The 71,681-nt window shown below is 50.0% G+C and overlaps 2 protein-coding genes across 2 annotated transcripts; both read right to left on the reverse strand.

Annotated features, from left to right (window-relative positions):
• Positions 1 to 14,489: 14,489 nt before the first annotated feature.
• LOC308612145 (chymosin-like) lies at positions 14,490 to 26,374 on the reverse strand (the record flags this gene model as incomplete). The annotated part of the gene is given in 10 exon segments (XM_081224444.1): positions 14,490 to 14,627; positions 15,369 to 15,467; positions 16,056 to 16,200; positions 16,973 to 17,086; positions 18,855 to 19,054; positions 21,450 to 21,568; positions 22,577 to 22,694; positions 23,560 to 23,710; positions 26,313 to 26,329; positions 26,333 to 26,374. Coding segments are annotated over 10 exon segments (1,143 nt in total).
• A 25,085-nt stretch (positions 26,375 to 51,459) lies between these two features.
• Positions 51,460 to 55,880, reverse strand: PROK1 (prokineticin 1; the record flags this gene model as incomplete). Its single annotated transcript, XM_081224172.1, is given in 5 exon segments — positions 51,460 to 51,579; positions 53,110 to 53,118; positions 53,122 to 53,235; positions 55,809 to 55,862; positions 55,866 to 55,880. Coding segments are annotated over 5 exon segments (312 nt in total).
• Positions 55,881 to 71,681: the final 15,801 nt, after the last annotated feature.

Consider the following 71,681-nt stretch of genomic DNA (forward strand, 5'->3'; position numbering starts at 1 on the left):
ACTTGAACCTCACAATTACTCTTCAAAATAGTCGAGGAGGTTTGGGTATTTACCTCACTTTAGAGTTGATAAAACTGAGCTTCCGAAAAGTTCAATGACTTGTCCCAGGTGTCACCGTCTACTCTTTGGTGGGCGGGGACCTGAGCCTGTGGCCTCCCCTTGACACCACAGCTGCCTCCCCCGAGCAGGGTCTCACAGAGCACAGCTTGTCAGCCAAGGAACATTTGCTCTGGAAGAAAATGGGGGCAGGAATGGAGAAGGAGCCCCTTCCTTCTACCCCAGTGGGGATTAGTCTTTCCTGTAGGCCAAATGGTTTTTTGTTTTGTTTTGTTTTGTTTTGCGGTACGCAGGCCTCTCACTGTTGTGGCCTCTCCTGTTGCGGAGCACAGGCTCTGGACGTGCAGGCTCAGCAGCCATGGCTCACAGGCCCAGCCCCTCCGCGGCATGTGGGATCTTCCCGGACCGGGGCACGAACCCGTGTCCCCTGCATCGGCAGGTGGACTCTCAACCACTGCGCCACCAGGGAAGCCCTAGGCCAAATGTTTGTTCTGCATCTTCTGGTGAGTATGACTATATCAGTTTACTAGGGCTGCCATAACAAAGTACCTCAAACTGGGTGGCTTACATATCAGAAACTTATGGTCTCACAGTTCTGGAGGCTAGATTAGGGCCCACCTAACGACCCGTTTTAACTTGATGACCTCTGTAAAGACCTATCTCCAAATAAGGTCACATTCTGAGATCCTGGGGGTTAGGACTCCAATATATCCTTTGGGAGGTGGGGCACAACACCCCATAATAATTTTGATCTCCCCTCCCAGTTTCCTTTACAAATGAGGAAACTGGTTCAGAGAGATTAAGTCACATGTCCAAAGTCACACAGCAAGGAAAAGCAGCAGCCACTAGCCCTGATACCAGAGTCTGTGTGGGCCCTACAACACCATGTGCCCTCCCTCCATGGAGCCCACTACCTGCCATGGGAACAGAGGCCACCCCACTGCAGAGTTGCCCCTCAGACTATGTCAGGGATTAAAGTGAAGAGTAGGAGAAACGTTCCCAGCCAGCAACCTTGACCTTCCCCTTCCATCCCTGCCGCTGCCTCCTCAGGCTGAGCAGTGGGGTTCAGGAGCAGTGAAGGTGGGACAGGTGAGGAGTGGGTGGGAAGGAGAGCAGCAGAAGGCAGTCAGGCGAGGGGTGCTGGGAGTGCTTGGCAAGTCGCCTGAGGGTGGGCGCCTACCCCCTCCCGAGTTCCTCAAGCCAGTAGATGTGCAATCAGCAGAGTGCCTGAGTAGGTTCTGGAAACAGCTCCCACTAGTGACTTGTAAAATGAAGCTTTTTCCTAAACTATTTGGGTCATGTTTTGGAGTTTCTCAATGGCTTGGTTCCTGCCTCGCAGGACCCCCGCGATCAAGAATTACTACACACGCACACACCCTGCAGACCTGAGTCTGCCTCCGACACAATATCCCTGAGTCCTTTTCCAGGGAACGAGAAGCATCCTGGGCTGGGGGGAGGGAAGGAGGAGGGAGGCAGGAACACCCCGGGGGCCCTGGAAAGGGCACAGGACAGAGATGAAGGCAACGAGGGGCAGCCTAACATAAAAGACGTTTCTGGCGGGATGACTTACACACCCTTGCTTTGCCTCTGTTGTCGCACCTGGAGGGGGGGGACCCAAGCTCTGTCAACGTCCCACTCTTCCCACAACCATACCCTGCAATTCTGCCCCACTCCCCCAGGAAACAAAACTCTGCAAGAGCGCTTATTGTTTTCTTCAGCATCACCTTATCCCTTTGTCTGGGTTGTGTTGCATTTGCCCAGAAAATGTGGGGAGACCCATGCTCTGTGCTGCCTGTGCAGCCCAGCGGATCTGTGTGAATTAGCTGTGTGACTTGAGGCCACTCACCCTCTCTGGGTCTAGCTTTACCTTCTATCATTTCAGGCCACTCCAAACACCCCTCCCTCCAGGCAGCTTGTTCTGACGTCTCCTCTGCCTCGCCCCCACCCCCTCCTTGCCCATTCCATGCCTACTGCCTCCTCCGCTGTGAGCTCCTGGGGAGCGGGGTCTTGCCTGGCTCATCTCCATAGCCTGAGAAGCCCCAGTACTATGTTCCTGGCACAGAGGCAATGCTCGGTTGTATTTACTAAACTAGAAGTGTAATGACATTGTGATTCTTTAGTGTTGAATGACACTTTACATGGCTATCTACTGCCACATAACAAATTACCCCAAAATTTAGCAGTTTAAAACAATATGCATTCATTATTTCATGGTTTCTGTGGGTCAGGAACCCAGGCTCAGCTTAGCTGGGCCCACTGGCTCAGGGTCTCTCATGAGGCTGCAACCAGGTGCCAGCCAATGCGGCAGAGTCACCTTAAGGCTCAAATGGGGGAAGGGATCTGCTTCCAAGCTCACTCATGTGCTCGTTGGCAAGACTTGGTTTCTCCAGGACTGCTGGACTGAGGGGGACAATTCCTCTCTGGCTGTTGGCCGCAGGTCGCCCTCAGTTCCTTGACTTGTGCACCTCTTCATAGGGCAGCTGACAAAAAGGCAATCTGCTTCCTCAGAGTGAGCAGGTGAGAGGCAGGCGAGGGCGCAAGCAAGGCGTGATCCACAGTCTTTGCAATTCTGCCTCGGAACTGATACCCCGTCACTTTCAGGTATTTGTTACAAGCAATTCACTAAATCCAGCCCACACTCAAGAGGAGGGATTACACAAGAGTGTGAATACATGGAAGCAGGATTTATTGGAGACGATTTTGGAAGGCTGTCAATCACACAGGGTAAAGCGTTTCATAGGATATTTTCTCATTTGCCAAAGTGGAGCTAGACCAGGGGAGGGATGATTAGAATGAGAGGAGCATAAGGGAATAGAAACCACATGAAAATATAAGGTCTCCCACATCCAGATGACTCTTGGGCCAGTCAGCCCAGTTCTCTGCCACCAAGGTACTGGCTGTCTAAAGGTATAACTGTCTTCCTGGCCCCCAAACTCCCAAGTGTTAAATGCTTCCCAGCATGCTTACATTCCTTTAATAATAACATTCTTCATGGTATATCCCTTTGTACAAGGCACTTTCACATTCACTATCTTACCTTTTCCTTATTACTGACCTCGGTGGGTAGTTCTTTCTTTTTTTAATTAATTAACTAAGTTTTTTTTTTCCTTTGGCTGCGTTTGGGTCTTCATCGCTGAGCATGGGCTTTCTTTAGTTGTGGCGAGTGGAGGGCTATACTTCGTTGCTGTGCGCGGGCTTCTCACTGCAGTGGCTTCTCTTGTTACGGAGCATGGGCTCTAGGTGCTCAGGCTTCCGTAGTTGTGGCACATGGGCTCAGTAGTTGTGGCTTGCAGGCTTATTTGCTCCGCAGCATGTGGGATCTTCCTGGACCAGGGCTCGAACCCATGTCCCCTGCATTGGCAGGCAGATTCATAACCACTGTGCCACCAGGGAAGCCCCTCAGTGAGTAGTTCTTATGTGTTCCCATTTTACAGCTGAGAAAACTGAGGCCCAGAAATGTCATGATCACATGGTCTAATGAATGGCAAGGATGGAGCTGAACCCAGTCTGCCATCCTCAAATTTATCTAAACTTTTAAAAACTTGTTTCTTGGGCTTCCCTGGTAGCACAGTGGTTGAGTGTCTGCCTGCCGATGCAGGGGACACGGGTTCGTGCCCCGGTCTAGGAAGATCCCACATGCTGCGGAGCGGCTGGGCCCGTGAGCCATGGTCGCTGAGCCTGCACGTCCAGAGCCTGTGCTCCGCAACGGGAGAGGCCACAGAAGTGAGAGGCCCACGTACCACAAAAAAAAAAAAAAAAAAAAAAAAAAACTTGTTTCTCTATCAAGACAGTACCACTTCAAGTGAAAGAAGTTCCATACAATTACAATGTACAGTGAGAAGAAAGCATTTCTATTTATTTCTCTAAAATATAATGTCAAGGCAGCTCCATCTTCCCCAGTCTCTTGACTTTGGTGACCAGATACTCCCTGAGGACTTGGAATCAAGTCTAAGCCCCAGCTGGACTCAGGTACTAGCCCTGGGACCTCAGGAGGACACCTTGGCATTGGCAGTTCAAGGTTCTGGAGGTAGTTCCTTCCCTTCCCCTACAGTGGTACCCTCTCCCCAACTTAGATATCTATATGCCAATATTCTCCTTCCCTTCATAGAAACAATTCTTAGTAAAGAAAACAGCAGGCTTGGTGGATGGGGCATGGGATTTTGAGGAACAAGTGTCCAGCTGCGACATCTTAGCTTCAGTCCTTGGCTCTCTGAGTTTTTGGAAGGAGATTATCCTGCTATAATTTGGGGGGCAGGGGTGCTGATGTTGGGAGTACTTGATGGTATTCTAATGAACTGGTCCTGCAGCAGCCATAGAGAAATGTCACCCAGTGAGGAAGAGGGCAAGGTATTCTCTGAAGGAACTGGATTCTCGTCATCAGTCTTCCAAGGAGGAGGGTCCTGGGCAGGTGGAAGGTGCCCCTGCCTCTACTACAACCTCCCTTTCTTGGATCTAGACCTCAAGGAGGGAAACTATCTGGACATGAGCTTCAGGGCAGACAGCAATAAGATGACATGGAGGCAGAATAATGGTCCCCAAAGATGTCCGCATCTTATTTCCTGAAACCTTTGAATATGTTACTTTAATATGGCAATAGGGGGACTTCCCTGGTGGCACAGTGGTTAAGAATCTGCCGGCCAATGCAGGGGACATGGGTTCGAGCCCTGGTCCGGGAAGATCCCATATGTCGCGGAGCAACTAAGCCCGTGTGCCACAACTACTGAGCCCGCGCCCTAAAGCCCGCGAGCCACAACTACTGAGTCTGCATGCCACAACTAGTGAACCTGTGTGCCTAGAACCCGTGCTCTACAACAAGAGAATCCACCACAATGAGAAGCCCATGCACTGCAACAAAGAGTGACCCCCGCTCGCCGCAACTAGAGAAAGCCCGCGTGCAGGAACAAAGACCCAACGCAGCCAAAAATAAATAAAATTAAAGAACAAAACAAAACATGGCAATAGGGGTTTTGCAGATGTGACTAAGTTAAGGATCTTGAGGTGGGGGAGGGTGATCCTGGGTTAGGTGGGACCCACAAGGGTCCTTATAAGAGGGAGGCAGGAGGTCAGAGTCAGGAGATGTGACAACAGAAGCAGAGGTCGAAGTGACGAGGCCGTGAGCCAAGGAATTCAGGCAGCCTAGTAACTGGAAAAGGCGATGAAATCAGTTCTCCTAGAGCTCCCTGAAAGAAGGCAGCTCTCCTGACACCTTAATTTTAGCCCACTGAGACCAATTTTGGATTTCCAACCTCCAGAACTATGAGATAATACATTTGTATTGTTTCAAGCCACTAAATTTCTGCTAATTTGTAGCAACAGCAATAGACAACTAACACAGTTGGTATCTGTTATAAAGAAATCAGCCAGGAGATAGAGTGAGTCAACACACAGCTCTTAAACCTGACCACCTGGGGATATGTCACTCTTGTCTACTCCACTTTGTGTCATCCAGAGCCTGTTCACTGGAGCCATGTACCCCTACCTGAGCCAGAGAGTTAAAGGGAGCGGCACCTTTAACTGGGGAACACGTGGTGATGACAGCGGTGATTATCGGAGACACCCGAAGAAGAGGTGACTTGCCAGCAAGGTCCAGCCTCTGCTCTCCAGTGAGAGAGCCTCTGAACCAGGCCCACCCTGGAGGATCAGGTCTTATTTCATCAAAGACTGAAGTCACAGCCTTTAGGGCTGCCCACCAATGGATCTAAGGAGACAGTCAAAGCTGAGAAAAGCTTCAAGGCAAATCCTAGAGGCGGTGCCTCTTACCCAGCCTGCCAGGCCCAGTTTGGGCCCCAGAGCCCTGCGGAGCCTCTGCTGGAGCAGCCTGCAGCAACTCCCCCTTCCCAGATGTCCCCATCACATCACAGCTCTCGGCTGCCCTCTGGCTTTAGCTCTCAGATCCTCCCTCAAAACCTGTCGGGACTATAAAAATGACATCTCATCTGGGGCCCTTTCCAGAGGCTGGTGAAGTCCAGGTGGCCCATCAGGGGTAGCAGAGCGGAGGGAGCTGGTCCTAGGCTGCCCCAGGGAGGGAAGGGCTTCCATGAGCCAGCGTAGGGCAGGTTGCAAGAGCCACTGAGTGGGTGAGGTTTCAAGGTGCCAGGCCTGCTCCCCTTTCCTCCATGCAAAGACGTGCTCCACCTCAGGGGCTCTGAAGCACAGGCTGAATGGGGACCATACCTTCTAGACTAAACACTGGGACACTCATTGGCCTAAGAAACAGACTGGCAGATGGAGTTTGATTTTGGAATTACCAGGTGTTTTAGGACACTGCAATCAATTGAAAGGACAATGGGACAGAGTATTTAAGTTCTAAAACACAGTCCCTCCCAATCAATCTCACCATGGTAAAGCTCCTGATACGTGGCACGCCTACAAAGCTCTAAGAGGGTGAAGGTTGTGTTTTGCTCACCACCGTGGCTTTAGCACCTAGTCCTAGGTATGTTACATGAATATTTAATGAGAGAGTAAGAGAGCGTTCACTCTGACAAGGCCCAGGCAAATTCCCAGAATATTTGTCCCAGACCTCAGGCCAGGGCCGCCAGCTGCGTGGGAAAGGCCACAGTCCCCTGTGTCACCCTCTTTCACCTCTCTAGCTCAGGAACCTCCAGTGGGGCAAGGGATGTTTCAGTGTCCTTTTGCGCCTGGTGGGGGAGACATGCTGAATCTCACCTAGTCCTTGTACCCCCTCAAGGCCTGACCAGTCCCAGAAGGAGCTGCGGTGCTTCCAAGCAGGCAAGGCAGCTTTAGTCTCCCCGCCGCCCAGGGAGGGGGTCGGTATTTACTTTTCAAGGCTGGATGGGGAAGGACAGATGAGCAGCTGTGTGATGCCGGACTGACAGACACAGTGGGGAAGGGAGGACACCCCTTCAGGATGCCACGTGTTATGGACTGAACTGTGTTGCTCCAAAATCTATATGTTGAAGCCCTAACCCCCATTGTGACTGTATTTAGAGACAGGGCTTTTAAAGAGGCAATTAAGGTTAAATGAGGTCCTAAGAGTGCGGTCCTAATCCAATATGACTGGTGTCCTTACACGAAGAGGAAGAGATACCCAGGAATGTGCAGGCACAGAGGAAAGGCCATGTGAGGACATAGCAAGAAGGTGGCCATCTCATCTGCAAGTCAAGGACAGGGGACCCAGGAGAAACCCACCCTGCTGACAAGTTGATCTTGGACTTCCAGCCTCCAGAACCAAGAGAAATAAATTTCTGTTGTTTAAACCACCCAGTCTGTGGTATTTTGTTACGGCAGCCCTACTGGATTAAGACACCTCTCAAGGCAAAGAAGACGCAGAGGTCTGAGTGGTCAGAGGAGACAAAAGAGGCCTGGGAGACACATGCACAAGTGCCCAGTGAACTTGGCAAGGGAGCACACTGTGGGTGGCAGAAAGCCCTTCCTCTTCCTCTTGTGTCTAAATAAATCCTTCAAATACAGTCCAAATCCATAGCCCACCAATGACTAGAATATCCATATGGCACCTTCTGCCCTAGCCTGTCAATAAGCCTCTCATTCCTGAAGCTTCTCAGATCCCAGCTTCTGTCCCTAACTGATCTGTGTCTGGGACTCCCTGGAAATGGACTCAGGAAAGTGCTTCGAGATTCTCTCTTCTTTGCATATTTTCCAAACCCACCAGGGGCGCAGGTGCAGGCACTAGAGCTCTGGCCCCAGCATCCCCCCAGCTTAGGCCTGCCTGCCTCTTTGTCTTAGGAGCTGAGGTCAAGAGACTGGCCACCAGGGTGACCCTGGGAGTCCCAGGGGCACAAGCCTAGGTATCGGACAGCCAGTTTGCCTACAGTCCACTCCACTGCTTATGAATGACTCTCCTGATGAGAAATGCCCCCCAGGGAGTTGATTTGGGAAACTTGGCTGAGATCTGGTGCTCCCACAGGAGGGCCTGGCTCACAGGACTTCCCAGGTCACAGTCCAAAGCTGCAGGAGGTGTGGCTGCCCCTACCCAGGAAGCTCCTTGATGCCTCTCACAGGCCCTAAAAGTAAAGCTTCAAGGACACAGCTATTCTGGTCTCAATGCTAGAGGGGGCCCTGGGAAAGAAAAAGACTCTTAGGTTTCGTGGTCCGAGCCAGAGAGGTGGACAAGGACAAAACGGGGGAGGCCCAGCACCTCCGATGGAACTTTATTTTCGCCCAGACGAGGTGCGAATGGCATGAGCAGTCTCCAAAAAGGACGCACAATTCCACAAGCCAGAATGGGGAGACAACTTTGGTCTGCATCTTACCAGCCCCAGCCCGACTCCAGGGAGTAGCTCATGCAGCGGCTCCCCGCTGCTCACCAAGCTCCCTGGAGCTGGAACTCCTTGGGGTGGAGGGCTGTTCGGCTGACCTGGAAGGACTAACACCGCCCCCAAGCCCCTCAGGCACAGACTCAGCACATCCTCACCTGCCAGCTGTAGCTCAAAATGTAATTCTGGTATGACAGACGATCCAGAAAGATGGAGATGGAGGATCCCCCCCAAAAAAAAGACTGAGAAGGGAAAGGCTAACCAGCGAGAGGTCCTGTGAGCGAGGGGTTTGAGGGCAGGGACCACACCTCCTGTGAGTCAGTGTCTCCTGCAGAAGCTGGCACCGTGCCCTGTACATAGTAGGCACTGAGTGAATTCTATTGTTTGGTTGGCCTGGGGTGATAAGGAGGAATCTTGCCAGATACAAAAGAATGTATACAAAGTTGGCTTTTGAGATTAGGCCACCAGAGGGCGCTCCAGGACAAGTGCTTAGCTGCCTCATGCCTTTAAGCGTTTAGAGGACGGTTTGGAGTGTGTTTATTTGTTCAACAAACATCTTCTGAACAATTACTCTGTGCCAAACACATAAGTGCTATGAAGGATACAGAAGGATTGAGACATGATTATTGCCCTCAAAGACAGGGTCATCTCTTTAGAAACATAAGAGGCATGGGCAAAAAATAATGTATCCTTATTTTTTTTGCGGTACGCGGGCCTCTCACTGTTGTGGCCTCTCCCACTGCGGAGCACAGGCTCCGGACGCGCAGGCTCAGCGGCCATGGCTCACGGGCCCAGCCGCTCCGCGGCATGTGGGATCTTCCCGGACCGGGGCATGAACCCATGTCCCCTGCATCGGCAGGCAGACTCTCAACCACTGCACCACCAGGGAAGCCCTAATGTATCCTTATTTATGTACCAGCAACTTCTACTGGTTAAGTGCCGATTAATCTTCACACACTGTTCCTTCTACCTATAATGCTCGTCCCTCTCTCATATCCACATGCCTTCCCACCTCTTGCATGTCTTTGCTCAAATATCACCTTCTCATGGAGCCTACCCTTCTCACCTCGCTTTAGAGCAAGCGTGTTCCCCGCGGCACTGCATCATCTCACCCGGCTCTACTTTCTCCCTTGGAGCTTCAAACTGATAGGGATTGAGTAGGATAATCAAATAGTCAGCTTAGAAACCCCATTAGGGGACTGTAGATAGAGAGGGATCTTTAAGGGACTTTGGGAGACCACAGTAAGATTAATGGTCACTCCAGAAAGTCATGGGAAAACCCTGAAACGATGCGGGCTTGCTCAACTCATAAAGCAGAACTGGTCACTTAACATCAGAGCCAGATTGGCTTGCTTAACAACAAAATCAAGCTAACTTGATTAGCACAAAATCATGCAACAGAGGCACGAGACATGCTCCAAAACAATAAAACAACAAAACAATGGTAGCATGAGACCTATATCCCACCCAGTGAGCTCAATAAGTCAATGACCCCCAAAACATGCTCTTTGACCCCTAGGACATGCATGCTCTTTGCACAACACCCTAAAAACAATAAAACAACAGTGGAGAATAAGGCCTACAACCTGCCCAGTGGTGGACACACACACAAAAAAACAATCATTTATGGAAACGTGACAGCTACTCAAGAAAGACAAAGAAGGTCTTCTCCCCCTCCCTTGTCTTCTTCTGATTACAAAAATGTAACCCACTAAGCACTCAGGGCAGCACAACGCTTGCCTGCCCGCTTGCAAGCCTCACAAGCGTCCTATTCTCATAAATCACTTACCTATCACTTTGTCTCTCACTGAATTCTTTCTGCACTGAGACATAAAGGACAGTGCTCCTGGAGCCCCCTGAAACGACACCTATCGGTTTCAAAGTCATCCAACCTGCTACGCGGTTTACACACTTCTTGTTTCCAGAGTCTGTGCCCCCCACAGAGTTCCATGAGGGTGGAGGTTCCATGTGCTGTGCTCACTGAGGGACACGGTGAATAGAGCAGAGTTTCACACCCAGTAGGTACTCAAAATATATTTTTTAACAAACAAGACAGGTGACAATTCTAATTAACCTCAAGTAAACTGAGTGGCCAGGGCTCAGCCAGCGAGTATTCCTGCCATTTGGAGGGTTTGGGTGATGTGGGCATCATGTGCAGTAAGGGGGCTTCTCAGAGGAGGGCACATTTAAACTGGTCTTAAAGGATGAAGAGCAGCTCACAGGTCAGAAGAAGTGGAAAGGGACGTCACATGGCGGGAAGAGCATGAGCAAAGGTCCAGAGGCCAGCCCTGCAGGGTGGTAGGTGTGGCCATGGCCGAAGGCTACACCAGATGTTTCTTCTGGCCTCAGCAGGAAGCTGCTGCCCACCCTGGCCCATCGGGGGCCGCAGCTCCAACCAGAGCTACTGGGCAGTATCCAGGCCATGTTCCTCTGCCTGCCTGGGGCTTTCCCACGCCCTACCTTCCCACCACCGGCTTCCTGCTTCTGGTGTGTGTTTCACTTGCATTTCCTGCTGTCTAGGGCTTCCTGACGTGGGCAACCTCCACCATTCCCGGTGCAGAGATATTCTCCCCTTCTGCTGCTGCAAGCAAGAAACAAACTGCACAGCCCAGAAAACAATCCATCATTTTGTCATAACATTTCCATTTCAAAGACTTCCTTTCCAAGCTTCTCCCTGGCCAAAGCTTCCTCTCATTAGCAAGAGGAGAACTGGCAGGAAAATGAGTGACAAGGAGGGAGAGGAACTGGAAATAGAGCTCTAGGCCTGAGGCCTCTGCCTGTGTGTACTCAGGGCCAGGGCCAGTGCCGGGGCAGGGACTGGTATGAGACCTGGAGACGTGTGTGTGTGTGTGTGTGTGTGTGTGTGTGTCTGTGTCTGTGTCTGTGTGTGTCTGTGTGTGTCTGTGAGAGAGAGAGAGCCCCTGTTTTTCAGCACTTATGATTCATGCCACCGGGTCAGAGACTTGCCCACTCATGTCACAAGGCATAAGCCACCCTTGGGCTCTTTCTCAGCCTCCACAGTGTGCCAGGAAGTTCCCTGGGCACTGAAGACTCAGAGAGTAAAAATGCTGCGCTGTCCATCAGGGACTCTAGCAGAGAGACCAACATGTCAGTGAATAACAAAGGCAAGATAAACACTGTTTTAAAGATCCTGCCGAGCAATTAGGAAGCTGGGAGCCAGCAGTCTGGTGCCGTGTGGGTGTCACCTCAGAGGACACTGAAAGCTGGTCTTGAGGGGTGAGGAGCAGCTCACAGGTCAGAGAGAGTGGAAAGGAGAAAACAGGCAAAGGGAACAGCATGAGCAAAGGCCCAGAGGCCAGCCATTCAGGGTAATGAGTGTGGCCATGGTAGCAGACAGATGGCAGCAACTGCATAGAGGGTGGACGTGAATGGCCCCTGAGACTTCCTCAGCTGCCCCGCCAGGCCCTGGTTCTCTCCAGCAGACAGCGCAGGTAGGAGACCTGGTAGTGAGTCAGCCACGTCTCTCCTCACTGGCCTCCAGGTTGGCTTCTTCACAAGGGAATGGCAGATGTGCCCCTTCCAAGGTTCCTTTATCCCCTTGCAGACTCCCCAGTGATCTGGGCCTGCTTCAGAGCCTGGTGTGGGCCCCTTGGCAGAAACTTAAAACCCTGCAGACAGCTTGGCCCCTCCTCTCCCCTTCAGTGTCCTCCCAGCATGTGCTGAGCCGTTCCCAGGCTCACAAAGGGAGGGAAAAGGTAGAGAGCAGGCCTGAGTGTGCAGTGAGGGTGGGCGGTTGTGAAGAAGGAGAGGAAAGAGGAGACCAGCAGTGAGTAGTCACTCGTCAGGACGAGTGAATCATTTGTCCGTTCATTCACTCATTCATGCAACAATACCTGATAGGGGCACTCCATGAGTTAGGCCTCCAAGATATCAAAGAGAGGTACACAGTGTCTGTCCTCAGGGAGCCCACTGTCCGTGAGGGAGACAGACGAGAAAATAAAAATACCAGGTGTACCCTAGGGAAAGGGCTGGGCCCAGCAGGGCCATAGGAGGGCACCAAACCGGGCCTGGTCAGGAGATCTAAAGAGGTCTGGACTGAAGGGAGATTTGAAGGACACTTAAAAGTTGGACAAAGGGTAGGACTGTGGAGAACATTCCAAGCAGACCTTTCTCTGTAGCCAGGAGAAATCCCAGGAGCAGACTGTGAGGTTGCCATGGCCCATGAGACCCAGAAGGTGCTGCCCCTCGGGACAAGGGTCTCTACCCGGGCCAGGTGGGCAGTGGGTGCAGTGGGGGACCATTTGGTCCAAGCTACCCATTTATGAAAGTCATCACATAAATATGATGACTTTCTACATTACCTCCAATTGAGGTCTGGATGTTTAAGATACAATTTGTTAAGGGTAAACCACTGAAATGTAACACAATTTTCGTGAGCCTGTTTGGCTTTTTTTTAATCTACAGGAAGCCTAAACATAATGAAAGTGGCCCAGTTCTGTCTCATTCTTGGCAAACAGGCAGTATTGGTCTTAGATTAAAAGAAGTGCCTAATGCCAGGACTTACTCAGCACCACACTCGCCTCCCCAACCCTATAAGGCTGAAGCACCAACGCTGCCCTCTGCCCTTGAAGTCCCAGAACATTCTCCTGTGTCCTCTGCCCAAACCCACCCCAGGCCCCTCCGCTCCCCGGGGCTGCAGCCTGAGCCCTTCCTCTCCCACGTCACCCACCACGGTGCAGGCCTGCTTCTTCCCTACCAGAGGTCCCCAGTTCCCTCCACGGCCAGCACCGGCTGCTCAGCCACAGACAAGAAAGCCACTGACACAGCATCTCCACCACTCTGGGTCCCATCTTGTTTGTCCTTGGGTACAGCTGGGAAAGACCCCAGGAGATGCCCCCAGAGGGTCCCGTCAACAGGACCCCATCCGTAGCTCCTGTGGGAGCCCCCTGCCCCCTTCCTAAAGGACAGCCTCCTTTGTGAAGTGTCACAGCCACACCTGTAGCTTCAGGCTCTCTGAGACATGCCACGTGACTCACCTGCCCCTCAGCTGTTTGCAGGGCACGTGTGGTCAGGATACAGTGAGGGCAGGGACTAGATAATAATGGGTCCCAGCTCCCTTTCCAAGGTCTCTGAGAGTTCAGCTACTATAAAGGTGTGACTTAAAGCCCAGTGACTGTTCTGGGGGCAAGATTGTGATTTAGAAAAGTGAAGCCTGATCAATGGTACTGTCCCCTTTAGGGAAAAGACTGTCGAAAGAAGGGGTGCAGAGGAGGGAAGGAGGGTCGAGGGAGCAAACGTGCACAGCTCCTGCCAAGTGACCGAGCACTGGGATCTCCCCAGGAGGTTGGTCAGCCTGCCCCTCACAGCACCTCAAAGTAGCATGACTGAGAAAAGCCTCTTACCTTTGCCTAGAGGCCCTTGTTCTGACCCCCTGATATTTGTATTTCCTCGGTGGCCTCTCCTTTCCTCAGAAGGCTGCAGGGACCTGTGAGCATGCATGGCCTCTTCACTGACAGCTGTGGTCTTTGCTGACCTTTGACATGTCTGCCTCTGTGAACCAGTGGACATGGGCCCACTCCGGCAATGTAGCTACTTTTCAGGCGCTGGCGAGTCAGGTGTGGAGCCTCTAAGAATGAGGATGGGACTCTGGGCTGTGGTTCTTCCCCACAGCAACCTCAGGACCCTCAGATCTTCCCATAAGCCCTCTGCCTGTCCCATTAATGTCTTCTGCAAATGGCAGTCAAGCCCTTCTCTTAATAGGACTAGAGCCATTCTCTCCCTAGGCCAATATTCTCCACTTGGCCCGACCTCAAGCCCTTGTTCCCCGGGCACACGTCTCATCCTGCAAAGGTCTCACTTACTGCACTCTTTCCCCAGAAAGACGGGGAGTAGGAGAACAGGAAGGCAAGACTGGTCTTGCTTTCAAAGACCTGACCAGAGCTTGAAATGGCCACTTCCCCTGTGAAAGTCTCCATCCATCAACAGTGTCCACAGTGCTCCCTCCCCACGTGGCCCCAGCTCTGCCGAACACACCACGTGACTATCACATCCCACCCCCAGAGCGGTGCAGCGATTCAGCCCCAAAGGAAGCCAGGCTTTGCAGAGATGTGGTGTTTATTGAGAACCATCTGCTTGAAAACCTCACCTATGTGTGTGCACGTGTGTGTGCATGCGTGCGGGTGCATGTGTGTATGTGCGTGTGTTTGGGGACAGTGAGGCTCTTGGTCAGAGGTGCAATCAGACGGCCTTGGCCAGCCCCACACGGTTGTTGGCCCTGTCAAAGACGCTGTAATACTGCCGGATGAAGACAACCCCCAGGGTCCACTGCTGGGAATTATTTTCACCCTGGAAGCCACTGGTGCAGAAGCCCTGGTCCTGGAAAAGGGAAGGCTGACATGAAGCTGGTCCCAACCCCAGTTGCTGCACCTCTCCGGACCCCACCCCCAATCACTCTCTCATCTATTATTTCCTCTCACCCTTGAAATCACCTTCTGAGCTAAGCAAACAAGTATCAGATTCATCTACTCAGCAGATGAAAAAATTGACATTCAGAAGTGAAGTGTCAGATCCAAGATCACCTGGTAGGTCCCCTCCCCATTCCCCCTCACTGGTCCTCTCCAACCCCCCGCCCTCCTGCTCTTAGCACCTACGGCCCTGGTGACCAGCCAGAACAGGCCTGGGGACCCAAGACCTTGACAGTTCGGGGTGCTCAGGATTAGGTCAAAGCTGAAGCCAGCAGGGCAGTAGGGATGAGGGTTGGGTCCCCACAAAGCCCAGGTTATCAAGAAAAATCCCAGACAAAGCCCTAGGCCCCAGGGCTTAGAAGCTAGCGCAGTGGACGGAGGTTCCTATGGGTGGCTGTGGTCCCGCCCATCCCACCCTCCCTCAGGCCGCTGGGCTCGGTCCTTCCTGTCTGCACCATTTCTCTCAGGATGAGGCTGCCGCAGCCACAAATGACGCTCAAGGACAACAGACCCCACTCCGAAAGGCCAGGTGGTCTAAATGCACGTCCTGCTCTCTCCATCTAGCCCATGCCACTTACCACCAATGTGCTGAGTTGCCAGGAGGCAGGAGGGGAGCTGGGTGAGCCCAGGCTTCCTCTCCGGAGACTCATACCTGGTTGGTGTAGGCAGAGGGGGTCAGTGGGTACATTCTGCTGTTGATCTCCAAGACCACCGTGGGCATGCTGCTCAGGCCGCCGCAGTCGATGTCAAACTAAAGACCAGAGGGAGGTCCTCTTAGAAGGGCCATGGGTGTGATCTGACTGCCAGAAGCAGAGAAAGTCCCAGGTGGGACCTCTTCCTCTGCACTGCAGCCAAGAAGTGGGGAGGGGCCTGCTACTCAGAGGACCCCAGGGAGGTCCTTAGACCTCAAAGGAGTCACACTGATGGGGACCAGCCCAGGGACAGACACCAGCTCGAGACAAGGAGTTGTTTGCCTCGACATTTCCCCTCCAAGCCCAGCCAGAGCTCCCAAGGACACTGAGAGCACTTAGCTGTCAGGGAGGAAGAGGGGAGAACCATGGGTGGAGGGGGACAAGAGGGCGCAGAAAAGCTCAGTGAGTCAGTCCTTCCTCCCTGGGGACAGGAAGTCAGATTGCAGCCACTGCACGAGGCATGGGACCTCCAACAGCAAGTGAGCCAAGGCTAGAAAAGCTAGGCCATCTTGAAGGCCGCCCAAGAAATCCCAACCCCTGCAGGAATCCCAAACCCCTCACCATTTCCCTCTGTCATTTCTTCCATGTGCAAAGGGGTTCCCTCTTCAGGGGGGGCTGGGGAGGTGGGGATAAGGGTCTGGCCTCACCTCACCATACCGGTTCTGTGTGGCTCCGATGGCCATCTGGATGTTGAGGATGTCACTGCTGGGCCCGACCAGTAAGGAGGTGCCCGTGTCCAGGATGGCCTGACAGCCACCAACACAGGCCACCACCACACCGCCGATGGTGACCCTGCAGAGGGGAAATAGGATGGCCTCGCAGCACATCCAGCATCCACCCCTCCCTCTCTGGGTCCCTCCTAGCCTCCCCTGCCAGGATCCTTGACAGGAAGGAAGTCCAGCCACCCCAGATCCTTTTCTCTGGGCTCCTTCCTGGAGCCCCCCTAACTTCCTGAACTCAGACAAAAGACCCGAAACCATTTTCTCCCAACTCAGTGGCTCAGTGGCTCAGTGGAGGCCACCTGACCTTCTACGGGACAGAAACTTCAATGAAACAACAAAGTCACAGGCATTAAGGGGTGGAATGAGTACCACACTGGTTGCCCAAAGATCTGGTTTCAAGCTTTCTCCTGCCATTTATTTGCTGCAAATGCCCCAGTCTTCTTACACTCAGGCTTCTTATCTACAAAATGGGTACATTAACCACCCCATTCTTGATTTCCTCAAGGGATGGTCGTGAGGTTCAAAGCCGATGTTAGTAAATTACAAAATGAGGATAATCACAGCACCACCCCCACAGGGCTCTAGTGAGGACTAAACCAGGCAGTCATATTCTCACCCAGCGCAATGCCTGGCAGGTAGTGGTGCTGGATTAAGCACAGCTAGTCTTATTAATAAAGTGTAAGTGAATGTTTAGCAGTCTCACTGACAAAGACACTTGGCTTTGGAGCATGTGATTCATACGTTAATGTGATGGTCTTATGAGCTACGGGCTGACAGCCAGACCCTCACATCCCCACACCTGGGGACGGCCTCTGGCGGGGCCACAGCTGCCGCTCACCCACCTGTCCACAGTGAACTGCCAGTATTTCTGCAAGGTCACAGGGACCCAGTGCAGGGATCCTGTGTAGTAGGACGCGTCAATGGCCCCCAACGTGAGCATGCTCTCCTGGCCATTCCTGAAACCAAGGAAAGTCATAATGTGGGACTCCGACACCCTGGCTCTGTGAGGAGGTAGCCCAGCCCCACACAGGGTTAGATGCGATTCAGACCCTGCCGTATTGTCCTCCCTGCCCCCAACACCCACCTCCACCCCAAAGGCTTCAAATGAGCCCTCCCACCTTCCCAGCACTCCAGGCTTTTCTTTGATATCAGCTACAGCATCCTTTCTCTCTGAATTCTGCAGCACCCACCCAGGCTGAGGCAGCACTAGAGCCCAGAGCGTGGTCGTTACTGTGGGAGGGGAGGTCAGGAAGTAGGAGGTCACGTGCCTGCCATGGTCTGCTCAGGCCACTGTGTCCCTGCCCCCCCCTCAAGGCTTTCGGCCCCCAGCCCTTTGGCCTCGAGTAGGGGAAGGGGTCTTCAACGAGGTCCCCCATGCTCTGGATGAAAACTGCCACCCCAGCCCAAACCCTCTCTGTTCCTTCTGGGACTCTGTCTCATGGCCAGGAAACACTGGCACACTGTGGGTCACCTGCTTCCCACTCTGCAGCTCTTGTTCCTTGGCCTCATCAAGCTCTGTCCCACCTCCGGGCTCTGACACATGCCACCCCACTGCTTAAAATGTGCCATCCCTTTGTCTCACCTGTATATCACCCACTACTCAGGCCTCAGCGAAGCTTCCCCTGGCCACTCTCCACACACATATCCCGTCAGACTGGGCTGCCTGTTACTATTAAGCCTTCAGTACATGCAGATCTCCCCTGCAGGGAGTGCTCTTATCACAGCTGTCATCCTAATTGTATACGTAATTATGATGTGTGTGTTGTCCGTTTCCCCTGCTAAAAAGTTGACTCCCAGTTTGTCTTCTTTGCTGATGTACCCCCGTCTCCTGGCACAGCCCCTGCACATAGTAAGGACCCATAAATATCTACTGAGTAAATGAATGAATGAATGCACCTATTTACCCCCTCCCTGGGTTACCCAGCTCCTTCTCCTGGGTGTGGTTCCCTTCTGCCAGTCCTGCCACCCACCCCTGTCTAGCAGAGCTGCCCCATCAGGCGGGTAGAGTGGGGGACGCTGGACCGGGAGTCAGGAGCCCTGGGCCCCAGACATGGCTTCTCCACCAGTTTGAGGGTGACCGTCCCGCCCGGGCCTCAGTTCCCTGCATATTGAAAAGAGAAGGTTGGACTCCTTTAGAGCCTGCTCTAAACAGCTGTGAGTCTCAGTGACATCAATAAATGATTACTGAGTCCTGCCGCTTTGGAAGAAAAGAGGTTTAAAACCCCTATACAGAGATGGATCCAGGCTTCCTTTTTCTTTTTAATGATTTTTTTTTTTTTTTTTTTTTTTGCCGTACACGGGCCTCCCACCGCTGCGGCCTCTCCCGCTGCGGAGCACAGGCTCCGGATGCGCAGGCTCAGCGGCCATGGCCCACGGGCCCAGCTGCTCCGCGGCACGCGGGATCCTCCCTGACCGGGGCACGAACCCGCGTACCCCGCATCGGCAGGCGGACTCCCAACCACTGCGCCACCAGGGAAGCCCCAGTCTTCCTTTTTTAAATGCCAGAAATGAAAGTCAAATTCTGGCCCAGTGAACTCTGGTTGCATCAGTGACCATGCTGGGAACCTTTAGACAGGAGGTTGGATGTTCCTGGAAGCAAGGAGAGGTTTGCTTGGATGCTGGTGACTACCCTTGTGTTGCAGCATCCCCAGTGGGTGGACAGTCCTCAGCTGACAGTCCCTGCCAGGACGTGGAAGTCCAGCCCACGCTGGGTGCAACTCCTATCTGTCCATGTAAACCGAGAACAGGTCTTGGGCCACCAGGTGCCTGTTCATCATGTTGTCAAACACGGGGACTGAGTACTCAGAGGCAAGGGAGGGGTAGGCCAGCCACAGGATCCCATCGAACTCGGAGTAGGTGAAGACATCACCAGGTTCCTGGGTGCTCAGGCCCACAGTCTGCTGGGGGTCCACAATGTTGGAGACCTGCAAGAAAGGCAGAGTGACCTCCACCAGGGGGCCCTGCAGGCAGAGGACCCAGAAAGGTCGAGGGTCAGGCTCTGCCAGCCCGCCCGCCCTCTTTTAGGCAGCATAGTTATGTGAGCTTAAGAGAGAAAAGCCTCCTTTCCCAGCTCTGTGCTGTGGTTTTGAGGGAACTGGTCTGATGAGGCAGGGGACTGGGTAGCAGGGGAAGAGGGAGCATGGCTGGGAGTACGGACAGCAGTGCTCATGGTGCAGAAGTTGGGGGTGAGCCCAGAGAAGGACGTAAAACAAGGGACGCTCCAAGGCCCTCTGCCAGCCTGAAGCCCTCCCATCAGCTGCTGCACCAGGACATCTCCCAGGGAAGAGCCGTGGGAGCAGCATGATGGACAGAAAGAACACGCACGCAGTTTGCATCTAAAAAGATCCCTCTGGGGCTCCCCTGGTGGCGCAGTGGTTGGGAGTCCGCCTGCTGATGCAGGGGGCGAGGGTTCGTGCCCCGGTCCGGGAAGATCCCACATGCCGCAGAGCGGCTGGGCCCGTGAGCCATGGCCGCTGAGCCTGCGCGTCCAGAGCCTGTGCTCCACAACGCCTGCGCATCCAGAGCCTGTGCTCCGCAACGGGAGAGGCCACAGCGGTGAGAGGCCCGCGGACCGCAAAAAAAAAAAAAAGAATAAAAGATCCCGCTGTGCATCCTTGCTCTGTCGTGTGCTGTGTGACCTTGGACAAGTACCTCTCTGAGCCTCAATCTCCTCATCTGTTACAGGGAATAATAACACCTGCATCTCAAGGCAGTGCTTAGACTAAAGAATATGAATGCTGAACATTTATCGAGCACTTACTAAATGTATGATCAGTGAACCTTTATCGGCACTCTGAGAAGAAGTGCTAACCCCAAAGTGTCCTATCAACCTGCCCACTTCCCTGGAAGGCTGACGCATCCACTAGCCTATTCTGAGCTCCCACAGCGGCCCACCAGGCCTCCTGCTTCTACGCTGTCCCCTTATAACCCATCCTCCACACAGGCAGCCAAAGCGAAATGGAGAGTGGACGTCCTCATGTCACCCCTTGCTCCAGAGGCTCCTGAAGGTATTCAGGGTGAAACCTGCGTCCTAGAGTCCCCTCATGCTCTGGTCCTGCTTCTCACCCCTCTTCTCCCTCCTCTGGTCCCTTAGCTCACTCTGCTCCACCCACACTGATCTTTCTCTTCCTTGGGTGCCCCACTCATTCTCACTTCATGTGAGACTTCTGTGGGTGGCAGGGGGGAGGGAGGTCCTGACCCCTGAGCCTCTCTCTCCCACCCCCTGCCCCACTTGGGTGAGCGAAGACAGCAAGATGCACCACGGCTCAGGCCCACAGCAAGGGCCAGCTCTTCCGTGAAGATGCAGATTTTCCCCCAGAACCCAAAATAGCAGAAAATAGCAAAACCTCTGCAGGGGAATCAGCCTTCCAGAGGTCTGTCTGCTGGGCCACCTCAGCCAGTGGCTCTGGTGCTGACTCCTGGGAAGGCCTGAGCTGGGAGGGCAACTGCCCAGCCAAGGGAAGAAGCTGAGGAGAGGGCTGTCAGCAGAGAAGGGCTGTGTCCTTTTGGGCTTGAAGTAAAAAAGACCTCAGCCAGACTCCGGGAAGAACTAAAGGAAGATCAAGGTGAAGAGCACCAAGGGATGCTGCTTGATTTTTAATCTTAGATGGTGGAGGAGGACGAAAAGAAAGATGTTAGCATGTATTGGGCACTTACTATGTGCTGGCCATTGTATTAAGTACTTCAGAAGCCAAAGAGGAACAAGAGCAAGGGGAGTCCTTGTCCAGAGGGCACAGATGCTCTGTGACATGAAAGAAGATGCTGCTCTATGACTGATCAAGAGTGAGGTCAAACCCAGAGAGTCGGAGACGTGGGTCTGACACTCAGCTCCCATTGTCCCACAGCTGTGCAACTTCAGGCAAGTTATCAGCTCATCTGGAGCCTCGGGTCCCTCATCTGAACAATGGGGATGAGAATACCTTCCTCAAAGGGCTGTTGAAAGAACTAAGTTTAAAATGAGATCACACTTGTGACACTGAAGAGCTCAGAACTGGCACAGACTCAGGATTCAGGACTCACTATGGCAAGGTCAAGTGAGAAAGGGGTTAGGGGGATGGAAATAGGACCCAGAGAAGCATGTCAGGTGGGCCTCTGGGGACTGACATGGGAAGGAAACGGGGAAGGGAGGGAGGGACACCCCTCAGCTGCTGCTGGCTAAAATCCCTCTCAGAGTCCTCCCCCACAGGGCCACCTACAGGGCCAGGACCCAAAGGGCCTCTTGGCACCAGCTGTGGCACAGCCCAGAGCCCGGGTTTCTGGGTGGGAGAGTGGCTGGTGGGGGGGGAAGGCGAGGGCTGGCTGGCCCCAAGCCCCACTCACAGTGACGGTGTCGTAGCCCAGGAAGCCCTGCATACTCCCCGTGCCGTACTGGATGGACAGGGGCTTGCCCAGGTTCTGGAAGGTGAACGACATGCTTGGGTCGAAGCGGTGGTGATTTTCTGGAACACAGACTCAGGGTTAGTGGGGCCTGTAGCATCTTCTCACCACTCGACAGTGCCAGTGGGAGCTGAATCCTCACCAGGTCTTGTAAGAATATCGTCTAAATACTAACGATTCTCTCTACTGAAAATAAGCAAGAAAATTATTCCTTGCTGCTCAACCGAACTCTCTGACCCCCAGTGCTACCTTCGTAGCTCCCAAACAAAAAAAAAAAAGGAAGAAGAAAACCATCCCTGTGGTTTCCCGAGACCGGCATCTACCAGCTTTGTAATTTCCCACAACTCTTTTTGCTTCGCTGAACATTGGTTTCCTCACCTGGTAAACGGGGATAAAAAGAGTACCGACCTCCTAGGATTATGGGAGAAATAAATTATTTACATATCTTAAATGTTTACTCAGGGGCTTCCCTGGTGGAGCCATGGTTAGGAGTCCGCCTGCCAGTTCAGGGGACATGGGTTCGCACCCTGGTCCGGGAAGATCTCACATGCCTCGGAGCAACTAGGCCCACGTGCCACAACTACTGAAGCCCGCGCAACTAGAGCCCGTGCTCCGCAGCTAGAGAAGCCACTGCCATGAGAAGCCCACACACCGCAACTAGAGAAAGCCCACGCACAGCAACAAAGACCCAAAAAAACTCAGCCAAAAAAAAAAACAACAACAAAAAAGTTTACTCAGTACCTCTCATTTCATTCTCCCAGGAGCCACTGGCATGTTGTAGCCCCATTTTATAGAAAGAAAAACTGAGGACCCGCGAGGGTAAGAAGTCTGCCTTGGCTCCTAATAGAGCCAAAAAAAAAGGAAAAAAGCAAAGTTCCCACATTTCTCGCTGGTGCTTTATACATCAGCCTGTGATTTGCACACCTTCCCAGTCTGTGGCCATTTGGAAGGGTTGAGTGAGGTTGGGCATGTCCAAGCAAGCTCTCCTTCCCCCTACATTTACCCCCAGCCACCCTGACCGTGGCTGGCAGAGCAGAGGGGTGGGCAAGGCACTGGGGGTTGTCACTCACGGCAGGCGTCGCTCTTGCAGTAGACAGAGGGCACCCAGAGGTCGGAGGAGCCAGTGTCAAACACCACAGTGAACTCCTGGGGCGGGGTCCCAATGTAGATCTTCCTGAAGTACTGACTCTGAGGACAGACAGCACTGGGTGAGGGTAGGGAGCACCGCATGGGGGTGAGGGTTGATGCTCGGCACGGAGCCTGTTCAATTCTGTAGGCCCCGTGCTTTCTGCCCACAGACCTAGGAGGCTGAGGGGGAAAAGACGGAAGGAGGATCCCTGGGGGGTTCTTCATCCCTGGTCCCCATGCTGAGCTCCGACCCCAGCCATGTTTGTCTTGCCCCTCCTGCAAGCCCTACATCCACTGCTGGAATCAGCCCCCAAAGCATACACTGGACCAAAAGGTAAGCCCTGTCTGGTAGGGATCCTGGGCCACCCTGCTAGGGGCAGGGACATAGTGATGGGGCACCAGCTAGGTACAGACCCCAGACCCAAGCTGTCCTGGTCACCTCTCCTTTCCTGCTCTCCCCACGGGTCAGTACTGGGGCCGGGATGGGGATGGGGACGACCTAGATAAGGGAACGAGGGCACAGAAGAGAAAAATAGCAGGTTGTTTACTGCCAAGAGTGACAGATGAGAGACAGACAGTCTCCAAAAAGGAAGAGGGCACAGGGGGCACTCCTGCCATGTCCCAAGCAGCTGCCCCCTCCCTGCCAAGCCCAGCCCAAGACATGGGTTCCCTGGGCCCAGAAATGCAGGCATGAGGTTGGATCTGGGAGTAGACCATGTACTCCCGAGGGATGCTGTCCCCAGGAAGGTCATCTGAGGTGCAGGGATTGGTTTTACAGGGCCTGCTGGCCCCTGGGAGATACTGAGGCGTGGGAGACGGCCCCACATCCCCCGGGGCGCCATGACTCCTGAAAGAAGGAAAGAGACAGGGGGCAGCCAACACACTGTGTGGGAATCATTACGGGAAGGCAGGCAGAGCCACTCACATCCAGGTAGCTGGTCAGGGGCTCGCTGGCCACCTCCGCGAAGCTGGAGTACTTGCTGCTGATGGCCGACTGGTGTTTCTGCAGGAAGTCCTCCAGGAGCCCATGCTCCTTTAGTGCCTTTCTCAGGGGTTTGCCTTTGTGCAGTGGGATCCTGAGGAAAGGGGAAGAGTTAGTGATGAGGTGGGCATCTCCACAGGGCTTCCCAGCCTCAGAGAAGTGCCCAGAGGCTCTGGGCTCCACAAGCCACTCCCCCAATCTTGTACCATAACCCGAAGTAAAAATTGTATTCTACGTCAGTTCACAAATCCGCGCCAGCCCTTACTAAATGCAATGCACTCTGACATTTCCTACTCCTTTCTCTTTTTTAATGCTGGTGGAGACTCAATCGATGTATTTTATAACCCGCTAATGAGTTTTGCAACTCCTAGGTTTGAAAGACACTAAGCGTATTCTCATTCAGTCTCCAATTCTTACTGTGGAACTACTATGTGCCGGGCACCATATGGGGCACAGGGGACACAATGGGGAAAAGGGTACAGTCTTACCCTCCAGAAGCATACTGTCTGGAGAGAAAAACGGTGTCCCCCACACTCTGGAAAATGCTATGACAATGCTTCTACCCTTTGCCAACACCTGTTCTCTGCTCTCTGGGCAGCCTAATGTGGGTGGAAATTCTTCAGAGGGTTTCAGCACAGAGTGTGGTCCCCAGGGAACTTGCTTAGAATTTAGATGTTGGGTGATGGAGGCAGATCAGCAGGAAGAGAATCAAGAAGGAAAACAGCAGAAGCTGGTTCAAGACCTGGTCTCCCCAAAGCCCTCAGAGCTTTGGTATCTTCTCTGCGAAATGGATTATCTCTTCCTTTCCAGCCATCTCGGGGCCCTGCCGTGGACCAACTGAGTGGCTTAACCTCTCCAGCTCTTAGTTTCCTCTCCTGCAGATTGAAGGACTGGAGAGTGATGGTTCCCAGTGTCCCTCCCAGCTCTAAGAATCACATGGTCCTCCTCCGTGGGCCTATTTTAAGGACAACTGGAGACTACAGGTGTGAAAGTGCTCTGAGAATAATAAAATGGCAGCAGGTTTAAGACCCATAAAGAAAATGGGTTTTCTCATGTTGTTCATGTCCCAAATGGATCCCACATGGAACAACCTCATATGTGAGTTATGGTCTCTGGTCTGGCGCCTCCCACCCCCAGCCCTCAGGTGTGACTTCAGCGGGGACCTGATCTATAAATGAAAGGTTCTCGAGACATTTCTCAGCCTTTGTCTCTGATGATAGAAAAGAACTTCAGCCCAAAAGGAAGGAGGCTGGACTGAGCTCCTGCGAGCAAGCCCACAGCTGCCCTTTCCCATGTCCAAGCCCCCAGTGCTTTCTGCTTTTTCCAGCTCCGGTTCTCACTGGCTACCAGATCCACTGGCTGAGTGCCTGGTGACTCCCACACTAGTAACTGCAACTCTTCTGAGCTGTCCCATCACAACACAAGACCCACAGAGCCTCCCTCAGGGCAAGCGAGCATCAAAGGCAGTCCACCGCCCCACTATGGCGGCCCTGAACACAGGCTCCAACCACCATGAAACTTCCACCCACTCCTGCGTCCAGGCCTGACACTTGGAAGAGCTCCACTTTCAGGACCACCACAAGCAGCCTCCACTGGTCAGAGACACTGGACCTCTTTTTAGGGATCCTGCTTCCCAGGGATGGATTCAGGTTTCCCTGGGCTCGGACCTTGACAGGGCTCGAACCTGGGAACCAGAGGTAATGTGACGTCATTGGCAAGAGTCTGGGACCAAGACTGGGACCACCTGGGACCAAGTCCTGGCTCCTCCTTTTTTTTTTTTTTTTTTTTTTTTTTGCAGTATGCGAGCCTCTCACTGTTGTGGCCTCTCCCGTTGCGGTGCACAGGCTCCGGATGGGCAGGCTCAGCGGCCATGGCTCATGGGCCCAGCCGCTCTGCGGCATGTGGGATCTTCCCAGACCGGGGCACGAACCCGTGTCCCCTGCATCGGCAGGCGGACTCTCAACCACTGCGCCACCACAGAAGGCCAAGTCTCCTCCATTTTTAACCATGTGGTCTTGGGCAGCTCACAGACCCTCCCTGAACAACAGTTTCCTCATCTGTAAAAATGCAAATAATATATCTACCTAATCCCTGAGGCTTAGTATAGGTAAAGACCTAGTTGAGTGTCTGGCACCTAGTAGCAAGCAGCTCCATAAATATCAGTTATTATTTTGGGAGGAGAACCTGGGAACTTCACCCACAAAGGATTTGGACAAAATAAAGAGAATTTTATTTTGTTTAACAGATGCACACATAGCTCTTACAATGTGCCAGGCACTGTTCAGAGCATTTTACAAATACTAACTCATATACCCCTCATGACAACCCCATAAGATGGATACTTCTGTCATCCTAATTTTACAAATTTATGTTAAGTGGTGTTAGAGAGTTACGCTAGTGATGGAGCTGGGGGTCAAATCGCAGGCAGTTTAATTCCAAAAGCCATGCCCTTAATCTCCCAGGCAGCCCATCTGACTCCCTGTTCTCATTCACCACGCCCTGAAGAGAGTAACGGAACGCTTTAGAGGGAAAGGCCCAAAACACAAAGGCAAGACTGACCGGGAGCAACTATCTTGGGAAACTGCAGCATTTCCTTGAGGACTCCCCGGGGGAACAATGGCTGGAAGACTATGGAGAGACCCACACAGAGCCGATGCATGCGATGCCCATCCCCTCCCCTGGGGCCTGACACCCACCTGGTGATCCCAGTGCCCTAGGAGAGAGCAAGGACTGAAAGTAGCACCACGAGACACCTCATCCTGGACCTGGGTCTGGCCACCACAGTAGCCAGTGCCCACTCCCACAGCCTTTATAGAGAATGCAGGGTTCCCTCTGGCTGGGAGCCCAGGCTGCAGACATAGCCCCTAAATTCAGGCCACTCCACAAACACATTAAGATAGCACCCAGACTACACAACACCGGCTCTGATAAGGGCCACTCCAGGGACTTCAAAGCTGAAGGGTACACATGCCTGATCTTCAGGCCAGGAAATGTCACTCACACCTTCCTGATCTGATTTCCCCTTTCAAACAGGACTTCTTGGGCTAACACAGGTGGAGCCACTGCCAGAGCCCTATCTCATGTCCCACCTGATGGTCTGTAAAGAGGCCTGTTCCCAGTGAGCCCCTTCCTGCCCTAGCTGCATCCCGTCCCTGGGCCTGACTACACGGGAGCCCCAGCCGGCCCTATCCTGGAGTCTCCCTGCCCAGTCCTCCCAGCCCAGGTTTCCAGGGTCCACTCAGTCTACTCCCCAAGTGGCATCTGAGGCCTAGAGTGCCTGTTCAGTCTGTCATCTCCATCTAAGAGAGACACAGATCCAAGATTCCTGCTCCCCCAGAGTGTGGCCCTTTGTTCTATGTTGGAAGGGCATTGGGAAGGGGAGGGAGTAGACACCAGATCCCATGAACAGTTGGGGGGCCTGAGGAGGGTAAATGGGGAGGGCAAGCATGTGCCACACATGGAGGGGAAAGAGGAAGCTATGACATGATGGTCAGGTTTGGGGAACAGGTTAAGCGCATCTAAGCCACACACAAAGGACCCAGAAGAGCTTCTTGGAGGCACACATGCAGGGGCTTGTGATGAGGAGAGAGGGTCCCAGCGTCCAGGCCAGATTGGCCAGATATGCTCTCAGACCTGTAGCCTGGGAGAGAATTAGGGCAAAAAGGAAAACAAAGACTTAGCCACAAAAGTGGAAGTCACATCCCAGGAGTGAGGGGAGGCTATGAACTGGAAGCTCAGGCTCAAGTCAGAATAAGGCAGGGGCTTTGGGACCACAGTTGTGAGGGAGACCAGAGTGCCAGCCATCCACACCCTGTAGGACAGATGTCTGCAAAGTGAGGGAGGCCTGGTGGTGTAGAAGAGGGAAGCATGCGCCTGGAACAGAGAGGGCAGGTTGGGCAGCTGAAGAGGTGAGCATGTGGTGGGCCTGTGGTGGGCCCCGGACATGGGCAGGGGGTGGTCTGGGAGGGGCAGATCCAGAAGCTCCTGTATTTGACTTGTAAGGGCCTCAGGAGGCCAGTTGACAGGGAATCTGAGTGTTTTGTGACAGGCCTGAGGAGGACAGGCAGACCCCACCCTGGCCATGGCAATGCCCACCCTCACATCTTTTCCCAGTAGCCCAGGATGCTGCTGCTTCTCAGGCCCCAGGAAGCAGCCATGGGCACATCCAGCTTTCCAAAAGCACCCTCACGACATCATCAAGGCACCCTCCCTTTCCAAAACCAGGGAAGCAGAGAGAAAAAAATGCCACCTGATGGTACAGCTTGTTTCCCATTTCCTTCCCTGAGAACGCTGCCCTGCCAGGCCAGGCAGAGCCTGCGTGTCCTGTCCCAGTGGCCCTGTATCCGACCGGTGTTTCCTCCCACACATCAGCACCCAGCATGCCACATAGTAGATGCTCAATAAATACTTGGTTAAGCAAATGAATGAATGAATGGTCTTGCCGCCACTCTTGAGGAATAAATAGCAGGCCACATCTTTATTGTGTCCTGCAGATGAGGAGATGGAGGCTCAGAGAGGTTAAAGGGCTTGCCCGTGAGGAAGAAGAGCTTGAACTTGGTCTGATGCTCTACACTATACCACAGGGCCCGACAGGCTGTGAGAAGTTCATGAGTTTACAATGTTGAGTCTGGGGCAGCACTGCTTCTAGCTCACTCCTCTCATCTTCTGGACATTCCTTGGGACAGCCATACTTATGAGCAATGGGGCCATTGGTAGCATCTGGGGCTGGGACCCGCAGGGGTCAGCACATCAGGCAAGAGTGCTGTACCACCCCGCTCCATGTCACCAGTGGCCCAGCCTGACCCAGCAGCAAACACTACTGGACAATGAGTCTTGGAAGTCAGGCTCAGCCCCCTCTCCCTCAGCAATGTGACCCTCAAAGCCAAGAACCAAAGCACTGGTTTCTCCGTGTTTATTCACAAGATTGGGATCATTCTAACAGCATTCAAGTGCACACTATCAGGGAGGCTGCCCCACACTGCACAGGATGTTAGACTGTTTATTCCCGGGAAGCAGCCCAAAAACTGAAAAAAGCTTTTAGAAAAGCCACGATAAGATTTCATCAGTGGGTACCCAGAGCCAGGTGGGAATGACTCTCCTTGGTCTAGATTCTTTGAGTCTGGGAACTGATCCACAAAAGTAGCTCAAATGAAATCAGGGCCCAGGGACAGCCTTTCCTGGGTACCCAACCTTGTGACCTCCACTCAGACATGAGCGGCAACAACACCAACTCAACTCATCCTGAGAATCTCCTATGGGCTCCACTGGACAGAGGTGTGGAGCTAGTGTCATCTCCACCCCCAGGGAGCCACAGTCGGATGGGGGCCAGATTGGCCCTGGTATGTGACCCTGCTGTGATCCAAAGGACCAGACACCTCCTCTGCAAGGGCTAGTTGGCAGGGGAGCGTGGTTTCTGTAAAGTACACGTGGGATGATCCTGGGCTTGAATCCTGGGTCTCCATGTGTAATTACCCTGGGCTTGAACTCAGGGTCTGCCACATGGTGTTGTGACCTTGAGTGAATCCCTTTACTTCTGTGTGCCTCAGTTTCCTCTTCTGTAGGGTAGAGACAATGACACTGAGAGGGTCATGTGAGGGTCAAAGATAAGTGAGTCCAGGGCTGCTGTTTGTTAGGCCTTCTACAAGTAGGAGGCATCGCGACTGCGGTTGTGTGACCTTGAACATTTCAGTCATTCCCCGGTTTCGGTTCCTCATCTGTGAAATGTGGGATTTACAAGCTCATGGAGCTGGTCTGAATCTCAGATGTGTCCACAACAGCAGTTCTTTTTGTGCTCTATGCATCAGTTGAATTTCTGCACTGTGCCCCGAGCCCTCCAGACTGAGGGGCAAATTAACCTTAGCCATTTTTGCACAGTGCCCCACAGACGTGCTTTGGCACACGTGACTCTCCAGCCCGCCAAGTTTACGGGGGCGTGGGCGGGCAGCAGTGTCCTGTGGTCTTTCCTTGTCCCTGCCTGGGTCCCTGTTGCCTCCGTGTCTCACCTGAGACCCCAGCCTTCTGGAAGCTGCCATGGTCATACTCCCCAAGACAGGCCACACGGCCACTCCACCCTGATCTTGCCACCTACCTGCGCCACTGACAGGAAGCAGGCTCCAGGTCCCCGCCACTCAGAATCTGCCTGACTCCCCTGCCTCTGCCTTCTACACCCTCTGAGGAGCCCCAAATTCCCCCAGGGCTTCAGGAGAAACACATCCTGACCTGGAAACCCTGCAGGTCCCTTCTGCTTTCTGCCCTGCCCACATCTTCCCTGAGGCAAAGAAAGGTAAAGCTCGCTTTTCCTTTCCTGAGGAAAGAGAAAGGAGAAAAATGAGAGGATTTTTTTTAGTCATAAATCAGTACCTCAAAATATCATTCAGCCACACTAAAAGCCTATACCACGCATCATGTGCTTAGTTAATGTCAGACACCATGCATTTACTCTTTTAAAAGGTCTCCATGTTACAGATGAGAAAACAGGAGCTTAGAAAACTTAACTAATTTTCAATATCACTCAGCTAATAATAAACAGAGCTGGGATTGAAACTTGGGTCGGTTTGATTCTTGACGGTGCAGCCTTTCAGTTTGACCACGTGACCCTCCCAGCACCAAAATCCTGCAGTTCAGCGAAGATGACCACATCACATCCACACTCAACAAGCCTGGGGCTGAAGAAGATGGGAGGGGTCCCAGGGTCTTTAATGCAGCTCAGCTGGGAGAGACCTCAGAAGGGCAGAAACCTGGAAAACACATCAGAAGACTGCCCTGCACATTTGTAAGTCCCTACGCTTCTCCCCTCCTGCCCCCAAAGTGACACCTGTGAGTGATATACTGGCCGGCCCTCCAGCCACGGTCAGCAGAAATTTGGGGGGAGACCAGCACCCAGCCTCCAAACCTGCAACTCTGTTTGTTCTGCATCAAGTGACCTGAGCCCTGGAAATGTCTGCCCAATGCCTCATGGAATTGCCAGGTCCTCTTGGGAGAAGGGTGGGGTTGGGGACCCTGCCCTGCACACACAGGAGAGTACATTGTGAGTTATGGGAAACAGCAACAGGGAAGCCCATTCCATGCTGAGCACAAGGGCAGCTGTGTTTTCAGAATGGGAGGAAGAAAGGGGAGGATGGGAGAGAGGGAAGGGTTAAGGCAATCCCCAGCTCCGATGCAGAACTTGGGGCCACCGGTAAACCAAGTCTCCGGATCACTGGCTCATGTATCTTGAGATCATGTTTTGCTTTATAAATATGGTGTTAAGGAATCACTAAACAGTTGGGGAAGAGGACTTGGTCAAAAACTAATAGTATTGTATCGATGTCAGTTTCCTGGCTTTGATATTTGTACTGATTTTGATTTTAATATTTATAAGGAAATGTCCTTGATTTGGGGAGACATACTGAAGTAAAGGAGCATTGTGTCTGCAACTTACTTTCTAAGAGATCAGAAAATATATATATATACAGAGAGAGAGAATAAAGCAGGTGTGGTCAGATATCAACGTTTGGGATATCTGAGTGAAGGTCTCAGGAATTCTTTATATTTCTGTAAATTTGAAATTATTTATAAATAAAAAGTTTTTAAAGATTGAGTTAAAGACCTCTCCAAATAAATTCCTTATTTATAAATTTGACATCCAGCACATTCAGAAGGAAGAAGATGGAAACAAAACAGCAAAAGAACCAGCTATTCAGCACCCAGGGCCCTGCTCCAGGGGAAAGCCATTCAGCTAAGGCTTTGGGAAGGGGGTCTGGCAGCTTCCTAAATCCCATTTGGGGTTGTTTTTTAAGTAGGGAGTTGAAAAGAGGAAGAAAAGTGGGGTGGAAGAGAGGAAGAAAAGGATGGGAAGATTCTCTGGTAGAAATCAGGTCCCTCCCAACTGTGCCTCCAGCTTCACAAGACGCCCACATCATGACCGGACAAAGGAGGGCTAAAAGGGGACAATAAAGGTGGACAGGGAGAGCACGAGCCACTGCAGGACGATGAAACAGAATCTGTGTCACGCATCTTGAGATCATGAATGTTTGCTTTATAAATACAGTTTTAAAGAATCACTAAATAGTTGGGGAGAAGAATTGGATCCAAAATTTCAACTTCAAAATCTTCATGACATTGGATTTGACGATGATTTCTTGGATATGATGCCAAAAGCACAGGCAACAAAACATAAATTAAACTACAACAAAACAAAAAACGTTTGTGTATCAAAAGACACTATCCACAGATTGAAAATCTAACCCACAGAATGGGAGAAAATATTTGCAAACAAATCAAATATCCAATAAGTGGTTAACGTCCAGAATACATAAAGACTTCCTGCAACTAAACAATACATGCAAAAAAAACAAGTAACCCGATTACAAGATGGGCAAAGGACTTGAATAGACATTTTTTCAAAGACGTACAAATGGCCAGGAAACATATGAAAAGATGCTCAACATCACTAATCATTAAGGAAATGAAAATCAAACCACAGTGAGATATTAGCTCACAGTCATTAGGATGGCAAACCCCAGAAAATAACAAAGGTTGGCAAAAATACAGAGAAATTGGAACACTTCTATATTGTTTATGGGAATGTAAAATGGTGCAGCCACAATGGAGATCAGTGTAGCAGTTCCTCAAAAAATTAAACAGAATTATTGTATGATACAGCAATTACATAACCAAAAGAATTGAAAGTAAAATCTCAAAAAGATATTTGTACACCCATGTTTGTAGCAGCAGCAGCAGCATTCACAATAACCAAAAGGTGGAAGCAACCTAAGGTTAGATGGATGAATGGGTAAATACAATGTGGTAGATACATACAGTGGAAGATTATTCAGGCTTAGAAAGAAAGGAAATTCCTTACAATTTGGTGGCCATTAATTTAACTTTGGGCTTTTTAAATTTTTATTTTATTTTATTTTTATTTTTACTGTGTTGGGTCTTCGTTTCTGTGCGAGGGCTTTCTCTAGTTGTGGCAAGCAGGGGCTACTCTTCATCAGGGTGCGCGGGGCTCTCACTGTCGCGGCCTCTCCTGTTGTGGAGCACAGGCTCCAGATGCGCAGGCTCAGTAGTTGTGTCTCACGGGCCCAGTTGTTCCACGGCATGTGGGATCCTCCCAGACCAGGGCTCGAACCCGTGTCCCCTGCATTAGCAGGCAGATTCTCAACCACTGCACCACCAGGGAAGCCCATAACTTTGGGCTTTTTGGTGTATGCTAATTTAGTCTGAGATTTCAAGAAGATACATAGACATTTCAGTCCTCATTAATTAAATGAGGACATTTTAAGAAGTTGAAAGAGAATTTGTTTTCAAGTTGAGAGTGTATTCTCTTTTAAAACCCACCTGATTATTAAATAGTTTCAATTTTATTTTTAAAATCTGCAGCTTGTTGAGTAGATGATCCTGAAAGTACAAGTGAGATATCAACAGGCTGTGTATACAATAAAATGGTTTTATTTTCAGTTTTGCAGCACAAAAAACTGATTAGTATAAGAAACAATCCACACCATTATTGGATTTTGTTTTTTGCCTGATTCAGGTGTCCTTTGAGTGATATCCCTTAAAAGTTCGGGGTTGGGAGTCAGAACTAGTTATCTGGCTTCTCTTGTCCATTGCTTAGGTTTGTTCTTGTTGTTAAAACTGCTCCCCGCCCCCCGTCAATGGTGTGACACATGCTCGTGCACATTACATTAAAATGAGTACATCCTTGTATTTGTGTTTTTGTTTTCAACATTGCCAAGGTGCTATGGGAAATTAACACAAAATTAGAAAAAATAAAATTATTAAAAAGCAAAAAAAAAAAAAGGAAGGAAATTCTGACACATGCTACAATGTGGATGAAACTTGAAGACATTATGCCAAATGAAATAAGCCAGTTTCAAAAGGACAAATACTGTGTAATTCCACTTATATGGGGCACTTAGAGTAGTCAGATTCATAAAGACAGTAAGCAGAATGGTGGTTGCCAGGATATGGGAGGAGGAAGGAAATGGGGAGTTATTGTTTAATGGGTATAAATTTTTCAGTTTTGCAAGATTAAAAGAGTTCTGGAGATGGATAGTTGATGGCTGCACAACAATGTGAATGTACTTAATGCCACTGAACTGTACACTTAAAAATGGTTAAAATGCTAAATTTATGTTATGTGCATTTTACCACAATTTAAAAAAATTAAAGTTCACTTGTAACTAAAAAGAAGCACACGAGGAGAGGAACCAAGATGGCAGAGTAGAAGGACGTGCTCTCACTCCCTTTTGTGAGAACACCAGAATCACAACTAGCTGCTGGACAATCATCAGCAGGAAGACACTGGAACTCACCAAAAAAGATACCCCACATCCAAAGGTAAAGGAGAAGCCACAATGAGATGGTAGGAGGGGTGCAATCACGGTAAAATCAAATCCCGTAACTGTTGGGTGGGTGACTCACAGACTGGACAACACTTATACCACAGAAGTCCACCCACTGGAGTGAATGTTCTGAGCCCCATGTCAGGCTTCCCAACCTGGCGGTTGGCAACGGGAGGAGGAATTCCTAGAGAATCCGACTTTGAAGGCTAGTGGGATTTGATTGCAGGACTTCGACAGGACTGGGGGAAACAGAGACTCCACTCTTGGAGGGCACACACAAAGTAGTGTGCCCATCGGGACCCAGGGGAAGGAGCAGTGACCCCAAGGGAGACTGAACCAGACCTACCTGCTAGTATTGGAGGGTCTCCTGCAGAGGCGGGGGGTGGCTGTGGCTCACCATGGGGACAAGGACACTGGCAGCAGAAGTTCTGGGAAGTACTCATTCGTGTGAGCCCTGCCAGAGTCTGTCATTAGCCCCACCAAAGAGCCCAGGTAGGCTCCAGTGTTGGATTGCCTCAGGCTAAACAACCAACAGGGAGGGAACCCAGCCCCACCCATCAACAGTCAACCGGATTAAAGTTTTACTGAGCTCTGCCCACCAGAGCAACAGTCAGCTCTACCCACCACCAGTCCCTCCCATCCGGAAACTTACACAAGCCTCTTAGGTAGCCTCATCCACCCGAGGGCAGACAGCAGAAGCAAAAAGAACTATAATCCTGCAGCCTGTGGAAGAAAAAACACATTCACAGAAAGATAGACAAGATGAAAAGGCAGAGGGCTATGCACCAGATGAAGGAACAAGATAAAACCCCAGAAAAACAACTAAATGAAGTGGAGATAGGCAACCTTCCAGAAAAAGAACTCAGAATGATAGTGAAGATGATCCAGGACCTCGGAAAAAGAATGGAGGCAAAGATTGAGAAGATGCAAGAAATGTTTAACAAAGACAAAGAATTAAAGAAAAAACAAACAGAGATGAACAATACAATAACTGAAATGAAAACTACACTAGAAGGAATCAATAGCAGAATAACTGAGACAGAAGAACGGATAAGTGACCTGGAAGACAGAAAGGTGGAATTCACTGCCACGGAACAGAATAAAGAAAAAAGAATGAAAAGAAATGAAGACAGCCTAAAAGCCCTCTGGGACAACATTAAACGTAACAACATTCGCATTATAGAGGTCCCAGAATGAGAAGAAAGAGAGAAAGGACCAGAGAAAATATTTGAAGAGATTATAGTCAAAAACTTCCCTAACATGGGAAAGGAATCAGCCACCCAAGTCCAGGAAGTGCAGCGAGTCCCATACAGGATAAACCCAAGGAGAAACATGCCGAGACACATAGTAATCAAATTGGCAAAAACTAAAGACAAAGAAAAATTATTGAAAGCAGCAAGGGAAAAATGACAACATACAAGGGAACTCCCAAAAGGTTAACAGCTGATTTCTCAGCAGAAACTCTACAAGCCAGAAGGGAGTGGCATGATATAATTAAAATGATGAAAGGGAAGAACCTACAACCAAGATTACTCTACCTGGCAAGGATCTCATTCAGATTTGATGGAGAAATCAAAAGCTTTACAGACAAGCAAAAGCTAAGAGAATTCAGCACCACCAAACCAGCTCTACAACAAGTGCTAAAGGAACTTCTCTAAGTGGGAAACACAAGGGAAGAAAAGGATCTACAAAAACAAACCCAAAACAATTAAGAAAATGGTCAGAGGAACATACATATCGATAATTACCTTAAAGGTGAATGGATTAAATGCTCCAACCAAAAGACACGGGCTTGCTGAATGGATACAAAAACAAGACCCATATATATGCTGTCTACAAGAGACCCACTTCAGACCTCGGGACACATACAGACTGAAAGTGAGGGGATGGAAAAAGATATTCCATGCAAATGGAAATCAAAAGAAAGCTGGAGTAGCAATACTCATATCAGATAAAATAGACTTTAAAATAAAGAATGTTACAAGAGACAAGGAAGGGCACTACATAATGATCAAGGGATCAATCCAAGAAGAAGATATAACAAATATAAATATATATGCACTCAACATAGGAGCACCTCAATACATAAGGCAACTGCTAACAGCTATAAAAGAGGAAATCAACAGTAACAAAATAATAGTGGGGACTTTAACACATCACTTACACCAATGGAAAGATCACCCAAAATGAAAATAAATAAGGAAACAGAAGCTTTAAATGACACAATAGACCAGATAGACTTAATTGATATTTATAGGACATTCCATCCAAAAACAGCACATTACACTTTCTTCTCAAGTGTGCACAGAACATTCTCTAGGATAGATCACATCTTGGGTCACAAATCAAGCCTCAGTACATTTATGAAAATTGAAATCATATCAAGCATCTTTTCTGACCACAACGTTATGAGATTAGAAATGAATTACAGGGAAAAAAACGTAAAAAACACAAACACATGGAGGCTAAACAATACACTACTAAATAACCAAGAGATCACTGAGGAAATCAAAGAGGAAATCAAAAAATACGTAGAGACAAATGACAATGAAAACATGATGATCCAAAACCTATGGGAGGCAGCAAAAGCAGTTCTAAGAGGGAAGTTTATAGCCATACAAGCCTACCTCAAGAAACAAGAAAAATCTCAAACAATCTAACCTTACACCTAAAGGAACTAGAGAAAGAAGAACAAACAAAACCTAAAGTTAGCAGAAGGAAAGAAATCATAAAGATCAGAGCAGAAATAAATGAAATAGAAACAAAGAAAACAATAGCAAAGATCAATAAAACCAAAAGCTGGTTCTTTGAGAAGATAAACAAAATTGACAAACCATTAGCCAGACTCATCAAGAAAAAGAGGGAGAGGACTCAAATCAATAAAATGAAAAATGAGAAATTACAACAGACACCACAGAAATACAAAGCATCCTAAGAGACTACTACAAGCAACTCTATGCCAACAAAATGGACAACCTGGAAGAAATGGACAAATTCTTAGAAAGGTATAACCTTCCAAGACTGAACCAGGAAGCAATAGAAAATATGAACAGACTAATCACAAGTAATGAAATTGAAACTGTGATTTACAATCTTCCAACAAACCAAAGTCCAGGACCAGATGGCTTCACAGATGAATTCTATCAAACATTTAGAGAAGAGCTAACACCCATCCTTTTCAAACTCTTCCAAAAAATTTCAGAGGAAGGCACACTCCCAAACTCATTCTATGAGGCCACCATCACCCTGATACCAAAACCAGAGAAAGATACTACAAAAAAAGAAAATTACAGACCAATATCACTGATGAATATAGATGCAAAAATCCTCAACAAAATACTAGCAAATACAATCCAACAACACATTAAAAGGATCATACACCATGATCAAGTGGGATTTATCCCAGGGATGCAAGGATTCTACAATATAAGCAAATCAATCCATGTGATACACAATATTAACAACTTGAAGAATAAAAACCATATGATCATCTCAACAGATGCAGAAAAAGCTTTTGACAACATTCAACACCCATTTATGATAAAAACTCTCCAGGAAGTGAGCATAGAGGGAACCTACCTCAACATAATAAAGGCCACATATGACAAACCCACAGCAACATCATTCTCAATGGTGAAAAACTGAAAGCATTTCCTCTAAGATCAGGAACAAGACAAGGATGTCCACTCTCACCACTATTATTCAACATAGCTTTGGAAGTCCTAGACACGGCAATCAGAGAAGAAAAAGAAATAAAAGGAATACAAATTGGAAAAGAAGAAGTAAAACTGTCACTGTTTCCAGATGACATGATACTGTACATAGAGAATCCTAAAGATGCCACCAGAAAACTAGTAGAGGGAATCAATGAATTGGTAAAGTTGCAGGATACAAAAATAATGCACAGAAATCTCTTGCATTCCTATATACTAATGATAAAAAATCTGAAAGACAAATTAAGGAAACACTCCCATTTACCACTGCAACAAAAGGAATAAAATACCTAGGAATAAACCTACCTAGGGAGACAAACACCTATATGCAGAAAACTATAAGACACTGATGAAAGAAATTAAAGATCATACCAACAGATGGAGAGATATACCACGTTCTTGGATTGGAAGAATCAATATTGTGAAAATGACTATACTACCCAAAGCAATCTACAGATTCACTGCAATCCCTATCAAATTACCAATGGCACTTTTTACAGAACTAGAAAAAAAACTTAAAATTTGTATGGAGACACAAAAGACCCCGAATAACCAAAACAGTCTTGAGGGAAAAAAATGGAGCTGGAGGAATCAGACTCCCTGACTTCAGACCTTACTACAAAGCTACAGTAATCAAGACAATGTGGTACTGGCACAAAAACAGAAATACAGATCAATGGAACAAGATAGAAAGCCCAGAGATAAACCCATGCACCTATGGTCAACTAATCTATGACAAAGGAGGCAAGGATATACAATGGAGAAAAGACAGTCTCTTCAATAAGTGGTGCTGGGAAAACTGGGCAGCTACATGTAAAAGAATGAAATTAGAACACTCCCTAACACCATACACAAAAATAAACTGAAACTGGATTAGAGACCTAAATGTAACACCGGACATTATAAAACTCTTAGAGGAAAACATAGGAAGAACAATCTTTGACATAAATCACAGCAAGATCCTTTTTGACCCACCTCCTAGAGAAGTGGAAATAAAAACAAAAATAAACAAATGGGACCTAATGAAACTTAAAAGCTTTTGCACAGCAAAGGAAACCATAAACAAGATGAAAAGACAACCCTCAGAATGAGAGAAAATATTTGCAAACAAAGCAACTGACAAAGGATTAATCTCCAAAATATACAGGCAACACATGCAGCTCAATATCAAAAAAACAAACAACCCAATCCAAAAATGGGCAGAAGACCTAAATAGACATTTCTCCAAAGAAGATATACAGGTTGCCAACAAACACATGAAAGAATGCTCAACATCATTAATCATCAGAGAAATGCAAATCAAAACTACAATGAGGTATCACCTCACACTGGTCAAATGGCCATCATCAAAAAATCTACAAACAGTAAATGCTGGAGAGGGTGTGGAGAAAAGGGAACCCTCTTGCACTGTTGGTGGGAATGTAAATTGATACAGCCACTATGGAGAACAGTATGGAGGTTCCTTAAAAAACTAAAAATAGAACTACCATACAACCCAGCAATCCCTCTACTGGGCATATACCATATACCCTGAGAAAACCATAACTCAAAAAGAGTCATATACCACAATGTTCATTGCAGCTTTATTTGCAGTAGTCAGGACATGGAAGCAACCTAAGTGTCCATCGACAGATGAATGAATAAAGAAAATGAGGCACATATATACAATGGAATATTACTCAACCATAAAAAGAAACGAAATTGAGTTATTTGTAGTGAGGTGGATGGACCTAGAGTCTGTCATACAGAGTGAAGTAAGTCAGAAAGAGAAAAACAAATACCATATGCTAACACATATATATGGAATCTAAAACAAATACTGTATGCTAACACATATATATGGAATCTATTTTTTCTATTAAAAAATGGTTCTGAAGAACCTAGGGGCAGGACAGGAATAAAAACGTAGACGTAGAGAATGGACTTGAGGACACAGGGAGGGGGAACGGTAAGCTGGGACGAAGTGAGAGAGTGGCATGGACATATATACACTACCAAATGTAAAACAGATAGCTAGTGGGAAGCAGCCACATAGCGCACGGAGATCAGCTCGGTGCTTTGTGTCCACCTAGACGGGTGGGATAGGGAGGTTGGGAGGGAGACGCAAGAGGGAGGAGATATGGGGATATATGTATATGTATAGCTGATTCACTTTGTTATACAGCAGAAACTAACACACCACTGTAAAGCAATTATACTGCAATAAAGATGTTAAAAAATAAATAAATAAAAAATAAACCACTACAGACAGCTGGCTACCACTCCCACTAGTTAGTGCCACTGTGGGAACCCAATGGGATGCCACAGACTTCCCATTTTCTAAGAGATACAGGAAATGCAGCTTTGGGGGGAAATATACAAACTTTTAAATACAGGTGACCATTTATTTTTTACACTGTGCAGACAAAATAAGACAGGTCTGCAGGCAACTGCCAGTGTTGGTCTCCACGATGAGCCACTTCACTCACAGGCAGAGCCCAAACTCAAGAAAAGTCTCTGACTCCCGGGCCATGATGGAACCAACCAGTGGTTTCTCCAGCCCGGACCAGCCCAGAACTGGAGCAGGAGGCACAGAGGAGAAAGGATGGGCTGAGCGAAGGGAGTGCAGGATGCCCAAACCTGACAGAATCCGCCTGAAGAGGCAGGTCTACAGAGAGTCTGACCTCACAGCTCACTTTCTTTCTTCGTCAGTCAGATCTTTGCCTGAAGCTACGCACAAAGATTTCTGGCAACCCCTCGTCAATGGGAGGACTGCACAACATCCCACCACACTAAGTAAAGAGGATCTTTTCCTCTGAGATGAATGTGTGTTAAAAATATCAAGTATTAATCACTGGCAGCATTAATTTATAATAATGCTTGTCTCCCTTTCAGCTTCCAAGTGGACACCTGGTGTGACTGCTTTGAAACTGACATGCGTTCCAGCGTGGAAATTATAAATAGCCCGAGTTAAAATTTTCACCTTGAAGTGAATAGACTGACTCCATGTGATGGTTTATGCAATGAAGGGACTACACTGGACACTAAAGTCCTGGGTGGGTCTATTTGAGGTGGTGTTTAAAACGTTAAAAAATAAAAGAAAGAAAGAAAGAAGAAAGACGGCAATGGTGGACTGGGAGGGAGGGTCCTAGAGTAGCTCTGACCTGCTTCCTCCCTGTGGGAGGTCAGCCTCCCTCCCACCTGGCCCATTTCATGATGGGTCAGAGGAGGGAGGGGACATAGGCTGTCTCATCCCATCTTGACTAAATTCACAGTCCAGTTTCTATACTTGCTCTTGGTGACTGATTGGTGCAGACACCATCCTTTATTGAAGGGGCACAAAACCCACTTTACATGAACAGAAGGAAAATCCCTCTTTCGGCCTACAGAGCACTGTCAGTGCACGAGGTTCACTGTGCCCAAGGTTTGCACCATCTCATTCTGGGCCCACAAAAACCCTGCGAGGGAAGTCCCAGTGGGAAAGCCATTTCACAGAGGAGGAAACTGAGGTTAAAAATTAGCTGCTTCCCTGAGGTCCTCCAGGTAGCAAGTGGTGGGCAGAGTCAGGATCAGACCAAGAAGAGGGAGTTGCTGGGGTCTCCTTGCTTAATCCCTTTCCATTGTTTTTCAAGCTGCTAAAACCCCAGCTTCCCAGGCCCTCCTTTCCAGGAATTTGGATCCAGCAGCTCTGGGACGGAGCACAGGACTCTGGGTACCTAACGAGCACCCTCAAGTGATGTCCACCACCAAGGAGGGTTGGGCAGCATTGCTGGGGGGTCCACCTCATGACAACCCGGTGAGGTGGCAGAAGTCACTGTCCCCAAGTAGCAGAGGTGCAAACAGACTCTGAGAACCCCTGACCCCTCAGGGAGCTGAGTTGAGAATCTGAAACTTTGGTCCCAATGACACCAGGAGGGACTGGACAACCAGACAGAAGGGGGTGGGGGGACCGAGCACCCCGTGGAGGGGAGAAGGCAGGTAGGAGGTGGGGAAAGCAGCGTCTGGGAAGGAGGGCGGGAGATGCTGGGGGCAGCCTATGGCCCCATTTCTGATTGTCCCCAGCTCCCCGGGAGCTCAGGGCATCCCTGGGGCAACCAGCGAAAGCCTTCCTGGACAACAGACTGCAATCTCCATGGGTCTCTCCTGATCTAGGGCTCCTAGGACGGTGCAGGCTGTCTGGAGGTGTGGTGGCCACAGGAGGCCTTTCCCATGATCAGAGGTGCCCACAGGCCCTAAGGAAAGGAAGGACCAAATACCCTGAGAGCAGACTACTGACAGACCACCACTAAGTGACCTCATAGCTGCCTGTTGCCAGTTAGGGCCCTGGGGCCATCTTGTCCACCGGAGGCTCTTCGGGGAGCCCAGCTGGGGCTCAGTGCCCTGCTGGGACCAAATCCTCCCAAGAGCGTAGTCTCCCCCTCCCCTACCCTCTGAGACAATCCTCCCTCTGCCCCTCCCCATGAGGCCTCCCCCGGGCGCCTTCTCAGTGTCCCTCCTTAGAGGCTGGTGAGGCCAGATAAGACATCCCGACTGCACTCTCAGATGTGTGATTCCCCTCCCCTCACCTGGGAGTGAGCTGTGGGCTACCTCTGCCCCTGGGGCTCCTTGTGGAGATTCCCGTCCCCAGCAGGCTCCTGGGGCAGGACAACCTCAAGCCGAGGGGCCTGGACCTTATTTTCTGCTGCCCTGATTCCCCAACACCCCCAGCTGACACCGAACATCCCATCTGTTTGGCAGCTCAGATGCGGGTCTCTTGCAGCTGGGCCCCAGCGGGGGGCCTGGGAGCATACGTAGGTCACGTGTTTGCCTCCTAGCCGGGGCCTTGGGGCACCAGTGCTGCCACCTCACCTGCAGGTCTTCCTAGCATCCAGGTGGGGCCCCAGTAGTCCGCCTTCAAGTGGTCGAAAATTATAGCCCCTTGGGGGGCCCCCTCTCTTTGTGTTCCTCTTCCCCCTTTGCCACTTGGGTGATTAAGGTTTTCCCAGGGACAGTCGCACCCACTTTGAAATCTAATTCTGGATGGACACAGACCCAGGCCCAGCCTCTACCCCCTTCTCCCTGCCTTCTCTCCTGTCTTGCCCATCCTTGTTTCAATATAAAGGCCACACTCTAGATTGACTGGAGCTTTTCCTAATGGAAAGTAGTCTCTCAGTCCCTTGGGGGAAAAAGTAGAATTTTCATTATATGTTTAGTTTATTTCCTCCAAAGTTTGGGGTGACAGACAGGGTAGGGCCACGTTTCTCAGGGGGTGGAGGTGCAGGGAACACCTGCATCAGTCACAGCTGGAGGAGGCTTGTTAAAGGCTCCACTGAATCTGGGTCTCTGGAGGTAACCCAGGAACCAGCATTTAACATCATCCTTTGGGCTTCTGTGTACACTGAGGTTTGGAAACTGCAGGTCTACGGGGTGAATGACATTTCCTAGTTACTGGGGCCACCAGCCACCGAGATGCCTATCTCAGGGGACACACATGCTTTGGCAGGTTTAATTTGAACACAATCTGAGAAGAGCCAGAATAAAATTCAGAGCCCACTCTCCTTATGCTTTTTCTAGAAAAAAAAATTGAATAATGCAGTATTAAGATCATAGCCCATATTGAGCAAACATTCCATTGGACTTGGAAACAGTGACTCATGTGTATAAGTAGGGTATTAAGAAGCTCTTCAGTAAGATTTGTGTATCTGTGTTCCCAAATGGAGTGTTATTGAGCTTTTCCCACATAAGCCTGTGCTTTTATTTTTTTAATTTTTTTATATTTATTTATTTATTTTGGCTGCACCAGATCTTAGTTGCATCACGTGGGATCTTCGCTGTGGCATGCGGAATCATTTTTAGTTGCGGCATGCAAACCCTGAGCTGCTGCATGCAAACTCTGAGTTGCGACATGTGTGCGGGATCTAGTTCCCCGACCAGGTTCGAACCTGGTCCCCTTGCACTGGGAGCACAGGGTCTTACCCACTGGACCACCAGGGAAGTCCCAAACCTGTGCTTTTAAATGACATAATAATAATGGAGCATGATCCGGACAAACGAGGATTTCTTCCTACTGTGTTCGAATTCTGGGGAAGTGAAATGCACCCAAGAGCAGGTTTTTGTTTCTTCCTGTCAGTTTTATGAGTTTACCTCACTGAGGAGATGCCCCAGGTAACACTGGCTTAGTGTGTCAGGCAGAGAGATCTCAGTACTGACTGTCTGAGACGTCTTCATAAATAAACAAAAAAATGTATAAAACATTCCCACAATGCTTCCAAGGGCCAGGGCTATCCTAAGCACTTTGAGTGCACTAACATTTAATCCTCACAGCAACCTTAAGAGGTAGGTACTATTGTTACGTAACCAAACTTGGGCGTCCTTGCCTGTGCTCAGTAAAGCCAGTCTACCGACACCAGTCTACTTCACCAGGTTGTGGTGCAGTGTTTATTGCAGGGAGTCCGGGCAGTTAAGACTCAAACGATGCAAACTCCCCAGTGGCTTTCAGGGAAAGGTTTTGTTTGTTTGTTTGTTTGTTTGTTTTTTGCGGTACGCGGGCCTCTCACTGTTGTGGCCTCTCCCGTTGCGGAGCACAGGCTCCGGACGCGCAGGCTCAGCGGCCATGGCTCACGGGCCCAGCGGCTCCGCGGCATGTGGGATCCTCCCGGACAGGGGCACGAAACCATGTCCCCTGCATCGGCAGGTGGACTCTCAACCACTGCGCCACCAGGGAAGCCCCAGGGAAAGGTTTTTAAAGACAAGGTGAGGGATGGGGGTTGTGGGGTGTGTGATCAGCTCATGGACATTCTTCTGATTGGTTGGTGGTGAGGTAATCAGGGGTCAGCATCATCAGCCTTCCGGTTCCAACAGGTCTGGGGTCTACGTGCTTGTGGGCAGCGCACAGTTAACTTCTCCCACCTGCTGGGGGTTTCAGTCTCTGCAGAAGAGCTCAGAGAACATGGCTCAGGATATTATCTCCAGTCCTTGACTTTGTTTAATGGCTAAACTATTATTATTTTGTCTTGCTTGACTGTTTTCCTTCCTGCATTTTCTCACTTCTCTGATTATATTTATTCTCTGGAACTCAGGGAAGGCCTAGGAGGCTAAAGTTTTTGTACAAACAAGAAGCAGGAGGAGGACATGGGGAGATTTGTCCCGGGAAGGCCCCATAGGATGCTGCTCAGTTACACTATTATTAGTATTGGCATTTTACAGACAGGGAAACTGAAGCAGAGAAGCTTAGTAAATTGCCCACAGTCCCTATCTAATTAGCAGCCTGACCAGGTTTCAAAGTCACACAGTCTTGTGCTGTTAACCACTGTGTCACCCCAGTAGCAGGGTAACTTTGCTACTAATTCCGTGAGATTCGCCAACAGAGCAAAATGCAAAATGACAAGAAAATGTCAAGCTGCCATTTGACAGATTTGTTTACTTGGTCCTCGGGACTTAGTTTCATGACAGAATCTCACAGTCTCCTCTATGCCTTGTCTCTTGTCAGAACTGTGCCCACGACTTCGTACTCATCAGCGTTTCTCTCTGCTTAGGCCCAGTTAATCCTCCTCACTAATCTTCAGCCCCCAAATAGAGGCCCCTCTGTCCTCACTAGGTCGGGAGCTTTTTCCTGCCCAGGATGAGGCAAGGCCCTCCGGGGGCTCTGGTCCCTTTTAAGAACCACACCTCTGTTTTTCCTCCAAGTTGCACTAATATTTAAATGAAATGAAAGTCCCTATGATCCATGGGCAGCGGAGCCTTCCAAGTAGGGGGCAGAGACAAGAAAGAATCTTCTGGATGGAGGACCTCGTGTGGCCTGAGGCCCACACACTGTTCTCTCAGGCTCATGGCTGGCTGCAGGCTCCCATGGGGCTCTTTCTTTATCTTTGAGTGGAAGTCTTCAGTGGCAACTTGCAGAGGTCGAGAGGGGCCTCAGGGGGCCAAGGGGGAAGCCGAGTCTTTGCCCACCTAAAAGTTGTTCTCCGCACTGCTTTGAGCTTCTGAGGCTAGGGATGGCCCCCGACCAGGGTTGGAACAAGGAGTGGGTCATATTTCACCCTTATTCCTACCCAGGATCAGCTGTCCGGAGCCTCTGTCCTCTGGCTGTGCAGCTGCTCCAGCCCGGGCCTCCACCGTTCAACCCTGAGGACACCAACAGGACTCAGGCACTGCCCTTCCTTCTCCCATGGTGGAGGCTGACCTAGACATGGATGCTTTCTAAGAGCAAGTGCCAACTCGCTGTCTGCAGTGTGTCCTTCGTGTTGATGGATGCGGTGGAGATGGGGGATGCATTTGAGTTGACCGGAAGGATACGTGGAAGTCCCCAGACATCAGAGGAAAGCAGAGCATTCCCCACAGAGGGAGCAGCCTGGGCAAAGACACACGTGGCATCCTCCACAAACTGAGACAGTCCTGAGGCTGGGAAGCCTGGTGGGGAGGGTGAGAGAGACAGGGAGAGGGTGACAGGGCTGGACCACAAGGGACTTTTTGCTCCCTGACAAGACTGGGCTTTCTCCCTTGTTGCTGAGAAGCCATTGGGGGAATTTTTCATGGGGAAAGAACCGGGCAAATGCACTGCCTAGAAGGATGACTGGTGGACACACAGGGGTGGATTTTAAGGGGAAACTTGAGGCAGAGAGAATAGGTGGAAGCAGTTGCCCCAGACCACACCAGGCAGGATGAGGGCTCAGACACAGCCACGGCTGGAGGGAGAAGGGGCAGGGTCGAGAGACGTTTAAGAGGTCATAGAAACAGAACTTGGTGGCCAGTTGACAAGGAGCTCAGGAAGAAGGGATAGCAGGAGACAGAAAAGTCTAGACTGCTCTTGAGCTTCAGACTTGATACTAGGGGGCAGTGGAAGCACTAACCATCATGACCAGCAGAGAAAATGAAGATTTGGGGAGAGAGGCAGCTCTTCCTGTGCCATGCCCTGGCGCACACAGACAGGCAAGGGGGGCATCCAGTCATCTTCCTCTGACCCCCATCCACCTCCACTTTCTTAATCCTGGAGAAGCCGTGAGAGGAGATGTCTTACAGGAAGATGACACAGGCTTCCAGGAAAGAGGTTTGTAAGGTGGGACCAGACCCAAAGGGGCAATTAAGCATTTATCCTGCGCTCCTTAGGGTGGAAGCCCTCTTTACAGAGGTGGAAACATTGTCCCTCTAAACCTCTGATAGAATCTAACACTTGGGATGTCTGGCGAGTGGTCCCCATCTGCTTTGAGAGGTTTCATCGTTCTGATGCTTCCATCTTTCCCACCTCAGCTCTTCTGTGCCATCCCCACTTTAGCCAATAGATGGCACCAGACTCCACCAGTTGGGAAGGAAGGGTTGCAGCAAATAAGCGGAGGTCAGGCTGTCACTAAAGGGACCCACATCTTGAACGGCTGCCCATTTACTTCACCTAATTCTAACTCTTAATTCGTCTGGAATATATTCTTATTATGGATATATTATTCTTATAATTTGATTCTTTTTTAAACTATGTTTATGAAGAATATATCCCTGAATATAAAGAATTCTCACAAATATACTTTTCTTAGCCTCCCCAGTCTCCCCTGTGTTCTCTCCAGTCTTCAGGAAAAAAAAGCAGGGAACTGGAGCAGAGACCAATTGTCCATTCCTTGAAATTCTGATACAGAAAGTGAGAATCGGTCCTGTTAGTGTAAAGGGAAGTTTCGACCCATCCATGTGTCTGCAGATCAGCCAGCTCCCTGTGGGGATGGAGAGGGGGGCCCCTCGTGCCTGCAGCCACCCCGCCTCTCCGCTCCCTGCACTGAAGCCTGCAGCGATGCCCCACCCAAGCTGGCTCTGCTTGCAGAGGGTGGCAAGACTGGGAAAGGCCTCACACATAGCATGACCTGGCAGCAGCCAGCGGTTCCTGGAGATCCAAAGGACAGGATGGGCAAACTGGATTCCTGGACGTGGAAAGGAACTCTGTAGCCAGTACCTGAGCCTGAAAGTCAGGTGCAAGGAGACTCACAGACTGGAAGAAGGGGACAAGTCCGCAGAGCAGGAGCCAGTATCTGTCAACAGAGCCAAACTGAAGAACACGCCCTGTGTGGGGCACAGGCCCAGCCTGGGTGGGTCCTGCAGTAAAGCCTGTCCTGAGTACACCCTGGGCAGAACTGTGACAGGGTCAAGGGCAAGTAAGGGAAGCCAGGAGCCCCTGGACCTCAGAAACCAGTTTTCTCAGAGGCTTCTGAGAAACAGAAGGATACAACGTGTTTTCATGTTTTTTTTTTAACATCTTTATTGGAGTATAATTGCTTTACAATGGTGTGTTAGTTTCTGCTTTATAACAAAGTGAATCAGTTATACATATACATATGTTCCCATATCTCTTCCCTCTTGCGTCTCCCTCCTTCCCACACTCCCTATCCCACCCCTCTAGGTGGTCACAAAGCACAGAGCTGATCTCCCTGTGCCATGCAGCTGCTTCCCACTAGCTATCTATTTTACGTTTGGTAGTGTATATATGTCCATGCCACTCTCTCACTTTGTCACAGCTTACCCTTCCCCCTCCTCATATCCTCAAGTCCCTTCTCTAGTAGGTCTGTGTCTTTATTCCCATCTTGCCCCTAGGTTCTTCATGACCATTTTTTCCCCTTAGATTCCATATATATGTGCTAGTATACGGTATTTGTTTTTCTCTTTCTGACTTACTTCACTCTGTATGACAGACTCTAGGTCCATCGACCTCACTACAAATAACAATTTCATTTCTTTTTATGTCTGAGTAATATTCCATTGTATATATGTGCCACATCTTCTTTATCCATTCATCTCTAGATGGACACTTAGGTTGCTTCCATGTCTTGGCTGTTGTAAATAGAGCTGCAATGAATATTTTGGTACATGTCTCATTTTGAATTATGGTTTTCTCAGGGTATATGCCCAGTAGTGGGATTGCTGGGTTGTATGGTAGTTCTATTTTTAGTTTTTTAAGGAACCTCCATACTGTTCTCCATAGTGGCTATATCAATTTACATTCCCACCAACAGTGCAAGAGGGTTCCCTTTTCTCCACACTCTCTCCAGCATTTACTGTTTGTAGATTTTTTGATGATGGCCATTCTGACCAGTGTGAGATGATATCTCATTGTAGTTTTGATTTGCATTTCTCTAACGATTAGTGATGTTGAGCATTCTTTCATGTGTTTGTTGGCAGTCTGTGTATCTTCTTTGGAGAAATGTTTATTTAGGTCTTCTGCCCATTTTTATATTGGGTTGTTTGTTTTTTTGATATTGAGCTGCATGAGCTGCTTGTAAATTTTGGAGATGTCAGTTGCTTCATTTGCAAATATTTTCTCCCATTCTGAGGGTTGTCTTTTCGTCTTGCTTATGGTTTCCTTTGCTGTGCAAAAGCTTTTAAGTTTCATTAGGTCCCATTTGTTTATTTTTGTTTTTATTTCCCTTATTCTAGGAGGTTGGTCAAAAAGGATCTTGCTGTGATTTATGTCATAGAGTGTTCTGCCTATGTTTTCCTCTAAGAGTTTGATTGTGTCTGGCCTTACGTTTGCGTCTTTAATCCATTTTGAGTTTATTTTTGTGTATGGTGTTAGGGAATGTTCTAATTTTATACTTTTACATGTAACTGTCCAGTTTTCCCAGCACCAATTTTTTTTTTTTTTTTTTTTTTTTTTTTTTTTTTGCGGTACGCGGGCCTCTCACTGTTGTGGCTTCTCCCGTTGCGGAGCACAGGCTCCGGGTGCACAGGCTCAGCAGCCATGGCTCACGGGCCCAGCCACTCCGCGGCATATGGGATCCTCCCAGACCGGGGCACGAACCCATATCCCCTGCATCGGCAGGCGGACTCTCAACCACTGCACCACCAGGGAGGCCCAGCACCACTTATTGAAGGGCCGTCTTTTCTCCACTGTATATTCTCGCCTCCTTTATCAAAGATAAGGTGACCATATGTTCGTGGGTTTGTCTCTGGGCTTTCTATCCTGTTCCACTGATCTATATTTCTGTTTTTGTGCCAGTACCATACTGTCTTGATTACTGTAGTTTTTTAGTATAGTCTGAAGTCAGGGAGCCTGATTCCTCCAGCTCCGTTTTTCTTTCTGAAGATTGCTTTGGATATTTGGGGTCTTTTGTGTTTCCATACAAATTGTGAAATTTTTTGTTCTAGTTGTGTGAAAAATGCCAGTGGTAGTTTGGTAGGGATTGCATTGAATCTGTAGATTGCTTTAGGTAGTAGGGTCATTTTCACAATGTTGATTCTTCCAATCCAAGAACATGGTACATCTCTCCATCTATTTGTATCATCTTTAATTTCTTTCATCAGTGTCTTATAATTTTCTGCATACATGTCTTTTGTCTCCTTAGGTAGGTTTATTCCTAGATATTTTATTCATGTTTTCATCTTATGTGTTGCATTTTCCTAGACTAGGGATTGAGGTGAGAAAGCGCCATGGGGATAGTAGCCTGGCACTTAAGGGATATTCCCAGCCCCTTGTTCAGACACAGGCTCAGGGCCTCACCAGCCCATCCTTGATATGGACTTTCTCACCCACACACGGTGAACTGAGTGACATCAAGTATTTGACACTAAACAAAAGGGACTAAATTTCAGAAAAGGGAGCTGCCACCATCCTGAGCTCACTAATGGTCTTCCCACCCAGATGTCAGCTCACGGCCCCCTCCTGCATCTAATCCATCTGAACCACACACTCTCCGCCCAGAGCCCACTGAGCTGCCTCGAGCCCTTCATTAAAAGAGACCCTGAATCCACTTTCTCCAAAAAATTGCCCCAACTGAGTGGAGGAACTCCAGTCGCATCTCTCTCCTACCTGGACACAGCCCAGTCCTGTCCCCTCCCCACGTCCCCACACCAGTGCAGCAGGAACACCATGGCCACTCGCCCCTTTTTCATGCTTTTATTCACAACTAGTGGTCAGTGTGCACAGCTTCCAGCATCAGCATGCTGACCTGGGCAAGCCTCGGGCAGGGTCCAGATGTGAGGCGCTGAGTGAGGCTGGTGTTTCAGATGAGATAGAGGCCAGTGATATAACGCCCAGACAAACTGCTTTGAACTTCAGGCAGACCTCACTCTCTAGAGAAGATGACTTATCTAGATGCGGGGCACATGCAGCCTGGCTGTGGTCCTGGATGGTAGTTGCCTCCTGTGTCCAAAATCAGTGATCTGCCTGCCCCACCCCCACTCCTGACCCCTCCCCAAGCTGGCCAGAGGCCTCCTCAAGGTCACAGACCTGCTCTTGACCCTTGGAAGGAGCTGTCGAAGGTAACTCTCTCATTGCCACCTAAAATGTCAACAGCTGGTTTAGACTGAACCACCACCGTCTGCGTTTCATGGGGAGGCAGTGGGACTGGGGGCATCACTGGGTAACTGGTAACTTGCACTACGAGGGGCATGGAGGCCTGCAGATCTGGCCCGGGGGGCAGGCCACAGGCTGGCCCCATAGAAGCCGTCTGGAGGCCGACTGACCTCCTGGCTCCCCATGCCTTCCTCGAGCTCACCGACAGGCAGAGGAGCACGTGCAGGACGGGGAGAGGCAGGGCGGGCAGACGGAGACATGAGGAAGGAATATGTTCCTGCTACTTGCAGCCCCTCAGGCAGCCTGGGCAGTGCACATAGGCTACTCCCAGGTCCACAGCCACCAGCCTGGACCCTGCAGGTCACCCTGTGGCGTGTGTCTCGTGGGTGTACCTGTGTGCGCTACAGAGGAGGGGGGTAGGTAGGTGGTGAGGGGGGTAGGTAGGCGGGGCGGGGAGTGGGGATGCAACAGCATTGGGTTGCAGGATTGGGCCACAGGGCAGAAATAGAAGTTCAAGAGGGACCACCCCAGCCTGTGCTCAGGAAGAGGCCCGGTGTGTGTCCGGAGACCAGACAAGCTCCTAAAAGTCTATGTTCTTCAAGTTGGTGGAGCAGCAGTACCTGTCACCCAGGCCTCTGGAGCACAGCAGGCTGGGCAGGCAGGGGCAGGTGTGGTGCTGGCGTTTTCTGAAGAAAGGGACCTGGGGAGAGAAGGGAAGAGGGTGGCATCTTCACCAAAGGGAGACGGGCCCCCGGGGCAGGAGCCTCTGGCTGGCCCAGCCCTAGCCAGTGTCTCACTGCCACCACCCCAGCACAACAAAAACAGTTTTACAGAGGAGGAAACTGAGGCACAGAGTGGCTAAGCAACGTGCCAAAATCACACAGCCAACTTGTGGAGGAGCCAGGATTTGAACACAGGCAACCTGGCTGTGACACACTGTGATCAGCCACAGCCTTAAAACCCCACAAGCCCTCACACTGCCCACCCGGGACCCCTCGCTGACCCAGCACATGTGATCACTCACAAACTCACACCTACATCCGTAATTGAATATCACTTATAGCTCACCCATTATACTCTCCACCCCATGTTGGGTGCCGGGGATGAAGCTACACAGGACGTGGTCCCTGCCGGGTGATTCACACCCAGAGGAGGGTGAAACCACTGAGGTTTCCTCAAAGGGGATGAATAGGAGAGGTTCAGAGTGTAGGTAGTCAGGCAGCCTGGGCTCCAATCCTAGGTCTGCCACCTCCCAGCTCTGTGGCAACTGGCAAGTTATTTAGCTTCTCTGTGCCTCCATTTATTGTTTGTAAAATGGATTAATAATAGAGGCTACCACACATGGTTGTAAAGAGGTTTACACTATAAACCTAAAGAGATTTAAACTTGCAAAGAGCACTTAATACGAAGGGTGGCACATAGTAAGCACTCCACATTAGCTTGTATTACCTCTGCTGCCTGCTTTGGGAATAGAGATCTGCGGCTGAACCCACTGACACACCCCAAGGCCACGAGGACTGTGCTCTGTCCCGTCTGTCTCCCCCCACCTCCTCACTCCCAGGCAGGCCCTGCCAGGGAGGACCACAGCCGGAGGATGCTCCTGGGTGCAGGTGTGCTCCCCAGAGGGGCTTGAAGGGCGTCTGGAGCACAGGAAGCCCCGGGAAGGGTGTGCAAGCCCACAGTTGCTGCTGCATCCACCTGACGTTCAGAAGCAAAGGCCTTGTGGCCTTTCTGCACCCTCTGGGTTGGGAGCTCCTGAGGGAGCAAGGCAGGCGCTGGGCACCTGGGGCACAGAAGGGTGAACCTCCTTAAAGTGTGTGCACCAGGGGCCTGGCCCGCCTCACCCTGCCCCTCCCCCACACCAGGCCCTGGCTGGGAGCTCATTTTACAGTCCTCCCGCGTCGTGATCTTGAGGGAAGGATGCTGTGCAGCAAAGGGCATTCAGGAGGCTCTCAGAACTGGAATTCATCAGATAAGCAAACTTCAGACATGTCCGTCTACTCCCCTCGTTGTATGCATGAGGTGACTGACGCCCAGGACCCTTCAGCAAATGAGGAGCTGGGGTCCCAGCCCCCAGGTCTAACAGGCTGTGTGATAGGGACCCCACTGCACCCCAGGCCACCCCCAAATCAAGGAAGCAGTGAGATATTCCTCGACTGGAGTCAGAACACTGTGGTCCAGTGCCGGCTCTGGCTCGTGGCCCTGTGCCCTGAGCAGGTGTGAGCAGTACCCTGTGGCCTCAGGGGTAGCACTCCTCTCCTTCCCACCTCAGCGGGGTGCACACCCGCAGCCCACGCAGCCACAGGCTGACTGCGCAGCAGGTGCCCACCCCGCACTGGATGTCCCCCTCGCAGGCTTGTGGGGTGGAAGACAAAAGGGTCGTTAGTGCCCATTAGGCCCATCCCAGAGAAACCAGAAGGGAACGCACATCCAAAAGCCCTTGAGGGAGGTGCTGGGAACAGCACCCAGGCCGCGGCCTCCCAGGACACCTAGGGCAATGCTGCCCCCGCGCCTCTCTCGGCAGGATGCTCGGGGCTCAGCTGGGCAGCAGACCTGGATCTGAGGAACCCCCAAGCTCCTTCGAGGTCACTCGGTAGGGAGGCTGTCCTCTTCTGACGGGTCTAGAGCTTCGGAGATGGAGCTTTTCTAGCACCAGGAGATGCTCAGTGGATGCTGGTGGGATTGAATTAATTCAAATCCTTAGACGGGGGAGGGCCCCAATGGCCTGCACCCCAGGGTGTCAGTGCTGAGTTTCTGTGGATGGGGACCCTCCAGCCCTCACCGGCAGCACTCAGGGTTGGTGCCTCCCCTGCCCATGGTGTCCCCCTCAGTCCTCACAAGAAGCCCAGCCTCATCTGAGGGTCCAGCACCCCTTGACAGCTGTTTCCCCTGGGGCTTCTCTGCTGGCCTGCCTGGCCCCCAGAGAGGGATGGACCCCTCTGGGCTGGGCTCCCAGAGCAGGAGCTAAGTGATCTTCTGGAAGGTGCCCTCTGTAAAGCCACACAAGCCCGCTTTAAACAAAAGCCTGGATTGGGGAAGACAGAACTGAACGGCTCCAGACTCACAGGAGGCCACACTGGAGAAGCACCCAGGCTTTCCACTTCCAGAGAAGCTTTGCGGCTTTTCTGAGCCGAAATTGGGAGCGGGGTTTGGGTTGGCTCTTATTCCCCAGCACAAGGCCATGGAGGGCCCTCTGGCTGCCTGGGGGGCAAGGCAGGAACTGTAAGACCCGCAATGTGCTCGGCCCCAGGAGGAAAGTGGGGGATGCCGGGGCTGCTCGTCACGCAGAGGAGGTGCAGGTGGCAGTCACCTCGCCACTCCAGTCTCCAGCCTAGTGAGGGCACTTCTCACACACCAGCCGGTCCCTGAAAGCTCAGGGTTAGGGTCGAGAAGACCCCACCTGACTCTTCCACCAGAGAGGTGGGGCATCACTGCCACCCTCTGGGAAGAGGGAACCCCCAGGCCTGAATTTGGGATGGTCACACTCCTGGCAGCAGGGGAGTGCGGGGATGGTAGAACCCAGCCTCTTCCTGAGGGTCAGACTCAGGGCAGCAGCAAGGCCCAGAGCACAGAGGGAACAGTTCTAACTACCTGTGGTCGGGTCTGTCATGTGTGTCCTCTTACCACAGCTTCCTCTCCTTCTGTGCTTTCCAAAGTGTCAAACTGGAGCCTTTACTAGGAAGATATTTCCTCATCTCTCAGACCTGCCTCCCACGCCCCTCCGCTCCCCCATCCCGGGCCAGACTCAGGGTCAACCCGCTGCGCCCGTCCCTCTAGGCGGGGTAACCACGGCTTCTATCCTCTGCTCTTACCCTCCTGATCTTCAAGCTACAGAATAGGAAGACAGCCTTTGGTGGTTTACATTCATTAGGTATAATTCTGCCCTGACAGTTGTATTTATGCTCTGGGTCTACAAAGCATTGGCTTGCCTTTGATACTTGTTCTTCTTTGAAACTCAGTCTTTTTCCTCTAAAAGGGAGAAGAAAGAAATTTCCCTTTCTGTGAACATTAAAATTAATCCAATTCCAGGAATGGTTTGGCCTTTCTCTACATTTCCATTCTCTGTGTAAAAAGTTAGAGGAAGTTGAAACAAAAGTGAATGTCCCTCTTTTTTTTTTTTTCTAGTGGCTTTTATCTGGAAAACTCTCAGGTAAGACATTACTTTCTGTTTTGATAAGAATTGTCCCACCACCGTCCCAAAATGTGTGCCCATGTGAGGGTAGGTCCAGGTGAAGCCAAACTTCTGAGAGAGAACCACAGTTGGGGTGTCTCAAATACTACGATGTGCCCGTCTGGGTGTGCCCACCGTGGGACCGGATTTCTACTTGTTATCCGACACTTGCTTCTGGGTCACTCAGCCAGATGTTGGCGTCACCCTTATTCTTATCAGACCTGGGCACCGAGTGAAAACACATAAACCATAAGGGAAAGAAAGAGTTTCAGGACAGGCTTTCTTTAAGAGTAGAGAAAGCAGAGATCAAACGTACCTAATAGAAGCTAAATAAGGTCACCGCCTTTAAGTCAACTTGCTACGTAAATTACACTTGACATGTGGTCTAGACCATATATGAAAACCAAAGTTTACACAAAAGATAGATTAGGGGGTGCTAATCCACTTTCTAAAACAGTTCATTATTACACAATAGGAATCTTCTTTTGACCAAAGTTCCAAACTTCAGAATTTGCAATGCTCTCCTAATGCTTTGAGAGCAGAATTTGATTAACACACAGTTTCTCAAAAGCAGAGCCCCTTTAGCAGAGTGAGGTCTAACTAACGTGAAAATTCTGTGAAATGCCTCTCAGAAGTGCTGTCTGGTGGCTGGTTCCCCACGCCCTTGGTTTGCCTCCTGTTCGGTTCCTGGCTTCCAACCCATGCAGACCCTGACGTCCTCCCAAAACCCAGGGAGTAGAGAATATTGGACGAGTTACCCCTGTGATCACGGCACAGTCAGACACAGTCACGAGGAGGAGCATGACTGAGACTCACGTGGTACCTCTCATGGTCACTTTGGGGTGATGGCAAACACTGCCGGCTCCGCTCAACCTCAAGCCCGCCAGCTGGGAAGGCCAGGCTCTCCCCAGAGATTTATACCGTCCGATCCAGGCTGCCCATGGATGTCTGTCTCCTCTATTCTCTCCCTCATCACACTGTTATTCAGATGATCTCAGAGATGGAGATGAGACCTGAATCGTTAAGGACATCAAATCACCATCAAAACCAATAAATGAACCATCGGTGGCAGTGACAGTGGCTCTGACTCTCAGGACGCAGAGATCCAGTCGGCTCCATGCATCGCACCCCACAGTACTCTCTGACTCTGGGACATCCTTCTATTCTGCTTGGGACGGGGTGGGGAGGGCTTTGGCAGTAAATCAAGGGATTTACAGCATCGCCATTTACCCTTCCCTGCGCCAAACCATGTGACAGACGCTCAGGATCATCAGTTCCCTCACACGCAAACCAACAAGAACAATCTGGGCACTTAACTATCTGCTCAGCACGAGCTGGGGGCTGAGAGGACACAGTGGAAAGGCAGCGTCCCTGGTCCCCTAGAAGGTTAAAATTCCAGTGGGGAGACATTAGACAGTGAGAAACCAAGGCCAGGCTTGTGGGGTTGATGTTCCTGAAAAACTCACAAGGAATCGCCCTCTAAGAGGCTCAGGAACCAGAGGGCAGAAGATGAGCCAGGCCACAGGTCCCTGTGGAAAAGCGTGCTTGGGCTGGGCTGCAGCTGAAAGGTACCAGGAGCCACGCGCCTTCCTGTTTTATGTGTTGAGCATGAGAGTGGCCGTATCCAGGGGCGAACAAACACCGTGGATGCAGACGCCAGTCCTGGGGAAGGTGACTCTGGGCACGGCCCCTCCTGCTGTGTGGGACAGCACCTAGCCCAGATCTCCCCATGCCAGCCGACCCAGAGAGCTCCCAGGACCCTTTATCAGACAATCCCCGCTTCTCTCCACAGTGATAAAATCCATTGGCACCCAAGGTACGTCCCCCAATATGCTAATAGGTGTTATGCACAGAAATACATAAACATAAGATTTCCACAGTTTAAGCTCTGGGAAACACTGATTACACAGTTCAACTAGCTTTTTTACTGAAGGATTTTTCAGAGCCTTTCATATACTAACAAGCATTTGAAAAACCAAGCAGAGAAATGCAACTTGTAGTTATTTCCTAAACAGATTCATCCACCAAATGCTTTTTTCTTGGAGTGTCTCTGGGTAATAGGGCTCCCACATAGACACGCTGACAGGCATTTATGAGTGCAAAGAGAGGGGACCCAGCACAGCAGCTCAGATAAGACCCCAGAGACAGACTGGGGCATTGACTTCTTATCCCAGGGTCATTAGTTTTATGACCCTGAGAATAGTGAGAATCTCTCTAAGCCTCAGTTTTCTCATCTATAGCATGGAGTTAAGAGTAGCCACTTACATCATGGGGTTTTGTGAGTATTCGTCCATTATTTATTTGTTGACTATATATTTCTTCACAACTACTATATTGAAGGCACCATTCTTGGTGCTGGAAATAGAGCAGTGAACAAAACAAGGTCCCTGCCCTCATGTGGGGGAGACAGGTAATAGACAAATAAACAAATAGATTTGTAATAACATGGGTAGGCTTGTGGAGTGCTATTAAAAAGGAAGGCAGCTTTGTTATATAGCAGAAACTAACACAACATTGTAAAGCAATTATACTTCAATAAAGATGTTAAAAAAAAAAAGGAAAGCAGGGAAGATGACAGAGCGTGACACCGGTGGTACTTTAGATGGGGTGAGGGTCTCTCCAAAAAGACACTTGAGAAGCCTGATGAAGTGAAGGAGTGAGCTGGACAGAGCCTGAGGGGAAGAAGCGGTGCAAAGGCCCTGTGGCAGGCCCTTCTTGGCCAGTTCCAGGAGCAATAAGGAGCATGGTGAACAGGGGAAGGGAGAGGAGGGGATGTTGTTGAAGCAGGAGCCAGGAGTCATGCCATACCAGCCTTGTAGGACATGGTAGGGGCCTGACAGCAAGTGTGACGGGTGCCCTTGGAGTGTCTGGAGCAGAGGAGGGTCAGGAAGTGATTTACACTTTGAAGGATCTCTCTGGCTGCTTTTGGAGAATTAAGTGAGATGATGCTTGTGAAGTTCTCAGCACAATGCTTGGCACACAGCAGCATTTGCAACTATTGGCAATTTCTATTGTAAAAAGATGGGCCTGTCTGCCTTCATATGAAATTTTCCTGCAAGGTGAGAATCAAAATGACAAGTGTCTACAGCCCATCCATACACCGTGGCACTGAGCCAGGCACACGACAGGAGAACCAAGACATCACCACCTGCCAGCAACTTACCGAGGGAGAAGGCGGCATGGTGCCGGGCACTGGGAGGGGGCACAGAGGCAGCCCTGCGCGCTCGGGACGCCCCGCACAGACTGCCCACCTCACACAGGTCACATCCCAAGAGACAATGTTAGATGACAGCGATTCTCAGGCTAACACCCCCATTCCGCCCTCACCTCCCATTCTCACCCCCTCCCTCGCTCCCCACAACCCCCCAAACTAATTATCCCACACAATGGCGTGAAAATGGTAGCAAGAAATACCGCTGCAAACAGGACCAATAACATTGATTGAAAGCACTTTATTTCTCTCGAATACTGGTGCTTGAGGAAAAGCCAGTTTAATTAGAGGAAGGTGAGGGATAGGCAGTGACTTGGTGGAAATCCCAGAGGAGACTCCAGGGAACTTTGGAGGTTTGGGCCCAATAACTCATGTAAGCAGACGTTCACAGAGAGCCTTCCACAAGTCAGGGCCAGGAGCTCACAGCCGTCAGGTCTAATTTCCCTCCGGAACTGAGAGCGCTCCTGTCCTGTGCCAGGTGGATTTCAACAGTATCCTTGACACGTGTTAGCCAGATGAGGGTTACTTTTTGGCAGACAGGTGTACTGCAGAAAAGGAGAGTGGGAAGGAGAGAAGGGCCCTGAACTAAGCCGGCAGGAACCGGAGACCGCAGCAGGAGGTCAGAGGTGAAGACAGTGGTGAAAGCGGGGAAATGGTGACAAGTGTTGACGCTGTACTTGCCTCCCTTGAGGGAGAGGAAAGCTGGGGAGAAGATGTGCTGGGCAAACCTTTCCCACCTCCTCCATGGCCAGAGGGAGTGAGGCAGGTGGGCGTTTGTAGGAGAGGGCGGCCTCGTGTCTGGGCCGGGCCCCTTCTTCTCTGCATTAGTGTTGTGGTACCAGTGTCACCATTTTGAGGGACTGTTTGTACAGCCGTGTGTGCGCGTGTGTGTGTGTGTGTGTGTGTGTGTGTGTGTGTGTGTGTGTGTGTGGTGAGCAAGGGCCACTCACTCGTTCGGGCATAGGAAAAGCCTATGGCGTAGGAAAGTCCTGGGACGGAGGTGCAGGCCCAGGTAGCCCTGACCTGGCACAGTCCCTGAGGTCGCTCACCCTCCTACATGGGATAAGTTTGGCTCCTAGAGGGTCTGAGGCCCTTTCCAGCTCTACCATGAGGCCATGGCTCTGCAAACTAGAAAGCGAGTACGTGTCCAGGGGCCATACTGCTCCTGCCTGAAAGTGACATGTGTGATCACTTTATCAGTGGCTTGTTAGTAGTTAATGATTAAATAAGAGCTGACTCTGACTCACTGAAGAAAGAAATAAGCAATCAGGGACTTCGCTGGTGGTCCAGTGGTTAGGACTCCATGCTTCCACGGCAGGGGGCACGGGTTCAATCCCTGGTTGGGGAACTAGGATCCCGCAAGCCACGCAGTGTGGCCAAAAGAAGAAATAAGCAATCAAACAATGGAAACTGGAGCATCCAGGCCAGAAGTTCTTAACCTGCAGTCACAGCTCCCCAAGCAGTTGATGAACAGAATTCAGAGGATCCATGAACTTGGGTAGAAAAAATAATTGCATCCTATTATCACTAACCGTTAACTGAATTGTAATGCTTTCTTCTCTTCTAACCGTAGGCCACAAACACAGAAGTATTAATAGTACCTGTGTTCTTGTCACCAAGAGAAATCACAGATCTTTTAATACCATACGGCTATTGTTGCACATAGCTCAAAATATTTCTACTCGTCACTACATTGAAATCATGGTAGTTGTTAGTCTAGACTGTGTTATTTGATATGTTAATAAGGAAACACATATATTACCACATCACAAATTTGTTTTTAATGTAAATATTTATAACCGTTTCAATATAATTCTTTCTAATCCTACATATTTTATTTTATACATTTTTTTTTTTTTTTTTTTTTTTTGCGGTACGCAGGCCTCTCACCGCTGCGGCCTCTCCCGTTGTGGAGCACAGGCTCCGGACGCGCAGGCTCAGCGGCCATGGCTCACGGGCCTAGCCACTCCGCGGTATGTGGGATCTTCCCGGACCGGAGCACGAAACCGTGTCCCCTGCATCGGCAGGCGGACTCTCAACCACTGCGCCACCAGGGAAGCCCCCTATTTTATACATTTTAAAACACTATTCTAAGTGGGAGTCATGGGCTTCCAAGGTGCCCATAGTACAAAAATACCTAAAAACTCCTGAAGCAGAGTGAGGAGACTTAAAGAAGAGACTAGGTTTAGTGAGGTACAGGGTCATAAGTTCAGGCTAGCCAAACTTAGCTAGAACCTTAGGCTGGACACATTCAGGGAAAAAGTTGTCAAAAAGAAGCAGAAGCAGCTGAAGCAGCCAATTAGAGCAGGCAGAGTGCAGTGCCTGGGGTCACACAGAACAACAGGACTAATGCTCTTAGTGGCTGTTCCCACAAGAAGGGGTCACAAGGTGAACTGGCTCCTGATCCAGATCCAGGTAGATTCCATCCTAGGCCCCTGAGTCTCCCTAACCCACAGACAACTTGTACCCCATCTACCTCATCTTCAGAACTCGCTGGATTTTTAAAAACCAAGGACCAGGTTCCCATCAGTCCTTGAATCTTGAGTCCCCACCAAGTTACTTCCATCCCAACTGTCTAACTGAGGCGCCAATGACTGATCACGAGACCTCTTTATTCTACAACTGGAAGACGTAGTTAAATGGAAGACATGATTACAATGTATCAGAGACTATCAAGTACCTAAGAAGAAACACCCCACAACCTGGACCCGTCACCCGTGGTCACCCTGACACCGTCCACGTCACAGGCTCTCACTCACAGCCGCTGCCCTTGAACTTACCCTTGAATGCGGCCCCGCTCTCTCCTTCAGCTTGCACCTTGTTCCTCTCCTGCCCCACACAGCGAGCTTCTAGGTAGATAGACCACCTTCCTCTCCTCCTTTCCCCTCCTCAGCCCTCTCCAGCCTCATTTCTCTTCCCACCCCACCAGTGAAATCACTTCCTCTAAGCTGCCCTTGTCCCCTAAATGCCAAATACACAGCAGAAATTAACACCATACTGTTAAGTCAACTATATTTCAATAACATTTTTTAATTAAAAGATATAAAACAGGGAATTCCCTGGTGGTCCAGTGGTTAAGACTCCATGTTCACTGCTGAGGGCCCAGGTTCAATCCCTGGTTGGGAATCTAAGATCCCACAAGCCATGAGGTGTGGCCAAAATAAATAAATTAATTCAATAAAATATTTTTTAAAAAAATAAATAGGGACTTCGCCAGCGGTCCAGCAGTTAAGACTCTGCAGTCCCAATCCAGGGGGTGCGGGTTTGATCCTTGGTCAGGGAACTAAGATCCTGCATGCCACACAGCCAAAAATAAATAAATAAATAAAAAGATAAAAAATAAAATTAAAATAATAAAAAATAAAAAGCAAAAAAAAAGCCAAATACAAAGCACCATTTTCAATCCACATCTGGCACACTTGCAGGTGTTGACACAGACACCTACTCTTTCTTTAAATCCTTCTCTTACTTTTCATGACATCTTTTTCTCCAGGTCCCCCCACCCTTCTCAATCTCCTCCAGAGGTGCCCTGGGGCTGCACTCCCACTAGCCCCCTGTCCCTCCACCCGCACCCAAGGGAGCTTCACAGCCACCTACATGTTGATGACCCCCGACTTTTCTCCATCCCGGCCACCCCAGCTCCTGCCTGTCTAACCAGCAGCCTATTGGATGTCACAGGCTGATACCCAGACACCTCACTTTCACATGCCCCTGTCCTCCAGCATCCTTTATCACTCTCACGCCTAAACCCACTCATATTGCTCAGGGTTCTTAGTTGCAAATAACAGAATCAGTCCATCATCTGGCTTAAGCAAAAGGGAATTTAATAAAGATTAGTAAGTAGTTCACTGAACGGCTTGGGGTCTGGAGAAACAGGATGGAGCTTCACATCCAGGAACAGTGCCCAGAACCACAGAATCGGCTAACAAGGAAAGCGTCTCCCCTGGGGCAGATCTGCTGACATCCAGGCCCCACGCAGAGCCACTTTCTTCCTGCTGCTTCGTTCCTACAGAAGGGAAGGCATGCGTGGGCTGGTTATAGGACGCAGGTCCCACACGTGCCCCTCTGCAAGGACCCTGGGAAGTAATCAACTCATAACTGAATACAGGGAAGATGTTCAAAGCTCTCGGGCAGCTACAAAGCATGGGTGTCCGCCGCCCCATCCTTCCTGCTGTGTTCCCTTCTCCAATAGTGACACCACAACACACTCAGTGGCCCAACCTGGGAGTTCCCTAGATTCCTGAATTTCCCTGCTTTCATCAGTCATGTCATTCTGTCACTCAGCCCTCCCCTGGACCTCAGAATCTACCACCATTTCCATCTTCACCACCAGTGTCTCCTAACATCTTCCTGACTGGTCCCCTCCTTCCAGGCTTACCCATCTTCCATACAGCCCAGAGATCTGGTCTTCACTCTCGGAGATTCAAAGTTCTCCAAGGAGTCCTCACCAACCTCAGGATCAAGCCCAAACTCCTCGGGTCGGCCGCCAAGGGTATGAATGACCCAGCCCTGCTCCCCCTCCAGCTTCATCTCCATCACCCCCACCCTCGCACATTCCCCTTTCCAGCAACACAAAACCGCTCACAGCTCCTCCCTGGGCCAATCTGCTTGGTTCCTCCATACCTTCCACATGCTGGTCTCCTTCCTTCTTGTCTAGGTGCATAAGCCCTAGGTTTCCATCCCAGTCCAGCCACTAACTGATGGGTATAAACTTGCACAAGTTATCACACCTCTCTGAACCTCAGTCTCCTCTTCTGAAAAATGAGAATGATACCCTCCTCCCAGGTGCATTGTGAAAAGTACATGACATAACCGGGCAGAGTGCTTAGACACTATTGCAGGTTGAAAGGTGGCCCCCAAAAGACATGACCCCATCCCACTCCAACCTGTGAATGTGACCTTATTTGGGAAAAGGGGTTTTGCAAATGTAATTAAGTAAAGGATCTTGACATGAGATCATCCTGGGTTACCCAGTGAGTCCTAAGTCCAATGTCAAGTGTCCTTATTAGGGAGAAAAGAGGAGAAGGCCACGTGAAGATGGAGTTATGCTATCACAAGCCAAGGAATGCTAGGAGCTACCAGCAGCTAGAAGAGACAAGGAAAGATTCTCCCCCAGAGCCTAGGAGGGCAAATGGCCCTGCCAACACCTTGATTTCAGACTTCTGGCCTCCAGAACTGTGAGAGAATACATTCCTGTTGTTTTAAGCCATCAGGTTTGGGGCAACTTGTTAGGCAGCCGTAGGAAACTAGCACAGACACTCACGTAAAGGCTATCCATCTTTTCCTGTTCCTCATCTCTTCCAGCGGGGGTCCCATCAGGGATGCTCCTGGAATGGAGACCCACATGGCCAGGTTCTGGCCACCCGACAACACATCAAAACACCGCATTTCCTCTACAAGAAATCGCCACAGAGATGGCCTCTCTGAAGAGCAAGTTTGAATAGAGACATTGTTCTGCCCTCACCTCAGGAAGTGAACAGGCTTCTCAGATGGTCCAGAGCAAGTGAACCCAGGGGACCAGAAATAAACAGATAGTCCACCAGCTTCACCGCTCAGGGGCCGGGCAGGATGACTAGTCCTCATTTATCTTGGATTCTTGAAGACGCCCCAGGAATTTACAGCTTATGTTTGTTTGTTTATTTCTTTTTCTTTTTTAAAAATTTATTTATCTTATTTATTTATTTTTGGCTGGTTTGGGTCTTCATTGCTGCATGCGGGCTTTCTCCAGTTACAGTGAGCAGGGGCTACTCTTCGTTGCAGTGTGCGGCCCTCTCGTTGCGGTGGCTTCTCTTGTTGTGGAGCACGGGCTCCAGGCTCACAGGCTTCAGTAGTTGCGGCATGTGGGCTTCAGTAGTTGTGGCTCGTGGGCTCCAGAGCGCAGGCTCAGTAGTTGTGGCGCACAGGCTTAACTGCTCCACGGCATGTGGGATCTTCCCAGACCAGGGCTCGAACCCGTGTCCCCTGCATTGGCAGGCGGACTCCTAACCACTGTGCCACCAGGGAAGCCCCTGTTTGTTTATTTCTTAACCTCTTCTAAGAAAAAGGAACACTTTTTTTCTCATGGAAGTCTGAGGGCATCTGATTATTTTGACTAAAATCCTCCATCACGATTCCTCAAGGTCTACCTAGGAGTTTAAAGTCCCAGGCATTGTAAGGACACTGGTGTCACTGCCCAGAGTTACGATAGGCCCGGGCTGGCTGACGGCGTCTGGGAGAAGCCAGCTATGGGAAGGAGAGGCCTTTCGTTCCACTCTCGCCAGCATCCACTGTAGGTACCACTTGGCATTTTCACTCTCAAGTCTGAGTCCCAAGGCAACTTAATATCTCCCTACGTCCTCACTCCACAGAGAAGGAGCTCAGCTCAGAAGGGTTATGGAATCTCCTGAAGCCACATCGCAAGACAGCAGCAGAGCCCAAACTCTCCATCCAGCTATGGCAGAGGAAGAAGAGAAGGAGGTGTAGAATGAAGAAGCCTAGTTTTGGATCCTGGCTCCGCCACTTACATTAGCCAGGATTCCCTCACTCTTCCCCTCCCGTGTTTTTGAGATGCCCAAAGGGAGAGAGCATGCTAACACACTTGCCGACTGTGATGTCTTTCCCGGAAGTGGGACATCGGTCCTCAGCCCAGAGGGAGCCCCCATCATTTAGGTCTAAAGTCGAAAACGACAGTAACATGACCATCTTCTCAGGTCTTGGGGTTGGGACTCTTATTAAAGAAAATCCGTGTTGATTTGGCAGAAGCCTGGAAAGGAGGCAGCCAGGCCCGCCCATCATAAGCAGTGCTTGTACAGCCTCAGTGCCTGGCCAGCATCAGACCCAGGATACGGGCTCACTTGGGAACTGCCAGGCTGGCAGATCAGCCAGTAAGGACTGAAAAAGGGACACAGAGGAGATCAATAAACTCCACTGTCTTCTCCCAGCCCCACCACATTATTCCATCCCATGGCCCCTCCCCTCTCCCACTCTGGGGCTCTCCCACCCACCCACAAAGCCAGGCTTATTGCTGTCCAGTCCAGCCCTTTCCCTGCTCCATGGAGGTTCATATTCGAGGGACTCTGGGACACAAGAGGGACAGAACAGCAAGGGACCTTGAGCCCAGAGGCTTGTTCCACGGTCCGGACTTGGGGAGAATGCCTGGGGGCCCTTCTCTCTTAGACTGTGTTCCCAAACTGTGCGGATCCGAGTTGAGTTTGAAGGTTAGATGATGGGCAGAACAGTTTCCTACCCCACCTGCCTTACAGCCCTTGGGTCCCACCGAGAAGTGCTGTCTGCTAATCTCCTGACCACCTGTCTCCCCAGACAGCCCATGAGTTGTCCTCTCTCCCACCACCCTCACCCCTCAGCTTTCAGACCCTCTAGCCCTAGATGGCAGAGTCCCAGAACCCGCGCTGGCTCCCCGTCTCACCACAGGCCCATTTGTAGCCAGAGTGGGTATGTGGGCTGTTTTAGGGCAGGTCTTGCAATGGCAACCAAGCAACCAAGTGAAGGAGAGGTGAGGGGGCTTTAGATGCTTAGCCTGGAAAAGCAGGCAGGAAGGCGACCTCAGTCGCGCTCCATTACTGAGCCGTCTACAGTATCACCTGATTTAATGCTTACCACAGTCCTGAGGAGGTACCATTACCCACTTCATAGCTGAGAAAATGAAAGCTTGGTAATTATCCAAGTCAAACAGATGGTAAGTCACAGGGCTGGAATCTGACCCCAAGTCTGACTTTAAATGCCTACTCCCGACCACCATGCTACACGACCTCTTACATAGGAGAAAGGCTGCTAGAAGGAAGGTGTCTGAAGCTCGCTCTGTGTTGCTTCAGAGGGTGAAAAGTGGGATGACAGTGTGGAAGTTACTGGGAGAAAGTTTGAGCCCAGGACAAGGAAGATGACTCCAGCAGGTAGAGATATGAGCTGCACAGAGGCAGGGAGCCTCTTGTTTCCAGAATGTGTTCAAAACAGGAACACGGGGCTTCCCTGGTGGCATGGTGGTTGAGAGTCCGCCTGTTGATGCAGGAGACGCGTGTTCGTGCCCCGGTCCGGGAAGATCCCACATGCCGCGGAGCGGCTGGGCCCGTGAGCCATGGCCTCTGAGCCTGCGCATCCAGAGCCTGTGCTCCATAACGGGAGAGGCCACAGCAGTGAGAGGCCTGCATACCGCAAAAAAAAAAAAAAAAAAAAAAAAACAGGAACACGGCTTACTGTCTGGGAGAGAGGCAGAGACAATTCTTGTCTTTGGTAGCTTTTAAGATCCTAAGAGACTGAATATACAAATGGGCAGTGGCCAGATCATATATAAAAATAGAACTCTGACCCCCAATATCTGAAGCCACCAGCCCAGGAACTCACCCCTTAGCTAGAGTAACTGGCCCAGGAAGCCGGTTGGAAGTCAGGCTTGTAGGAAGCGTGCTTGCTCTCTCTAACAATAGTCCAAGAAGCCCAACGATAACCTGCATAAACGATCAGCTCCAAATGCCCAGAATTGGATTAATAACGAACAGCTTCCCTAATTTTTGACCAACCAGAGAAAGTCAAATATACTCCCCTAGCCGATCACACAGCATGTCCCCTGTCGGCTCACCTATAGCTTCCCTCAGCCAGCGGTCTCCAAACAGGGCACACCTGAAGCCTTCTTTGTCCCACTATAGAGCTTTCCCACTCTTCTGCCTGCCTTTGTGTCCCTGCCAAAACCCAAGGCTGGCGGCTGACTCCCTTGCAATAGTAAGCTCAGAATAGATAGCCTCTGCTTTCCTCCTTTGATCTTTGTTCATTTCCATAGTCCTTGCAAATGCTAAGGGTCAAATGTCTGAGTGTGTGTATGAGACAGGGAGAGAGATGGGTCTGTGATTTTATGTCTGTGTCCGATGGTGCATATTCAGTTACATACGCAGAAACCTCCTGTTATTCTTGCTTGGTGAGCCCTGCTCCTAGGCCCAGCTCACTGATTTTCTTGACCTTGGACAAGTCCCTCATAGCAGGCTCTGTTGGGGCCTCATGACGGATGTCACATCCCCTGGGCTTGTCTCTGACTTCAGGGTCAGCTGAGATGGAAAGTTCCACACGAGCTCACATTTACCTGTGCTGACAGGGTCGGTCTCCGGAAGACCACTTTTTCCCATCTGAGACCCCAACATCTTCTCTGCCCTGCAGGAGCTCAACCTGCAAGTACAGGGAGTTAATTTCCACCCAGTCCTAGGAAGCCTTCAACCAGGAGGATGGGAGCCAGCCGATAAATGCTCCAACCAACCTAGAAGACCCTGGAAGAATCCAGGCTGCATCAGAGATAACACATTTTTCATTAGCATTCCCTCCTTCCCTGACTCCTTTCCCCCGCTCCTCACTCCTATTTGCTAGAATCACCTCCCAAATAAACCACCAGCAACCACATGTTTGTCTCAGCCTCTGCTTCTGGGGAAACCCAAGCCAGGATGCCACTCACCATCTTCAGACTTCATCTGCATCCTCCACAAAATAGGAGTTTGCAGTGCCTCAGGGAGTCTCCTGAGGGAGGGGGAGCTCCCACGGCTAGTGAGGTCCAGCCAAGGGCCCCTACCCTGTCCCGCAGAGCAGCTACCCTCAGCCGTCACATCCTGGGGTTCCATGTCAGTTCACTTTTTCAAAGGACTTGTGCTTTGACTTGTTAAAAGACCACTGGGCAACTGGTCTTGAATATTCCCTTAAAGCCCTAGAGGCAGTTCTAGAAAGGAGAGCCCAGTCCCCCAGGACACCTGCTGAGGTGGAGCCCCCTCATCTGGGTGGCATTACTGAGGCCTCCTCTCCATGGACATGCTCAGAGCCCTCTGCCTGTCTAGTCATGAGGTTACATCAGAAATACTGTATGCTAACACATATATATGGAATCTTAAAAAAAAAAATAAAAGGTTCTGAAGAACCCAGGGGCAGGACAGGAATAAAGATGCAGACATAGAGAATGAATTTGAGGGGGAAGGGTAAGCTGGGACGAAGTGAGAGAGTGGCATGGACATATATACACTACCAAATGTAAAATAGCTAGTAGGAAGCAGCCGCATAGCACAGGGAGATCAGCTCAGTGCTTTGTGTCCACCTAGAGGGGTGGGATAGGGAGGGTGGGAGGGAGACGCAAGAGGGAGGGGATATGGGGATATATGTATATGTATAGCTGATTCACTTTGTTATACAGCAGAAACTTAACACACCAACTAACACACAAGTGTATAAAGCAATTATACTCCAATAAAGATGTTAAAAAAAAAAAAAAAGAAGCATGGGGTTAGTATGTGCCCTTGGCTGGATATTTCCAACAAATTTCTGAACATTCCTATCTGGGATGGATTTCTTCTTCCCATAAGAGTATCCCCCAGGCACCAGAAATCTCTCTGGTTCATTAACTGGTTGGTTCCCCTATAAATGTCAAAGCCACCCCTCTATGGGAGCCTAGCAATGTCTTTGAAGTGGCAACAGCCATAAACAGGCTCATGCTGCCTTGCTAACAGCAGGGCAGGGAGGTCTCGGGGACAGTTGGGCGACTTCAGCCTGCTTGCGCTCTAATTACGCCCAGCTCAGCAAGAGGATGGCCCAGAGATGGGGAACAAGGAGGACAATTGCTAACAGCCAGAGGCCCAGAAACTGGGAAACCTGTGGTGGGCCAGACCCCCTTTCCTGGGCAGCTGGAGAGATTTCCTCCCCTTTGTGCAGGTCAGAGCAGGGTTCTCTGGAGAGGAAAACCCGGCGATCAGTACTCCCAGACAGTTCCCATCTGGTCCAGTCCACACAAGCAACTTCCTAGGCATAGATGGAGCTTGAGCCAAAGAAAACTCAGGGTCAGGAGGAAGGTGGGTAGAAAGCCCTTGAGTGGCTAGAGCCCCGAATCCTGCCCCTGAGTTCTCGGAGGGGGGTCTCCTCTGGTCCTTGGTTTTCCATCCATGGAATGAGGTGGACGTCCCTCTGAAAGTCACAGACTGTTAGGATAGCAGCAGCTCAGAGGTCTTCCTTCACTTTGACAAGAGGCAGGGGACTTGCTGAGCTGGGCTTTGGTGGAACCTACAGTGAGGGCCGGGACTCCTGCCCTTGCCCAGCATGCCTCCGCCTCCCAGCACGGACCCTCCTGAGTCTGACTCTGTCGGCCAGCTTTCTTCTTACCAGACTCCTGCTCAGCCTCTGCCTGTTCAGCCGGCACTCCCAGGTCACTACCAAAAACCGGTTTCATGGCCCCTCTTGTTAACTCAAGGCATCTGCCCTAGCCTCTCAGCACCTAGCCTCTCAGGTAGGTAGATGACACCCAAACCAAGGGACAGCACTATTATAAACAGACCTCCTTAAGAAGCTATTTCTATGTGAAAAATGAATGGTGCTTTTATTTCACAATGTATACAAACATCAAATCATTACATGGTACACTTGAAACTAATATAATGTTATATGTCAATTATACCTTGAGAAAAAGAAGAAAGAGAAAGAAAGAAAGAAAGAGAGAAAGAAAGAAAGAAAGAAAGAAAGAAAGAAAGAAAGAAAGAAAGAAAGAAAGAAAGAAAGAAAGGAGGAAAATGATCAGTGCTCTAGGGCAGCTTTTCAAACTGTTTTACCATGATCTACCTTAAGAAATAAATTATAGCCCAGCACCCACAAGTATGGATGTATGTTTATATAAAATTGAAAGCTTTCATTCAGTAATACTCATTCTTGTCACATGCAATGCACTCTGATATTTTCTGATACTCTAGTCTGTTTCATCCTTTAATGCTTGTTGCAACTCTCTAGTCAGGGATCAGCAAACTTTTTCTGTAAAGGTCCAGTTAGTAACTGTTTTAGGCTTTGAGGACCATATAATCTCTGCTGCAACTACTCAAGGTTTCCATTGTGGTGGGAAAGCTGCCATAGACGACAGGAAAAAATGGGCCCTGCTGTGCTCCAATAAAACTTTATTTACAAAAATAGGTGGTGGGCTGAATTTGGCCTGTGGGCCATAATCTAACCTGATTTCATGACCACCAATGGGTTAAACCATAGTTTGAAAAACACTGCTCTAGGAGACCATTTTCCACATCTTTCCTCCTAACAGAAACCAAATTTCATTCAGTGTGTACCTTTTCTCCATGTAGCACAACTCCCAGGGAGCTTATAAACTGTGACTCGGGAAAGTGACGGTTACTCCTCGTATCAGCGCTGGGTATTCATAGATCAAATCAGCCCATCACGTCACTCACCCGGTAACCACTGTGGCTCCAGGTTGGATGCAGGACTTAAGTTGGCCCAATCAGCCTGAAGAGCAGGACGTAAAGTCTGTGCTTGGAGGATGTTTTCTTTCTCCCAGATGATACCCAGGAGCATGGTGCCTGTTTCTCCCGTCATTGGGATTGGAGGATTGGGCCTATCAGGGTAACCAGTCTTCGGAAAGACCCAGTGCCGAGGATGACAGAGCGGAAAGATGAAAAGAATCTGGATCCCTGATCTGACCACATGTTAAGCTGCTTCAAGTCAGTGCTTTCTATTTCTTGTGGCCAAAAGTACCCTGACACCAGGGCTGCCCGTCAGGGGGCTTGGGTCTCCATCCACAGGTGGAACCTTGCTCCATTCCAAACAGGTTCAAGCTTCCGGCGAAAGACCCATCCTCACTCTAAGCAGCTGAGGCCTCAAGTCTCCACATCCACGGACCAGTGCCCCTCTCCCCCAGGGGTACCCGCGCTACAGAAACCAGTGACCTTCAGGGCATTGTAGGCTCTGAGTCTTCCCTTACACATGCTGGGAAGAGTAGGTTGGCACACTCTGAAATCAGGACCAACTCACTTCAATTTTTTACTTTAAAAAATATAAAGGCCTCCCATTAGCCTTCATCTGATGAAAGACAGGCTCAGCAGGAAATTTACATCTATCAAATGGGCTATTATTGGGTAATTAAACGAGGAGGCCATTAGATTGGGGTGGTTCTGATGCCTTGGAAGCTACATAAGCACCCCCAAGCCTAAGCCAGAATCAATGTACTCAATCTGAGAAAATGACGCTTAAGGACAACCAATCACAAACAGCCAACTGAGCTTTCCCAAGTAAGGCAACTGCTTCAGTTATAGCCAAGAAAATAATTTCTTCATTTTGCTTCAGCATCTTCTCTATAAAAAGTTTGCCCCTAGCTCCTGTCAGTGGTGCGCTCTTAACCACCTTTGGTTTTGTGCTGCCTGATTTGGATGGATATATGTTCAAATATGCTCAAAAATTTCTAATGTGCCTCAGTTTCTTTTTAACACGGAATGGAAACTCTTAAATGGGAGATATTGGACAGCCAAGCTGACTCTCCCCTTTGACCCGGGAAGGAGTTTCTCATTCAGGCTGCTAAGAGCAAGGAGAAAACAGAGTATTTAACACCACTGAATTGTGTATTCAAAAGATAATCAAAATGATAAATTTTATGTTATGTATATTTTACCACCAAAAAGGAAAAGGAGAAGCAGGGAAAAGA

Source organism: Mesoplodon bidens (assembly GCF_964165515.1).
Source record: "Mesoplodon bidens genome assembly, chromosome: 2".
NCBI classification, from domain to species: Eukaryota; Metazoa; Chordata; class Mammalia; order Artiodactyla; family Ziphiidae; genus Mesoplodon; species Mesoplodon bidens.